General features: G+C 37.8%; 4 protein-coding genes across 7 annotated transcripts in view; 1 reads left to right on the top strand and 3 right to left on the bottom strand.

Annotated features, from left to right (window-relative positions):
• LOC149818099 (subtilisin-like protease SBT2.4) overlaps window positions 1–2,322 on the top strand; it is a 16,214-nt gene extending 13,892 nt beyond the window's left edge. Inside the window, exons 7-9 of the mRNA XM_089986147.1 lie at window positions 625–835; window positions 1,404–1,679; window positions 1,958–2,322. Coding sequence (XP_089842273.1) covers window positions 625–835; window positions 1,404–1,679; window positions 1,958–2,322 — 852 coding nt within the window. The remainder of the gene's footprint in view (window positions 1–624; window positions 836–1,403; window positions 1,680–1,957) is intronic.
• A 463-nt stretch (window positions 2,323–2,785) lies between these two features.
• Window positions 2,786–5,349, bottom strand: LOC149818098 (putative methyltransferase At1g29790). 2 transcript variants are annotated; one of them, XR_016427312.1, is made up of 2 exons: window positions 3,874–5,220; window positions 2,786–2,888 (listed from the first exon to the last, which is right to left on the bottom strand). XR_016427312.1 is itself a non-coding variant. In XM_089985189.1 (1 exon), the coding sequence occupies exon 1, from the start codon at window positions 5,218–5,220 to the stop codon at window positions 3,937–3,939; it is 1,284 nt and encodes a 427-aa protein (XP_089841315.1). In that variant the 5' UTR covers window positions 5,221–5,349; the 3' UTR covers window positions 3,546–3,936. The 2 variants fall into 2 exon arrangements, 1 of the variants encoding a protein (XP_089841315.1); XM_089985189.1 differs by lacking the exon at window positions 2,786–2,888 and having other exon boundaries at window positions 3,546–5,349.
• A 21,015-nt stretch (window positions 5,350–26,364) lies between these two features.
• Window positions 26,365–48,422, bottom strand: LOC149818097 (bifunctional cytosolic FAD synthase/FAD diphosphatase-like). Of its 3 annotated transcripts, none has more exons than XM_089985026.1 (17): window positions 48,310–48,422; window positions 47,998–48,100; window positions 46,205–46,250; window positions 45,958–46,127; window positions 45,703–45,820; window positions 45,454–45,536; window positions 45,285–45,344; window positions 44,610–44,867; window positions 37,069–37,165; window positions 35,429–35,479; window positions 35,228–35,308; window positions 34,791–34,862; window positions 31,853–31,915; window positions 30,608–30,760; window positions 28,680–28,737; window positions 28,518–28,570; window positions 26,365–27,013 (listed from the first exon to the last, which is right to left on the bottom strand). In XM_089985026.1, exons 2-17 carry the CDS (start codon window positions 48,096–48,098, stop codon window positions 26,930–26,932), a joined length of 1,548 nt encoding a protein of 515 aa, XP_089841152.1. In that variant the 5' UTR covers window positions 48,099–48,100; window positions 48,310–48,422; the 3' UTR covers window positions 26,365–26,929. The 3 variants fall into 3 exon arrangements, with proteins under 3 accessions (XP_089841152.1, XP_089841153.1, XP_089841154.1); XM_089985027.1 differs by having other exon boundaries at window positions 45,958–46,079; window positions 48,310–48,410; XM_089985028.1 differs by lacking the exons at window positions 26,365–27,013; window positions 28,518–28,570; window positions 28,680–28,737 and adding an exon at window positions 29,007–29,785.
• Window positions 48,423–58,021: 9,599 nt separating this feature from the next.
• LOC149818096 (uncharacterized) lies at window positions 58,022–63,480 on the bottom strand. The gene is made up of 3 exons (XM_089984605.1): window positions 63,329–63,480; window positions 63,113–63,178; window positions 58,022–58,265 (listed from the first exon to the last, which is right to left on the bottom strand). The coding sequence occupies exons 1-3, from the start codon at window positions 63,371–63,373 to the stop codon at window positions 58,221–58,223; spliced, it is 156 nt and encodes a 51-aa protein (XP_089840731.1). The 5' UTR covers window positions 63,374–63,480; the 3' UTR covers window positions 58,022–58,220.
• Between the last annotated feature and the right edge of the window lie 8,609 nt (window positions 63,481–72,089).

Below are 72,089 nucleotides of genomic sequence, written 5' to 3'. Positions count from 1 at the left end.
AATTATAGTGTAGTACGTGAAAATATGACATTTGATAAAAGAGTGTTCATCTCCATGACTCATATGATTCATTCTTGTGATAAAAGGTAGCATGTGAACCCTCATAAAGAATTAAATCGAGATAACGGTATAAACCTCGATTTAGTGCACTTTTGATGTCAATGAGTCAAGTGAGAGAATGTTGGACATAATAGATTTGAGTACAACCCATTAGGTGACCTGATTTGACAACATTAGTAGGCCACATAACGGGATGTTAGTGGATGGGAGTTATGTGAATGTGGAGAGACCACATTCACGTAACTGCTTCTTCCCCCCATTATATATAAGGGGGGTAGGCTGCCATAAAAATGATGAGAGATTCATAGCCTTTAGCCTACCCCCATATACCACATAAAGTTTGCGTGGTACAAGGTCCTGCTCACCGTCGACCTTAGGCTTGGGCTCATCGTGGGTGTCGACCTGAGGAGAATGCCAAACACCCGCGCTCGCATGCCATGACGTCTTCAGGTACGCTTCTGTGTTTGATTTTGCAGATACGCCAACATTCTTCTCCTTCCACAATAACAGAAGTAGACCCCACAATCTAAATGTAACCTGACTTACGAACTGTCTATGCTGCAGCCTCTAATTTTGGAGAATATAAGCTTTGTTTTGGCAAACGATGCAGCAGTCTCACCTAACGTTAATGTTGAGGAATGTCAGAATCCAGATGCATTTGTGGCACAAGTGGTGCAAGGGAGTATCTTGATCTGTTCCTTCTCCGCTGGTTTCTTCCAAAAGAATTCCACCATCTACGCTGTTCTCAAAACAGCCAAAAAGCTGGGTGCCATGGGTTTTATTTTGACTGCCAACTCACTCTAAGGAGATCTTATTGCTGATCCTGTTCCTTTATCAATTCCCGGCATCATGATCCCTAGAGTTTCTCATGTGCAGGTATAAGAACTGCTTCTCTTTTGTATTGTTGTGCTCTCGTAAATATTTTATTTATAAGATAAACCATATGCTTTGCTTAGATACTTATGAAGTACTATGCGGAGCAAACATATGGAGGCAAAACAGGGGTTGTGCTGAGATATGGTGGAGAGCATCAATCATAGAAGGAAAGGAAGCATCATTTCGAGAGAAAGAAGCTCCCATTGTAAGCAGGTTTTCATCTAAAGGACCCGGAGTCATTGATGTAAAACAAAACCCATCAGACATCCTGAAACCAGAAATACTTGCTCCAGGACGTGCCATATGGGCAGCATGGAGCCCAACTAGCATGGTGGATCCTATTCTTGAGGGTTAAGTATTGATTCCGGATCATCATTATCATGGTCAATTGCCACAGTAATTTCTTCCACCAGCTGTAGTTCCATCTTTTTAATTTTTTGAGCTAGTGTTTTGCAATTTGTTAACAGGATACAGTTTTACACCACTGTTTGGTACTAGCATGGCAGCTCCACATGTAGCAGGAACTGCAGCATTAGTTAAACAGCTGCATCCGTCTTGGACTCCAGCCATGGTGGCATCTGCACTTGTAACCAATGCAACCAAATATGACAAGGGTAATCCAATAATGGCAGAAAGTTCCTACAGCAATACAAGTAACCTTTATCTTGCTATTCCTTTTGATTATGGAGCTGGTCTCATAAACGCAGCCGCTGCTATGGATCCAGGCCTTGTCTTCAAGTCTGGTAACTTTTTCGTTTTCCCAATTAAAATAATATTAACATATTTCCTGCATCTTCGAACAATAGCATTGATGCAGGACATGATAGCTCACTGAAGAATAATTTTGGAACTTAGGCTAAGCAATTTGAGTTAAGCAAACCTGGTACATCTGCATATAGGCTTGTCTGATGGACATGCCCCTTAAAATGGCATATCTCAACATCCAGCTTCGCAGAGTATTGTATCAGGTTTCAAACTTGAATTCTGTTTAAGTCTCTGATTTAAATCATTCATTTTCCAGAGTTTGAAGATTACATAAGCTTCTTATGCTCACTGCCCAACGTGGATTGCCGAGTAGTTACAGATGCCACTGGCATGAAATGCAGCAATCCATCTTATCTCAACCTCCCGTCTCTGAAAGAAATCACGAATGTTGCATCAAAGACGGAAACTTACTTGTGTGCTGCATTGCCACCAAGAGGAGTGGAAGTTCAAATGCTTCCATCTTTCTTCACAATAGCTCCACAGGAAACCCAAGATTTGGAAATCAAGCTCAATGTGACTCAAGCACTTAATGTTTTCAGCTTTGGTGAGATTGTCCTAGTAGGAAGCCTTAATCATATTGTGACACTTCCATTAATAGTACTCACTGTCTCTGGATCCTAAGATTAGGAGCATGTTAGATGTATAAGTATGCACATCCACAGTGTATGAGGAGTTGAGGACTGATGGTTCAAAAATTCTATGACCCATCAGAGGAATGATGTGCCCAAAATGTATTGGAAAATAACTATTACATGCTATATTCACACTCTATAGTGCCAGCCACTTGGTAATAAGATGTAAAGTTTCTTGTCTTGCCCTTGACCTTCAGTAAGATTGAAGAGATATGCAATTCTCTATACTAAACCTAAAACAGAGGAATACTATAACATGATAGAGTCCACCTTGCACTTTGTTCATTAGATGATGTAGCAATTTCAATACTGAGAAAATGAACTAATTAATTTCTTCATGACTGACAGCCTTACATGTGTTCCAAAACACTATCAACGGAATGCGATTTGTCAATTCCAAATGATGCAAGCTTTGGTCACCTTAACGATCTTCAAGTGTAGTTTCCCGAGTTTCTAACAGTTCATTATTGACAGCTTATTTGCGGTGTTCCAGTAGTTCAACAACAACCTTACAAGGCTGAGACTATCAAATTGAAGCAGCATAAGTTCAACACCCTAAACAAGAAAAATCAGGTTAATTCCATGCATGTATTTCTACATCAGAAAAGGCAGACACTTAAATTGTGTGAAATGTCTAAGTTGCACAAGTGAAATATATTTTCAATCAATCCACAAAGCTTTGTCTTAAAACTTGCCAACATTTATGACTTTTATTAGTTACAAGACATAGCCCCTAAAATATGTTGGTCTTCAATGAATATACAAAATCGTGGATCCACGGACAAGGCTTGGATTTAGTAATTTTGCATTGCAAGAAGGATACAACGTGACCAATGAGTAGAATAAGGTATATGGATTTGCTGCTTAATTATGATTCAAAAGCAAGAGACTAACAAATAGGACAAATCATTCAAGATCTTAATCAGTATAATGTACTGGACATGGACTATTGTCCAGGAGGGATTCCTTATTTTGAGGAATGGAATTGCTCTATAAGTTTTTTTTTTTTTTAAAGTTTAATAAGCAAAACCACTTTAAGAGAGAGAAAGAGAGCCTAACGTCCAAAAAAATCAAAACTGCATGCGACAGATTTGATTACGAAATTATACTGCAATCATGGTTTATCATCATATATCCAGCCCACCGTCATTCTCCTCCCACATCGACCATAAAGCAGCGAAAGAAAAGAACAGTAAATTCAGGCAAGAAGAGATAAAGCAAAAAAAAAAAATACATTTCCTTCAAGATCAAGAGAGATTCTAGAGTTAGAACCCAACCAACAGGTCCAACCAATTTTCAGTACACAAACTCTTAGCATTACAGGTGTCTAGTCTACAATAGCAACTGTTCATCAACATATGGTGCTACCCCCTCCTCTATTTCTTTGCAGATAAGGGGTAATCTAATTGTTTGGAGTGCAGAAAGAGAGCAGAACTTATACTTATTTCACACAGACACATCAAAGCAAAAAGAAGAAGAGAAAAAATGGCACTCTCATGTTCCCATAACAAGTGGAACTCGAATAACAGCAGTATCATACCTTCAACTCAGAGCCATCTCATCCCACTGAGAGCAAAAGAAGGAAAGCAAATTTCAGAACCAGTTATGCTCTCACTGGCTTCTGAAGAACAGCAGACAGATGGACCTCCGTCCGCCCGTTCACCGCAGCGTCTCCCTTCGGCCCGACGACCCATTTCAGCTTCTTGTACCCAAATTTCTCAATCAAACCAACATAAGTCTTCTTCAGTTCTTCCTCTGGACAGTAGAACTTGTCCAACCAAAGCAAACCCCCCGCCCTCAACACCCTATCAATATCAAACATCAAGAACTCCATCGACTCCACAGGAACCCAATCACTGAGAACGTGCATTGTGTGCACCAGATCGAACGTGCCATCGAAGAAAGGGAACCTCTGCCCCAACGTCAAGTACAACGGGAACAGCCCCCTCGCGGCGACGAATTCGCTGAACGGCCCATTGAGATTCAATGTGGAGGTGATCACGGTGACGTTCCTCTCGGCCATCCTGGCGGCGAAAGTCCCCGACCCGCCGCCGATATCGAGCCCGATCCTCACGCCACCATTGCCCAGCTTCAAGACGTCGTCGACCACGAAATCGTTCCGGTCCCCCGCCTTCACCCACCTCTGTTTCTCCTCCCCATTAACAATATCGAAGCAATCTACGCAGTCATCCGAGGGCTTCCTCTGATTCTTCCTGGAATTCAAGCACTGGAAGCTCTTGCACTTATAGCGAGTCCAACTGACGACCTTATCAGCGACAGGTTTCCACAGTGAAGCAGGGAAGGGGAGGAGGAGGCCGACTTTCGGGGCCGCCGACGGGCGCGAAACGCACCGCCGGCGCGGCAACGGCTCGCAGCCTCTCAGCATGAGCTTCTGAGCGAGGTCCCAATCGTCGGGGCACTGCTGACCCACCTTGTAATTCATGTACCTGGAGACCAAATCCAGGGAATTAGAGCAAGGGTGGCCGACGGAGGCCACCATCTCCGTGATACCCATCTTGGAATCCTTGCCGAGGGGGAGGGTCTGGGGCTGGAGGAAGAGCTTGAGCTCGGAGGGGACGTTGGGGGCGGAGAAATCAAGAGACTCGTAGCCGGTGAGCTCCTTCTCCATCTGGGCGAGCTTCCTTTGGGCGGCGTCGATCTCCCTGAGGATGAGGGAGACGTGCTCGGAGATGACGGTGATGTTCTTGTGGTGGGGGTGGAGGGTCGGGTGATGCAGGTGTAAGGGGGCGGAGGTGAAGGCGTAAAGGGCGAACAGGTTGGTGGCGAGGACGGAGAGGAGCATGACGATGTTGAGGGCGGAGGAACAGAGGGCCGACCTCTTGAACTTGGCGGTCCCGTCTCCTATCTTCAGTGAAACAGATCCCATTGTTGTTGTTGCAGAAGGAGGAAAGGAAAGAGGAAGAAGAGGAAGCACTGCAGAGCAAAGGGAAGGCAAGAAAGGAGGAGCTCTTATTTTTACTGCACTAAAGCTTTTGATCTCTTCACGAGTAGCAGTAGATCTGGAGAGAGAGAGAGAGAGAGAGTTGCTGGGGTTAAAGACATTTGGTTTGGGACGAGGGCACGCCGTTTTGAAATCCAATTGTATTTGGAGACACGACATGACACGATAGCATGTAGACGCGCCAGGTGACACGTTATGGGTGTTATGGATATTACTTTATTATCGTTGATGACATTTTATAATAAAAAAAAATTTATTGTTTTAGATGAATCATAATAAAATATTTTAATTAGAAGATCAATTAAATAACTAAAAATCCCGTATCTGGCGTGACATATTTTTCAAAAAACTTGGGATTTTGTCTCATGCCTGTATCGAGTCATGACTCGTCTCGTGTCTCTGTGACATAGTTCAGGAAGTGTTTTGGATGTACTCATTGGGATAAATCCGTGGGGGGTGTTTCCGGGTGTGCTATATCTCATGTCTCTTAGCTTGGGGTCATAAAATATCAAAAAATATATTTTTTTATTAATTAAAAATTAAAAATCCTAAACCTTCTCTAACTGGCATGTCCAACTAGAGTCACGTGTCTGGTTACATAAAGTTCAAGTAAGCTCTCCCTTTTGGCAATGTTGGGTGACTAAGTTTGTGAGAGGATATCAGGTGATCTTCACCGTTCATTGAGTCATCCACCGGACCCCATAATCTTTGTGGACGGTGAAGATGCCAAATCACTTTTGATTTGACAGAATACGCTCTCGGCATATGGAATTGTCATATTTTATCAAGGCCCTACTTGGGGAGCGGTCCTGTCATCTATGAGTAGAGAAAGCCAAGGAAAGTACACGTAGTTTGACGAACCAGGTTGATTTTTTTGACTTCTTGGGCAAAGATTTAAGGGCCTGTTTGGAATCTGGGCGCTGGGATGGGCGTTTATGCCTTGGTGGTCCTGTTTGGAATCTCGTGCAGGGATCGGCGTTTATGCATTTGGGATGTGAAAAGTGAGGCCTTTTCTCCTTTGTAATTTACACTAAATCATGGAGCCAAATCCAGGATTTGGCAGCTGCCACTTCTTCAAATGCACAAAATCCACCCGGTTCTGCTGGATGGCTAGGATAGGATTGAATGTATGATGGATTTCAAATGATGGGATCCGTGTTTCCTTTTCAAGACTTTCAGGCGGTTCGCAAACATCACCCGGATCGCTCAGTTCGTCCTACTTTGGCTGTTCATATGGAGGTGTTGGTTAATTACAGTGTGGTGGTGGTGGGTAGTTTGGAACGAGAGAAACAACCGAATTTTTAGAAGTTCTTCATCTTCTTTTCAGTCCCTCCTTGGGCGGACGTTTTATCAAATGGCTTCTATTAAATGGGATACCTTCAACCCTGAATGCTTAAAACCTTTATTTTCAGCTTGTATTGATCTCTTTACCCAGCTGAGGGCCAATGCCTCATCGGCTAGATGCTCATGTAATGAGATGAAGTGACTTCAATTAATTAATAATTTGATTTTACCTTCTCCCAAAAAAAAAATAAAGTGTTACAAGCTTATTTCAAAAGACAAATTTGATGTTCTATCTGGAGGGGTAGTGTTTAAGTGTGGTAATTGTCATGATGTTTTCAGTTTAAGGTAAAAGACTGCTATAGACCCAAAATTTAGAATATTAAGATTCAAATTTAAGATCTTGAGTTGGATATTAGACTTTTACCCATATTAAAACACGTGTTTGGACATGATTGGGTTTGCTATTACATCTAAATAATGATTTGTACATAGGTTTAGACCTAGGGCTCCAATATGCTGCTCATGTTTCGGCTTGTATTGTATTTTAACTCATTAAAAACGGACCTAAGCTTAAACTTATGTTTGAAATAAAGCATAGGTATGAACTTAGGTTTGATATGCGAACCAAAATTTAACTCAAATGCAATTCCATATCTACCTAGGAATATATATATATATATATATATATATATATTTGGATCTACCAGTGTTATTAAAAATGTGCCTCAAGGCACAAAAAACGCACCTCGCTTCAAGGCGAGGGCCTTTGTGCCTTGAGACGCAGGCTTGAAACGCAAATGCATAGAGGTGAATGCCTCATAGGCCTTGAGGAATACGCCTCGAGGTGAAGCGCGGCTCACAGTGAGGCACACGCGCCTCATATTTTTGGTCAAATGAGGGTCAAAGCCCTCATTTGACCATAATTAAAATCTTGCCTCCGACCCTAATGAGGGTCGGGGGCCCTAATTAGTCTCTTGCAGCCCCTCCCTCTCTCGTCTCTCAAAATCTCTCCCTCTCTCTCTCTCTCTCACAGTCTCTCCCCGGCGTCTCTCGCAATCCCTCTCTATCGTCTCTCACAGTCTCTCCCTTCTCGGCCTCCTTCTTCTCATCGGAAGCAGCCACGACGCCGGAAGCAGCCAGACCCCAGGTAACCCTGATCCCCTTCATTCTTTTTCCTTCGTGTCTACCTCCCTCTCTCCAGCAGGCAAGGGCATGACCCCTGCCGTGCGATTTATTCTGGCGGGCAGGGCCCTTGGCTTTTGCCGATTGTGGTCCCTGTCAGGTAGAGGCCCTGGCTGATTGTTATTTTTTAATCACTACCATCTCTTGTTCAACTGTGTTAAACTAAATTGCTAAGACTTAAAACTGCCTTCTACTTCCACGATGCAAAAGCAATTCTAGTTGTTTGACTCAATATTTCGCACTTGTTATTAATGAAGCATACCAATATTGTCTTATCTCACAGGGTATTAGAACTCATAATGTTTTAGAAAGATTGAGCATTAGGCTACTCTTTTTTTCAATCCATAAATGGTAAGATGGTTATGTTGCCTATCAAACTTTGAGATGTTTTTAGGGTTTCACTGTTGCCAAACATATTAAAATGTCTGCTCACTTTTATAACAAACTAAAGATTTTTGAAAGTAGGTTATTAATATACTTGCTATGAGGAAAAAATTGTTGTTGATATCATTCACTATGTTAGATTTTAGTCATTAACAAGAGATGGTAAAGGCCTTGGCCGATTGCTAAGCCATTTATATCGTGGAGTTGTCGATTGTTATTTTTTCAATGTTACTTTTACATGTTAATCTCATATTTTTCTGTATTTATTTGAGATTTTTTATTTTTTATTGGTTGTTGCTTTATCAATAAAGCATTTCTTATTTATTTATAATTTTAGATCATTTTTATAGTTTTTTTAAGTTACCAAAAAATAATAATTTGAGGCTTACGCTTTGCGCCTCGAGGCTTACGCCTCACCTCAGATTTTGGTAGAGCGCTTTGCTACGCCTCAATGCTTTTCACAACACTGGGATCTACCCATGTAACACCCTAGATTTCCAAAACAAAACTAAGTTGAAAATTTCATGAATATTCTTCTTTTTTTCTTTGCAACGGAACATAGAAAATATTTTAGCAGCGAAAGTGGACGATAATGAGTCATCGGTTTTAGAAAATTTTGGGCAAGTCAGAGGTATGTGGCCAAGCACTCATTGACTACCAAGGTATTTCATTTATCAAAACATCTTGTTTATTACAAACATCACTGCTTGAAAAAAACAGTATTTAGTTTTAATAAAGAAAGCAGTACAACACTGTCTAGAGAAACCCTGAAACTCGATGCAGCCTTGCTCTACATATCGCAAAGCAGATTCAACACCTAAAATTTCCATTAAACAGGGTCAGAACCACTGCTGGTCTGGTAAGCAAGCATTCAATCAAGCATCAACTCATGCAAAGACTACTCAGAGTCACAGTTCACAACAATGACGCTCAAGTCTTCACAACTTCGCGTATATCACGAGAGCCTTCTTCGGACTATGAGTTGAACATTTTGCTCAAGTCTGCATGACTTGGCATGAGCCTCTTTAAGGTTGTGATTTGAACATCTCACTCAAGTCTTCACGACTTAGCATAGACCTCTTCAAGGCCTCATCTGAGATGTCAAGCTCAAGTCTCCATACTTGGCACATCCGTATTCCACGAACCTAAATGCAAGCTCATCGAGCTTCGCTTAGTCATGCAGATACAACACGGGTCTTTGTCTTATCAGTCCAGTAGTATACCGATCATGATACCTTCATTAAGGTTATACAAGACTTGACACAACAATGTTCATTCACTCATACATTCATATATCGCTGAACTTAGATCTAATGCATTATTTCGATATTAGTGATTCACCCCCTGGTACACAGAAAAAAGATTTGTCTAGTCATCAATGCGATGTTTTGGGGGTTGATTATTCTATGTACTTTAGATACCCCAGAGACTTGTTGACCCCATCCATGTTAGGGTGGTAGTTTTCATACCGGAATAACCCTAACAGGCCAGTTCAGATACGTCATCTACTATAGTGGTTGGGTTTAATCCTTAGATATTTAAGGATAACCACGACCTTCAAAAACCCCTGAGTGACGGGCGGTCTCGTTGAACTCTATCAAGTTAATAATCAATTACATGTCACTCGCAGTTGTACCATCACTGTATGCCACGGTAAGCAATAATCCTGAAGGGGTTTGTCGGTCTTACGATTACTTGTCGGATATGTGCATGTCATTTAGGAAAGTCAGTGTCTCCTGCACTGAGAACATATGTACCCGACCCTATTCAGTAATCCTCCCTAACATGGTCATCAACCGCGGGGTTCATGAGACTTTAAGTCTTATTCATATGCATGCTTGACTTTGCTCTCGGCATCTACGGCCATAATGAGCATCTCATCTCTTTCGGGTGGACAACATACTCTAACATGACGGCCCTTACGAGTCTAGTTGTGTAACAGTATCTCAATGAGCATGCATATGACATGATCTCAACGGATCGACTATTCGATGTATATCATCGTAATGAGCAGTTGGCCTAGTCAAGGCGCAACAACTACCCTAGCCTTGCGGCCCTTACGAGTAAAGTGTCCTTACAGGTGAACATAGAAATGAGCTATTCTAGCAGTGTTCCAACAACAGGGCATCCTCGTGCCATTCAACTAGTTCAAGCAACTCTTTTTGCCAACCATTTCGACAGCACTTCTTCTGCTTTGATGACAAAAGTGTGTCGACCCTTTCTACATTATAGAAAGTATTTGACAGAACTTGGGCAACACCTCCTCTGTATGACGGAGTAACATGTTACATTCTTTCTAAGCCTGTTGAGCTTTTTCAGAAATTTCAGCAACACTTCCTCTCTTTGACAGAGAAAGTGTGTGTTTCTTTTAAACTCGGACAACATCTTTTCAGAAATTTGGTAGCATTTCTCTTCTTTTGATAGAGAAATCATTACGCTTAACTCGAAGATGAATGTGCACCGTTGTGCATACTTTATATCCATCGAGGTTTGATAGAACCTTGGGCCATATTCAGGCCATGCGCAAGTGATTTAGGTTTTTACGAAAAAGTGGTTTTGCGTAAAGGCAGAGCCTTTCCAATAAGAGCTTTATTCGTCAAGCAGAATTTTAATCGTAGAGCGGCAATAAAATCGCATTGGCGGTTTAAAGTTTGATCTTCATTTGAACGCTCATTTATATGCATTATATGTAATATAAGCAAAAGCATGTGCTTTATAATGTGGCTACGTAAATGAGTGCATATTTATTGTTCGGTAGGGGAAACCAAACTAAATATCTTACATATATATTTACAGAAAGCAGGAGCCTTGGCATCATTCGATGTGACAGTAATACTAAATGCATAATTTAAATTACGAAAAGCAGGAGCCTTGACATCGTTGGACGCGATGGCAAATCTTTAAATACGTATATACACGGGAATCAATATCCAATGATAGTCGTAAGGTATGTGTATGAACACCAAAGTGTCCTATAGAGCATAAACCAAGGACTAGGGTGAGATATCATTTTTAAGAACGCATATACTACGTATTCAATATACATATTTGACGATAGTCACAAAGTATGCATGTGAACACTGAAGTATCTTAGAGAGCATAAACCAAAAACTAGGGTTAAATAATACTTCAAAATGTATACGATATATATATCACAATACAAACAAACAAATACTTAAGAGAGAGATCTGTGAAGCAAGCTTACCCTCTGATCGGTGAAGAACGGTTTCAGAATGCTTCGACTGCTTCAAACTAGGTTTGAACCTTTCTTCGAGAGGTTAGAGTAGGTCAGATGAGTTTAAATTAGTTGAGAAAGAGGAAGAGCAAGTCAAGCTGCTAAACCCAAGTGGTTTGAACGAAACTGGGTTTGGTCCAAGTCAATTGGGTCAGGTAGGTTCAGACTTAGCCCAACTAGGCTAGGTCAAGTGAATCAAACCTAGGTTTGAGACCAAAAGGGACTTTGACTTTAACTAACCCTAACTAGGTTAAAGTCAATTCAACTAGGTTTGGACCAAGTTAGGTAGGTTCAGACCAGGTTAGGCAAGCTCAAACCAGGTCGGGCAAGCTTGAACTCACTCAGGCAAGCTAGGCTAGGTAGGAGAGGTTTAGGAGAGAGAGAGAGAGAGAAGAGGAGAGAGGGGGTCGATTTTTATGAGAACAGAGAGAGTGGGGAGGGCTATTTATAGCCCAAGCCCACCTCTTCTTTGGATTTTTTTAGAAAAAGCTAGAAAAATCAAATCCCTTGATTGCCCTTGGCTTTAAATAAATTCTAAGAGGTTCCTTTGTGTGGGGGCCAAATAAAATATTTCATGAAATATTCTATGGGTCCCACAAGATATTTTCTGAGGAATATTTTTGTGGGTTCCACCAAAATTTCTGAGTCCTGCAAAAAATTTGGGTTTTCGGCAAAAAATTTTCCAAAAAATTCTGAGTATGCCATTCTCTTTATACTGACATAACTAAGACAATTGGCTCGTACAAATATCTTGATTTTACTCAGAAAGAAAATTATGGCTCCCTGACTATTTGAGCATATATTCGTGAAGATACGAATATCCTAAGTATAAATGGTTCGTAAAAATCGATTTGATTCGCATTTCGGGTTGAAATGCCATTTTCACTTAAAATGCCTCATAAATTTATTTTAAACTTTTGCTAAAAAATTATGGGTCTTACATCATATCCCCTTAAAAGAGTTTTATCTGTGAAATTCCGTTAAGAGTATTGCGTGAATAACTCAATATATTTCTCTCGTATATTATATTTATAATGTTATTCACTTAATTTGATATCGTATTAATTTTAATCATAACCACATATCATGATCCATGATCAATGAGGGTATGCTTCTCATATCTGAGTTCAAATTATGCTTCAACAATGACAGTTTTGCTTAATCGATGTTCTTTCAACTGGCTATCATTCATGGCCTTTTGGTGTAACTATTTCATACACCCAGATCATTTTCATAATGATTAACCATTTTAAAACAAATCTTCTGTTAGATTACCTGGTCTTAGAAACGTACTTCCTCACAGGTTTGCCTTCGTTAGATTTACTTGATATTGGATTAGTACACCTTCACAGAATCATACTAGCTAAGCTACTGGTTTTGAAACATGTACACTCGCGTAGAGTTGTACATCCTCACAGGCTTGCTCTGGCCAGACTATCTGATCTTTAATATGTAAAACCTCACAGGACTCCCTTCTTGGAAACAATTCATTGATGGTTTATTTTATTAAGTGACTTTTAGCACTCTAATTACGCAAACTCAATTTCTCGCTCACAGGGTCTAGGGCCACCAATTTTGGGCATAAGCACTTAAAATTTGATTTGACAAATTCAAGATTACTTTAGAGAACAAAGATACATATTGATCCAGATGACCGTACACAAGGTCATAAGCCTCTTGTCTCGAGCATTCATTGGATCTTGTCTTCCGGCTGCCTTTTTACCCAACACAACTCTATTTATCAAGGTATTCAGAGTCCTTAATACGGTCATTATCCGTGAGTTGTTCGGTTGACACCGTATAGACATGACCCGCCATGAGTTTCTGCTCTGCTCTAGGTAGTGGCAGCCATTGGGATGGGGAACATTATTGTATTTGTTGAGAGGGTCCTCCAGATCCCATGTTTCTCCATTGAAGATCTGAGGTCTTTTTGCGACATTCTCTTATATGATACCTTGATTTATCACAATATAGGCAACCCCTCGTATCGCGAGGACAAACCTCTCTGGGGTGATCTGAGCTACACCTCGAGCAATGAAAATTAGACTATTGATAGGATTGATTGGCTTCTACCATCTGTGATGGCCGCTCAGTCATTGGAGCAAAGTTTCTTACTTGGAAATTCCTCTTATGAGAAGGTGGTTGTGATTCCTGGCCACCTGAGAACGTCCTCTTGTTGTTCCCATTACTTGTTACTAGTCTCTTTACTACGACCTCTTTGGATCACTCTTAATCTGTGTTAATCTTTGAAGTTGTTGCCACATCAACTTGAAATGTCTGGGGCATACTGGTTATCATGCGAGACCGTAACCCTTTCTGCAATCCATTTATATATTTATCGACCCTCTCTTGGTCAGTGTTGAATAACCTAGAGCAGTACCGCTCAAGATTTTGAAATTTAGTGGTATAGCCGATTAGACTCATACCACCTTGCTGTAATTCCAGAAACTCTATCTTTTTCTTGTTTCTAGAGTGCAACAGAAAGTAGTTGTCCATGAAAGTTCTCTAAAAATCATTCCAAGGGACGACTTCAAACTGTGAGAACTAGATAATCTTAGTGATATCCCACTACTTTTGTGTATTATCCTTTAGCCTATATGTGCTGAAGTTGGTCTTCTTGTCCTCTGGTACTCCCAATACCATAAATGCATTCTCCATTTTCTTGATCCAGCTTTTTGTAAGCTTTGGATCAGCTCTTCCGGCAATGATTGGTGGGTCAAGTTTGAGAATTTTTTTATAAGTTATTCCTCAAAGGTTCTCGTTGTAAGGCGAGGTTGGTTCTTGCCTTGTTTCACGAATGGCAGTTACCAGGTTGTTGAGTATCTTTAATAGGAACCTCTGCGTATGGGACTCCTCGCTCAACATGGTTCTCCTCATTGTAGGATTCATTTATCTATTCACACACAAACACGCATTTTAGTTTTCTCAATGTATATAGGAAAGTATAATTTTATTTACTTATATACATTTCATCATAACATACATTGTCATTATATACAAGTGTCATGCCATACTGACAGATATTGGCGGCGAGAAACCATACATATGAGTCCATAAACTCCAAACATAACAAGTTTCTTAGAAACTGGGTTTCTTCTTTGAAATAAACAACCTAAAATAGGCATGCTTCGGTGCAGTTAGAGTTGGCTTGGGCGGCACTTCCACACTCTCAAGCGAATCCTGTGGATAGTCTAGTGATGTCGGTCCACTCTCCCATACAGTAGTATCATGACTCGGGGAGTCCAAAATCATGATTGGCGAATACAATGAATTGTATTCCTCAATCAGGTTGTGCAAGCTAGGCGTACATGATGTCAGGTAATAGCTTGGCGAGCGATTGAATTCCACAAGGAAGTTCAAGTTAAAGTCTACCAGATGTTGTAATTCATCTAAAGTCGATAGGGTACTGCTACTTCCAACACTTGAGTGATGTAGTCCACTGATGCTCGAGGTCTCATCCTTAAGACCAAGTGATGTCCGTTAACCCATATCGACGGTATATCTTTTTTGGCATTCATTGGCAAAATGCTCATCTTCACCACAATACTGGAAGTCTTGGACTTTCAACGGGCATATTCATTTATCATGCATAAACTTGCACCGATAATAATAGTCTCGTGAGTTATGAGTTGTCATCTATACAAAGATGCACCTAATCAGTAAGTTAAAAACATATTCACAGTGCGATACCGCGAACATGATGGATCGTGAACCAGGTTTCTCAAACATTGGCTCTGATACCAATTCTGTAATGCCCTAGATTTTCAAAACAAAGCTAAATTGAAAATTTCATGAATTTCTTTTTTTTTTCTTTGCAGTGAAACTTAAAAAAGGTTTTAGCAGTGAAAATGGACGATAATGAGTCGTCGATTTTAGAAAACTTTGGGCAAGTCACAGGTATGTGGCCATGCACTCATTGACCACCAAGGTGTTCCATTTATCAAAACATCTTATTTATTACAAACATCACTGCTTGAAAAAATAGTATTTAGTTTTAATAAATGAAGCAGTACAACACTGTCAATAGAAACCCTGGAACTCGATGCCACCTTGTTATACATATCGCAACGCAGGTTCAAAACCTGAAATCTCCATTAAACAGGGTCAGAACCACTGCTGGTCTGGTAAGCAAGCATTCATCCAAATATTGAATCAAGCATCAACTCATGCAAAGACTACTCAGAGTCATAGTTCACAACAACAATGCTTAAGTCTCCACGACTTCGCGTATAACACGAGATCCTTCTTTGGGCTACAAGTTGAACACTTCGCTCAAGTTTGCATGACTTGGCGTGAGCCTCTTCAGGGCTGTGTTTTAAACATCTCACTCAAGTCTTCACGACTTAGTATAGACCTCTTCAAGGCCTCATCTGGAATGTCAAGCTCAAGTCTCCAAACTTGGCACATCCGTATCCCACAAACCTAAACACAAGCTCTTTGAGGTTTGCTTAGTTGTGCAGATACAACACGGGTATTTACCCTATCGGTCCAGTAATATACCGATCATGACACCTTCATTAAGGTTATACAAGACTTGACATAGTAATGTTCATTCACTCATACATTCATACATTTCTGAACTTAGATCTAATGCGTTGTTTCGATATTAGCGGTTCACCCCCTAGTACACGGGAAAAAGTTTTGTCAAGGCATCAACGCGATGTTCTGGGGGTTGATTATTCTATGTATTTTAGATACCCTAGAGACCTGTTGACCTCATCCATGTTAGGGCGGTAGTTTTCATATTGGGGTATCCCTAATTGGCCGGTTCAGATGCATCCTCTACTATAGTAGTTGGGTTCAATGTTTAGATATTTAAGAATAACCACGACTTTCAAAAACCCCTGAGTGATGGGAGGTCTCATTGAACTCTATCAAGTTAATAATCAATTATATCTACTTGTGGTTGTACCATCATCGTATGCCACGGTGAGCAATAATCCTGAAGGGGTCTGTCGATTTTACGATTACTTGTCGAATATGTGCATGCCATTTGAGCAAGTCAGTGCCTCCCGCACTGAGGACATATGTACCCGACCCCATTCAGTAATCCAACCTAACATGGTCATCAACCATGGGGTTCATGAGACTTTAAGTCTTATTCATATGCATGCTTGACTTTGCTCTCGGCATCTACGGCCATCATGAGCATCTCATCTCTTTCGGGTGGACAACGTACTCTAACACGATGGCCCTTACGAGTCTAGTTGTGTAACAGTATCTCAATGAGCATGTATATGACATGATCTCAACAGATCGACTATTCGACGTATATCATCGCAATGAGCAATTGGCCTAGTCAAGGCGCAACAACTACCCTAGCTTTGCAGCCCTTATGAGTAAAGTGCCCTTATAGGCGAACATAAAAATGAGTCATTCTGACAGCATTCCAACAACAAGGCATCCTCGTGCCATTCAACTGGTTTAGGCAACTCTTTTGCCAACCATTTCAACAGTACTTTCCCTGCTTTGATGGCAGAAGTATGTCGACCCTTTCTACATTGTAGAAAATACTTGACAGAACTTAGGTAGCACCTCCTCTGTATGACGGAGTAACATGCTACGTTCTTTCTGAGCTTGTTGAGCTTCTTTAGAAATTTCAGCAGCACTTTCTCTCTTTGACAAAGAAAGTGTGTGTTTCTTTTAAGCTCGGAGAGCATTTTTTCAAAAATTTGGTAGCATTTATCCTCTTTTGACGAAGAAATTGCTCTGCTTAACTCAGAGATGAATGTGCATCATTGTGCGTACTTTGCATCTATCGAGGTTCGATAGAACCTTGGGCCATATGCAGGCCATGTGCAAGTGACTTAGGTTTTTATGAAAAAGCAATTTTGCGTAAAGGCAAAGCCTTTCCAATAGAAGCTTCATACATCAAGCAGAATCTTGATCGCGGAGCAGCAATAAAATCGTATTGGCAATTTGGAGTTTGATCTCCATTTGAATGCACATTTATGCACACTATATGTAATATAAGCAGAAGCCTGTGTTTTATAATGCGACAATGTAAATGAGTGCATATTTATTGTTCGGTGAGGAAAACTGAACTAAATATCTTACATATATATTTGCAGAAAGCTGGAGCCATGGCGTCATTTAATGTGACGGCAATACTAAATGCATAATTTAAATTATAGAAAGCAGAAGTCTTGGCATCGTTTGACGCAACGGTGAATCTTTAAATATGTATGTATGTATATATATATATATATATATATATATATATATATATATATATATATATAGGAATCAATATTCAACGATAGTTGTAAGGCATACACGTGAACACCAGAGTATCCTAAATAGCATAAACCAATAACTAGGATGAGATACAATTTTTAAGAACGCATATACTACGTATTCAACATATATATCAGACGATAGTCGCAAGGCATGCGCGTGAACACCAAAGTGTCTTAGAGGACATAAACCAAGGACTAAGGTCAGATACTACTTTAAAATGTATATAATATATATCACATTACAAACAAGCAAATACTTGAGAGAGAGAGAGAGAGATCGATGAAGCAAGCTTACCCTCTGATCGGTGAAGAACGGCTCCATAATGCTCTGACTGCTTCAAACCTTCCTTCGAGAGGTCAGATGAATTCGACCTAGTTGAGAAAGAGGAAGAGTAGGTCAAACTACTAAACCCAAGTGGTTTGAACCAAACTGGGTTCAGTCCAAGTCAACTGGGTCAAGCAGGTTCAGACATAGCCCAATTAGGCAAGGTCTAGGTCAAGTGAATCAAACTTGGGTTTGGGACCAAAAGGGACTTTGACTTTGACTAACCTCAACTAGGTTCAAGTCAAGTCAACTAGGTTTGGACTAAGTTAGGTAGGTTCAAACTAGGTCAGGCAGGCTCAGACCCACTCAGGCAGGCTAGGTTAGGTAGGGGAGATTTAGAAGAGAGAGAGAGAGAAAGAGAATAGGAGAGAAGGGGTGTAAAACCCAAAAATTGTAAGAAATTTTTAGAGAAATAAAAGTGTAAAATTTTGTGAAATGATGTGACTATGTCAAATCCAATGGAATTCCACTTAATCCAGGTTGCCCCACGCGGGTCCAATAAAGAAAACACGGATTGGGAATCAGATTCGAACTCCAGGCAGATCCGAAGATCCGACCTGTTTTGAGAGGGAATCTTGAGAAATTTGAATATTTTAGGACTCTGGTGTGAGATCCAAAATATATTAAACAAAAGTAAATACAAAGATAAGAAGAATCAGGAAAGCCCATGTAGAAATGAGAAAATCTTCTAAAAAAGGAAACGTTAAGCGTAAGCTTATATAAATTAATCCTGCAAAAACAAGCAACGAAAGAGAGTGTGGTGTAGCGGAGAGGCTTGTTACCTCTTGGGGTTTGATGCAGGTTCAAAACCCACTGTGTGCACACGGGTATTACGAAGGAAAACCTTTTTCCCTTTTACATAAAAATCATAAATATACCCATACAGGTTTAAAGGAAATAAAATTTGCACTATTTACAATAAAATGCAACATGGTGTAGTGGTGGGGTTTGTCGCCCTTGTGGGAATGGACGTCACTTTGAAACCCCTTGTGCACTTGGCTTTTTGTACGAATTACTAGCATTTTTACCTTTTTGGAAAAAAATTATAAATGTGGGGCCAAAGCATCCCTACTTTTTAGCCCTCTCCATGACAAACGTGAGAGGAATTTTGCTACTACTCTCACTTTTGCAAATTTTTAGGGGAATCCCACCACAAGTGGTGGAGAGGTACCACAAAAATGAAAAAAAAAGTAGTTAGAGAAAAAAATTTATTCAAAGAGGGGAGGCGCATCAACGGAAATGAACTCAAATCACAAAATCGTGGGGGATTTCTGGGACGTTTCATGAGTTCAAAAAAATTTTGTTGAAAAGGCTACTTTTAGGGAGATTAAGTAGGGAGAAAGGAGGCTTGAGAAAAAAAATGTGAATCTCTTTTGGACTCCATCATTTTTAGCTCTCTCTCTCTCTCTCTCTCTCTCTCTATTCTCAACACCTCCATTTTTGGATGTGGGAAGCTCTCCTTCCTCGCTTCACGTGGAGCTCCAACCGTAGAAGAAGATATCACCTTCACCGGCTCGATTCTCCTAACAAGGTAAGGAGTATTTTATTTGTATGTGCGTGTTTGATGCCCTGTAGCATAAGTATGTTGCAGCACCGTCCATAGGTATAACAGTGCCTACTTCTATTCACTTGAATAGCCATGGTTTTAGGCAATGTAAGGCAGCATATTATGTATTCTTGAATATTGATCGATGTAAAACCGTATAACTTTGATATAAACACTTGAAAATCAGTGGTGTCCGGCATTGGACGTGGGTTGTCCGACTTCAATAAAAAGAGGCACCAACCATCACCACATCAGTGTGGTTCATTTTTTTTTATACATACACGTTGGACGGATGATTGAATCTAGGATGCTGATTTGATGCATAGTATAGGTCCAGATTTATTTCATGGCTAAGCTCTCTCATGCTATTTATCATATATATGTTGTTGATCACATGATTCTTAATTGCATAATTGCTACACACCCATAGTTCGATATATATAAACCAAAATCTGATTTCATGCATACATGTCAAACTTGTTAATCACCTATAACTAAGAAAAAGACATCGTTAGTTGAGTTGAGCATGCTGAGTATGGTTTAATAGTTATGATAAAAAAAAATGGCTAGCATATAAACCACCATTGGAACAATTAAGCATTTACTAGGATGAAGCATGGACGACACAGGTTGTTCGATATAGGTATATAATACCTTGTTGAGCCTGCATAATAAAACGGTAAGACTCATGTCGGCTATGTTGATAAACCATTGTTGTTATACCAGTATCTATAGATTTTAGTAAACTGGGTGAGTACATTATGACTATCGTGGATGCAATCGGCTAAAGATAGTATCTCGGTTCTGCACTATGGGGCATTGGAGTATGGAATATGTGTGTGTGTGTGTGTGTGTGGGGGGGGGGGGGGGGGGGGGGGGGGGCAGGGGTCGGTTTGACCCCAGCCTTGTTCCGGTTATACTCATGACCGTGAACCTGGTCGACCCTATTGGTCAACTTCCTTCAGGTCTGGAGTCAATTATCTCATGACCTTTGGTTGATCAACATCAACCAAGCAGCATGTTGCAGGTCTTGGATCGGCGACAGTAGTGGCATAAACCACTGTTGGTGATGATTGGTTGACCCATAGGGGTCTGCCGCAATCTGCTGAAATCGAATGTGGCGCTAGACCACTGACTTTGGTGCAGCAAGGTTGGGGGAAAACCCTCTTCAAGTGCTTGTTGGGCCTGCACACATAGGTGGCAGGTAGGCTCCTCAATGAGCGCTAATGACGGTTAGCGCCTTTCGTTGATGGTGTACTTGGAGGTGGCAACCACTAGGCCATGACACGAGAGGGCTCAGGGTAGCCCGACTTGGTGCGATAAGCCTCTATGACCTTAATAAGAGCACACGTGAAGAAAGAACAAAAAAATGTGTGTATATAAATCAAGTAAAGCATGCCACATGGATGGCATAATTCGTGGGTACGAATGTGTACGCCATAGCTCAGGAAAAAAAACAAATGTTCAAATGTGGCTCCGAGTCGAGCCAAATTCTGAGAAATATACATATACGGGTGGTGCTTATGAGACACCCCAATGGTAAGATGCATAAAATGTGTTTGAACCATCTGATGGGTTCAGGATTTTGGAAATCCCTTGTGGTGCAATGATTGACACAAAGAAACAAACAAAAATGTAATATATGCACATATAACCTAACTACGAGAATCTGGGTATACCTGAAAGACGGTATATGTTACCAGTTTTCTGGGATACTGGGTATACCTAACAACGGTATATGTTACTGATTTTCCAGAGTTTCTGGGTACACCTGAAAGACGGTGTATGTTATCGGACCCATGATCTACCTTAGAAAGGGTAGATGGTACAAGCTCTGTAGGACAATTATATTTTTGTGAGAGCTAGGCGTCTCACTCGGTCTCCAGTCCTCGGAGTTAGAGGGTCAGGACTATCAATGTGTCCTAGGTGGTAGATTCAAGTTTTCTGCAGAAGTTACAGGGTGCATCCTAATTTTATTTCTAGCCATAGGAGAGTACTCGCTCAGTCACAGACTGTCCCCTTTGGATATCTGTATAGCTAGATCATACGGGTTATTAAATAATAGACTCCCGTATGGTCTTGGTCGGATACGATGTCGAATGTTTGTGCGTACCCACAAGATAAGTGAAAGATAAACATAAAATTTTACCCTTTTGTATAATTTTTTAGTGCATTCTTTATAGTTCTTGCATTAATTCTTAAAATTTTTCAGTAACAAGTGATTCATGTAAGAATGAGCATGTATCTAGTACAACTTCATTATTTTATAGTAAAGTAGAAAGCATGCCTGTCTTAGTAGTAATTTCTTTCTTAGCCAGTTATATTGCCTAAAATTTTACATTTATGATACTGAAAAAATGTTACACATATTTGTACACAGGACACTGAGCACAATATATAGATATAATACTTCTTACGTAGACAGGGGAGTCTGACCCTTTCTGCATTAATATTTTTCAGGTAACGAATAAGTGGAACGATTACGGTGTCACTGCGAAAGTAGCCATGGGATCTCATTCTTCTGTGATCGTGTTTAGAACTCTGATTAATCTAATTAATGTTGCATTTATGAGTTGTAATAAATGAACAAAATGCTTTATTGAATATATGAAATGTTTCTTTAATACTTCTCTGTTTTACCCTGTAATTCGCTCAACTATTGGACTTGTCACTTCCGCTATTTCAAAAAAAAAATTACCAACATTTTTTGTCCAAATTATTGGAGCGTTACAAAGGGTCGATTTTTATGAGAAGAGAGAGAGTGGAGAGGGCTATTTATAGCCCAAGCCCACCTCCTCTTTGGATTTTTCTAGAAAAAACTAAAAAAATCAAATCCCTTGATTGCCCTTGGCTTTAAATAAATTTTAAGGGGTTCTTTTGTGTGGGGCTCACATAGAATATTTCATAGAATATTCTATGGGTCCCACAAGATATTTTTTGAAGAATATTTTTGTGGGTCTCTCCAACATTTTTGTGGATTTTACAAAAATTTTGTATTTTCGGTGATTTTTTTTAAAAAAAATCTGAGAACGTCATTCTCTTCGTACTAACGTAACTAAGAAAGTTGGCTCGTACAAATATCTTGATTTTACTCAGGGAAAAAATTATGGCTCCCTGACTGTTTGAGCATATATTCGTGAAGATACGAATATCCTAAGTATAACTAGTTCTTAGAAATTGATTTGATTCGCATTTCGAGTTCAGATGTCATTTTTACTTGAAATGCCTCATAAATTTATTCAGAACTTTTGCTGAAAAATTACAGGTCTTACAACCCAACTTTGGCCCAGACAAGCATATGTTTGAAACAATATTTGGACCATTTTAATTCACATTTGGACATCTTCCCTAAAAGAAATATATTTGGACATAAACATGGGTTTAAATTCCTCCTAAACATTGATTTTATTTGAAAACATAAATTAGATCCCAAGTAGTAGCCTATGTTGACATGGTTATACAAACTTTCAATAAATAAAATTGACACATAAATTATTATAGAGAATAAAAATGGTGAAAAATCTGATCGAAATTTGACTTGAAACAACTCAAGCATGCCAACTAAACCATGTTCCTAGTTTATAAAATCCACCCAAGTAGATCCAACTTTGACCACAATATTCGTAAAGAACCCATCCAAAGCTCCATATCGAAGGATCGGTTGAATTTAAGTTAGGGAAATTCCATTTAGGGGCTAACCTTTTAACCCTAATTCCAAATATAGGCCAAACTTTTCTTGGGAACTGTCAATAGAGACCTGAGGTCAAGCCCCGTCATATTGGAAAGCGTCAATCTTTTTTGGTTTCTTGGATTGTCTCTTATCCTCGTAAAAAAAGAAAAAGTTAACAGTGTGAACTTTTAATGAGGAAGGTCACTGTTGTAATTTGGCTTATAATTTACCTTGAGTTAAAAGGACAATAATAATAAATGCAGACCTTTGTTTGACAGTTTCCAAGAAAAGTTGGCCTATATTTGGAATTTCAGATACATGTGGCCCATATTTGAAATTAAAGGTAAAAGGTTGGCCTATAAATAGAATTTACCCTTTTAAGTTACAAGTTCATGTGGCCATCTTTTAATCATTTATTCAAAGTCATCCTCGGTTGGAGATATTGGCATAGGTTCCCTCACTCATTGACCTATTAATTATGATGTAATCTAAGTTAAATGCCCATCAAAGAAATAATTTATAATAGATGGTTATGGCACCAACTAAACATTTTTTTTTTATTAGCAAGCTGGGGTTAGGCAGACCCCCTACCAGAAGATTACATATAAAAACTATAATAAAAAAAATATGATCATACAGCATTCAGATCTGGAATAAAGTCAAGAGGTTTTTCTTTCCAGATACCAGTTTCCTTCACGACAGTCATGGTAGCAAGTAACATAGCAAAAGAGTTATTTTCCTTATGAGCCAATGCGCATGTAAATCGATTGAACCTGTAAATGCATCACAGTAAACCTTCATCTCTGTTTTTTGGGATGTTTTTTCCTTCTAACATAGCATTAAAGCAAGCAACTACATCCCTTCTAGATGAGTCAAGGATAGTCAGGGGAAATATTAGTTATATACATCCAAAGGCTTCATTCATATTGGTAAATTAAAGAAGGCTTAGAAAACCATCCTAAGCACAAATTCCATCCTTTGTCATCTCTGACAGTGAATCCCATTCTCCAGTTAGCCTCTCTGAAACTATATATATATATATTAACCTTAATCCAAGCAGATGGGGGAGGAACCCTCGAGTCTGTGTAAAACCATCTGGATTTAATAGGATGAGATATCTCCTCTGTGACCCGTAGGACATGCATTTTAATCACATTCATAATGAAGGAAATCAGTCCTTGACAAATATTTTTTGATAAGGCAAACATTCTCATTATGAATTAAATGTGGAGATGGGAAGAATTACAACGAGGGTTGTAAGTGATAAGATATCACTCAGGATGAGATGGTGATTACATTGGTCACTCATCCCATAGTTAAAGAGACAACACTATGGAGATTACAATAGTAACTGTAGACTAGGCACATCTTGAGGTCATCCATGAACACCTCAGGCACTACTTTGAGTTCACATTTAGCACCTCGATTTCATTCCTTTTAAGCTTGCGCACCTTTTTAGTGCTGTCGAGTACTAACTCGATAGGGGGCATGGGGAAACGCCTGTGCAAGTAGATTGGGCATCACAAAGCATCCGTGTGCAAAGTTACGGTGAGTCACCTTAGTCAATGGTCTGAAGACCATGTTCGAAGGTAATGGAGCAAGTTCATTCAAGGGATCTCTGTTGCAAACTCTAGCCACTATCCGATCCTCTTGCTTCTTAAGATGGCAAAAGCCTGAAAGAGAAGCAGGGTCAGAAAAAGGTTACCAAGATGAATTTACATATTCGTGCAAGGATTGGATTTGGTCATCAATCAAGCGCTTTTTCCTGAATATCTCTCTCAAATTATGACTATTACAAGATTTAAGCTTCTTTTTAGCTTCATCCAACTGAACTAACCTGAACATTGGGACACCCCTGACTGGCATTTTCCAGCATGTCTCTATAATATTCCTGGATTGCTCTTTGTACGTCCACATTTTAAAAAACTTAAATTGGTTTTAAACTGATAGTTAGCACAACCTTAATCAATATAAATTTCACGTGATCCAAGACGACCTTTGGAGTGAATTCAATATGAGAATGAGAGAATGAATTCATGAGAGAACGAATTCAGCCAAGTATTGTTGACTGGAGCCCCGTCAATCTGGTTTCCCCTGAAAGCCAATGCCTGCCGAGAATTAGTCCCTGTAAATTTGATGGTATGGTTTTCCTTTTATAAAAGCGCGCATTGGGAAATCATTTCATTAAGCTCTGCTATAGACAGATTCTTGTTGAACCGGCCAACGTTCATGTGCAAATCTTGTAACACTCCAGCCCCCAGTAAGGACCCAAGGGTCATCCACATAGATATGCTTGATGTGATCCCATAAGGCCCTACGATACACATAATAATTGTGGGCATATACACCTGTAACAAAGATTATCGTAAAGTAACCAACAAGTTACAAAACCCAATGGTATAGTTGTACACCTGGTAGGGGTCTGCCTAACCCAGCTTGCCTTTCAAAAAAAAAAGATAATCTTAAAGTCCTTGGTGACTTTGACATTGACAGCTTGACCTGGCATGTGTATGAGTTCAACATTTACTTGATTTGAGCGCCACAAACAAATAATCCGTCAATTTTTTATGGTCTACAAAATTACCAAGGAAATTAAAATTAGCAAAAGATCTCATTATACATGAAGCACTGCTAGCACTAACCTTCGTTCCAAGGAAAAAAAGTCGCATCAACTCTATTTCTGTGAATAATGTTATTTCCTTGCCTAAGAACGGCAAAGGCCCCTATGTTCCATGATAAGATTCTGGTCACCTGAATTGGGGATGTTGGCTTTCTGTAGGGTACTGTTAGCATTCTCATCATGCGAAGCCTCACTTTTCCCCTTCTCTAGATTGCTTCATGCAATGAAAAATAGAATCAAGCAATGTTTGCTTACCTTGTGTTACGTCAAATGGTTCCATCATAGCTTGTTCAAATATAGTTGGAAAAAATGCCCAATGATGCCATCCAAAGATTTCAAACAGCTTGAGAGAGAGAGAGAGAGAGAGAACACCAACACCTTATTCAAGATGTTATGAATTTTGTTAGGGCAACTCAGAAGTGGACAGCTGTTTTTCTTCAATGTGGTATTGAAAAAATCTTGAAAATCTAACAGGATTTCTGCTTCAACTCCTTGTCCTACATCGAGATTTCATATGGAAGGAAAGTTTACAATGGAAATCAAACACTGCAGAAAAAGAGAGAAGCCCATCCGAACTGATATAAAAGAAACCATACAAGAATATTTGACAAACAAAAAAAGAAATCAGTAACAGCATTGTTTTAACCACCACGCATAGGTTTTCGTTTGAGACGCAGAAGTTAACTGAAAATTGCAAATCTTAACTAATTAAATTCTCAGCTAAATAAAAGGTAAGGTACAATAGCCATCAAATTTTATAAGGAACTGAACTTTTCAGACTCGGCATGAATGGAATTAGCGGCTATACATGCATCATGTGGTTCTTCAGCCAACGTTTTGAGAACCTTGGCTTTTTCCTCGCAGCTGTTCTCCATCATAGAAGGGTAAGCAATAGTAAGAATTAACCACCATCTTTCGAGTCGCAAATGCTTAGGCTTGAACCGAACAAGCTTCTTATGACCAAAATCGTATTAGTATCTGTCGCCTCCTAGATCCAAATGTGGCTTCGTGCATTCATGTGTATATAAGCAGAATTTGATGGGGGTAAAGTAAAACTGATGGAGCGCAAAATTATGATGGCCACTCAGCCATGGATCAGTGTTGTGAGGACCTTGGACTTGCAGCAACCCTCACAGCTATAGCAGAGGCTCAGCCACAGGTTGTCTCAGAGAAGGCCGTCGGATGAAAAAGAAGTCGCAGTTTCTCTACAGCTGAATCTAGTCTTGCCTGATCCTGCAATGATACAGAATAATGTTCATGTGTGTCATAGCATGTCATGTGGCAGTCCACGTGTCAGGTCATGCCCCCTAGATATGGGGCCCTAAATAGCATCCCTGTGACAGCTTTTAAAAGAATAATGCTGCAATGAGAATCGAAAATAACATGGTTTTCAATGAAATATATCGACAAATAAGTTGATGTTATATGAGTGTGGGTGGGAATACTATTTCTCTTTCATGCATTGCTTTAGCTTGCCTTCATTTTGAGGAAAATGCGACATTTCCCATTTTTATGTGTTCATAAAGTTATATGTTGTATATGATCCATTGCTTGCATACTAATATTTTCTACCTTCATATATATTTGCAATCAAATTAGTTTGACAACTACTATAATCCACTCTTTACACAGTATGCTGAACTAGGTTTTCTTGGAACCAGGTCTGTTATCATTCAACCAGGGGACGAGAAAGTACCCTGTCCAAACCAAACAATGGCCAAGCACAGCCTGCCTGGACCTCTCTCTCTCAAGTACCTGAGCTCATTGAGGTAGCCTTTCCCAATGTCCACCCCCATCAACATGAAAAACTCTGACCCCACCTTTCTCCTTGCACTCAAATTCAACAAGCTGGATTACTTGTACTAGTAGTTAAAGTTGGCACTCTCAAATCTTTTTCAAAAATAAAATCCAAAAAAATAGTGACAACTGCCCCTCATTTATTTGCATTAACTCGGGAGGTAATTCTTTTCTTGAGAGCAATTCTGAAATTTGTGACATCCATAACTTGAGAGGTATCCCTCCTGCAGCTGTTGTGCACGTTCAACATATTTTATCTTTATTGTTGGGTTTGATCCTAAAAGCATTTGGTGTTGATAGCCAATGTGTCTGTGCGTGCGCGCGCTTGTGTAATCTGAAATTTTCAAACTTTTAGAAAATCCAACTATTATGCTCGTTGAGATTTGTCATTCTATGCACTCTTCAAGAACTCTGCGTTGAATTTTGGCATCTTCTGTTTGCTCCACTTGCATATCTTACATGACTCTAACCTTGGACATACTTTCATGTTTCAGGCCATTGTCCTTATTATTCCATATCTTTTGTTAAGAATTTCAAATGCTTGCCAGCCATTTGCTTAATTTCTGTGTTATCATTAGATGCTCCTAATCTGAACAAATGAAAGTTGTCAGAGTTTCTATTTTCACTTTCTTGATCTACAAAGCAATTTACTCCTAATTTTTTAACATGGATCCATTCCTAATGTTATCCCTGTACTATGTCTATGAGCATGAATGTTGTATCGTTATGAGAGAATTTTATTACTTTCTCTTTTTACTATATGAAATTTTGAGACTAGTTCAGTTTTATCTTTATTGTTTATGTATGCGGAATGATTAGACACGAGTAACTCTTCTTTTAGAGGTTTCATTAGTATCCTTTAGAAATCACTTTAGAAATTTGGTGGAAGCTGTTTATGGTTCGGGAAGCAACTAATCTTTGAAAATCCAACTTAAAGTACCTTCCCGTTGAAACTGATTATGCATTGTCCAAGTCTGCTCTCGCGATAGCACCCTGGGGAATGAAAAAGTAATAATAATAATGAAGTCTTGCATAGTAAAAATTTGTTTCAACTTTCAACCTTTACAAATTTCCTTCAGTGAAATTCTAGAATGATAATTACCAATGTAAACATCTGGAAATTCACTGCAGACTTTTGTCAAAGGCTGTGCAATCTCTACCTGCAAGATGACAAAAACAGAAAATAAGCAGCTAAGATATAAATGGGCACACGTGAATATTGTTGAGTACTAATTTGGCAAAACAAATGGCACTAACTCAAGTAATCATATAACACAAAAGATAAAACATGATCACCAAAGATAAAACGATAAAAAGAAATACTGTGAAGATAGTTTTTACATTATGCTGTTGAACAAAGCCAGAACTGGATATAATTCAAAATCACACCAATACAACTCACTCAAAAGAATGGATGCAAAAAGCCTACTGGGTTGCCAGAAGAGATGCTCTCAAATTCATCCACTGTGAAACTCATCATTGATCCAACACTGAAAATAATTAAAAGGCCCATCAAAAATAACATTCTCATGAGCCATCCCCCATTGAAAGACATGCCTTGAAGCACGAAGACCTCCAAATTAGGCTTTTTTTATTTTCTTAGGAGGGAAGCCAAGTGCCTCAATTTCAGGATGGACACACCATCTAAACCACTACATGATATAAAATACCAGGTGATAACAGGTACATATTTCAATTGATAAGTTAACAGGGCAATTGTATTACTCCACGACCCTAGAACGTTCTAAACACAAGCAATATACAGGCCACCAAGTGAATAACTAAAATTCACAACTCTGCCGCATCTACAAAATCAAGGCACATACTGGGAAATAATGGAAAAGATATAAAAGATTTTAGTAAGAGAGTGTTGCAGTACACAATCAAAGCCTTAACTCTAAAGTATACCGCTTAAATATTTTCTTTTTTTTCCTGTTGTTAACATCTCTGTGAATGTGCCATATTCTTAACGAGTGATTTTCAATAAGAAACCCCGAAAGACCGATCTTCTCATCCTATCATCGTATTACATAGGTTCTCACCAGAAAAGGATACATCGTACATTCTCCCCATTTAAGAACTGCCATCATACCACCTGCTTTCCACTTTAGCTGATTCTTTTGCCTACTGTCCAACTAATAAACCCAACCACCATTCATATCGGCAAAAGTGCAACATGCACTAGAGGGGATACTTCAATAGCTATACCTGCATTCAAACAGGTAACTGAATGTGGCAATCAAGTAGCACAGGATTCACCAGTCAGACAAGATTGAGCGCTTGCATGTAATTCCTTGCATGCACTATTTTATGTTCTTTGTGCCATAAGCAAATGTTATTGTCATCGGCATGCTGCAGCAACATGCCAGTATTGGAATAGAGCCCAAACACATTTATTTTGTAACCTGGGTCATGATGATACCTATATGGATGAAAATAGTACACCAAACTTTTTGGTAATAGCTGCTTACAGCCATTATTACTAAAAGTTTCTGTAGAGGTGGAAGACACACCTTCAGCGAATACGTTTTGGACATAGAGATGTGGACTAGTTGGTACAAGCAATAAACTGCTAGAAAGTTAATTATTAAAACTAAGTGAATTTCTGTAGAGGTGGAAGACACACCAGTGAATAAGTTCTGGACATGGAAATAAGGATTATGTCTACTAGCTACAAACTGTTGGAAGCTGAATGATCCAAAACTAAAGAGTTATTTTCGAGATCATATTCAGATAAAGAACTGGAAGAAACAATTCAATCCTAACAGCTAGAAAATTGAACAAAAACTTTTCAAGAAAAATTTGAGAACAAAAACTTTTCAAGAAAAATTTGAGAACAAAAACTTTTAATAAGGTGTTCAAAGCATCCTCAATCAGGAAGCAGCCACCACCACCATTTCTTACAAATTACAATGTAAGGAAAGATCCATAAATACAAGGAGATAAACATAACAGAATATCATAAGCAAATGGGCTAACAACTAGCAGTATCAGCTTAAGAAGATGCCTAGAATAAGCTTAGATATATACATCAGAAAGTGCTGTCTGCAATCGATTTGCTACAAATGGTTCCCTTGATACCAGGATCTCATTAGTCTTGGACAATTCAAGCAAACAGCTCCATTCTTTGTGCAGCTCATCTCTATTGGTGGCAGAAAGAATTATCACATTTTGGCATTTGATCTGCATGCAAATAATGATCAGTAAACAGCTGTGTCTCCAGGCTACAACATTTTTTTGACGAGATCAGCACACCATGTTATAATCCAGAGTACCAAAACAACTCTTAGTCTTATGTCTACTAAAGTAAAAAGGAAGCATGAAAACTCAATATGCACAACCTCTATCACTGGTTGGAGTCTGTATAAGCCGCATGTATTCCGTACATGCCAAATGAGTAATACAATGAATTAATTTCTTCCTACCAATATAACAAATTATTTTAAGAAAAATGAAAGAAAAGAAAATAACAGAGACGGCAAACAAAGAAGAATCAGAAGCACTACAGCAGACTGTTGTCATTCAGTAGCTGTGCTTTTTTGTTATATGAGCAATTACCAAGCACTGATGGGTTTGGTGCAGTCAAATGTAGGTAGCACCTAAGGATCAAGAGAAAATCACATTTCTCTCTTGAGAGGACTTGATCACCACCCATTGGTGGGTGGTTGCAGGGACAGAGGGTACAATGGCTACAAAAGACTTCTTTTTTCTTTTCTCCCTTATGCGAGATTGGTGTTGGTTATCGGAGATTTCAAGCATTTTAGTACAATGATCATAAAGCCAATATGCAAGCTACAACTAAACAGTCAAGTGAACAGGTCGGGTGCTGAAGCAGGAACTACAAAATGATACCAAAAAACTAATAAATCATTGCATATTTTTTTAACACTATGCTACATGGTCCTTAGTTCCTCCTAAGAGGTGAAAAGTGGAGCAAGTAGTAGAAGACCAGAAGGTGTGAAGTATGAAGTGTGTATGAAGCTGATATTTCAAATTTAAACAATCATGCCTTAATTGAGCTTCAATTACAACAGATGTAAAGTGATAGTACCAAATGCAGGCAGATAATAATAGTACATGTTCAAAATATGTGTTTTAGTTATTCACTTTCCCAATTTCTTCCTTGACAATAAAAGAGAGGAAACCAAAGTGAATGAGAGTAGTACAATTGTGAATCCTTAATCACATCCGAGACTAGGGTCATTGACCCTCATAGCATTTATGCAGGATATTATAATCAAGAACAAACCTTATACACAGGAAGAATAAACATACCAGAGGAACTGCCAGCAAGTCATGGTGCAGTAATTCCGTAATTCCCTCTGGCAATAGGGCCATCTGTTTAAAGAACAAGTTTATGTAAAATCAAAGAAATTGTGTCAACATAAAGATCAAGGAATGCAGAAGACAAAGGTTTCACCAGGAAGCAAATAACTAAAATTATGCAACCAGTCACTTCACAAATTAGCAGCATAAGTTAAATTAGACCAATATCTTTCAACTAGAAAGGTTCTATAGCTACATAAAAATAACTAGATGCCTAGGGCACCTGAACAGACCACTCCTTTTTTTCTCCTTTTTAGGAGAAAACATCAGGCACCCAGATTAACTGAAGAAATGCTTCACATTTCATTTTCAATGAACAATGAATCAATTTGAAAAAAAAAAGTCACATTAGTGGTACTATTAGGAATATGAGAAAGAAAATTGAGACATAGGTAAACCATTTCAAATGATGAACCCCATGTCATCTTGGTACAGAAACCTAAATATGTTTTCCCATTTCTTTGTGTCAAGAAATGAAGACTGCTCCAAGAGTCCTAACTCTCTCTGTTCTAATTTTTCAACAAGCCTCATGTCTTTCTGAGCACCTTTAGGGATTTTCCCATTTTATGGAAAAGAAAAAAGAAATAACATTTAAACATAGTTACCAACTTACGGTTGTATTTTACATCATTATAGGTTCTCCATTGCCCTAAAGGCCATGTCACATGGATACGGATGCAGGAACAGGACACGATGCGGATACGCTTCATATGATACAATAATTTTAAAAATTCAGGATATACACACACATAGATGTATGTATGTGCATTAAAAAAATCTTAAATCACTATAGCTAGGAACATCGAACAATGAAACTAGAATGAGATGTAATTGATAACAAATTTTAAAAGAAAAAGAACTTAGGTGAATACAAAATAAGTAAATAAGATCATAAAAGGAAATAGACAAAGTTAATGACACAATGTTGACTGTGTATGAAACTAGTTTGATTGTGTCCACGAAGTGTCATCTTGTATTTATGAAGTTTCCAAGTGTCGTGTCGTATTGATACGGGATACGCTAAATGAAGTGTCCGTGTGACATAGCCTAAGGGTATTCCAAAAATTTTTGCAGTTACACAACAGTATATTTTAAGTATCCACATTGCAATAGTATACTTTCCCAAGACAATAAATGAAATTGTAATAGATTCCCTACTGATTCTTCTCATCTCTACATGGTATCAAGGGCCAAGGTAAGGCTGATGATGGTCCAAGACCAACCAGCCTAGACTTGTCAATTGTTCACACACAATCTAAAATAAATGGTCTTATTGTTGTCAGTTGGAAAAAAGAAAAAGGAAGAAAAAAAATGTTAAGTTTTAGCAAACTTAACTTTCAAGAATTTAACAATAGTGACAAATATTTGTGTCAGCTATATATTGACAAGCCAAATCTCGTGATAATAAAGGTTTCATTGATAAATCTCGGAAAAATCTTGACACTAAAAAATATAGAAAATACAAAAAGTAGCAAAAATAAGAAAGAAAAGAATATGTTTAGATAATAAAGTTATTGTAGAAATGTAAATAAAAGTTATAAAAACATATCGACAAGCCAAATCTCATGATAATAAAGGTTTCATTGATAAATCTCGCCACAAAAAAATATAGAAAATACAAAAAATAGCAAAAATAAGTAAGAAAAGAGTATGTTTAGATAATAAAGTTATTGTAGAAATGTAAATAAAGTTATAAAAAATTTGAAATATAAAATAAAGAAGAGAAAACATATTTAAAATGTAGAAACAAAATATAAAAGTAAAAGTGACTGAAAATACCACAATATTACTGTGATAATATTGAAATATCGCAATAAATATGAATTTGAAAATCTTGCGATATTTTACCTTTAATATCATTTAATCATTAAAAAGATAGATATAGGCGATATTTTGAAAATATAGCCAATATCTCTGACTATGAATTTAACAGGAAAATAAAGCTCTGATTATTTTGATACAACATAGGGCCTCACCAAACTTGGAAACTCAAACAATACAAAAAAATGGACTCAAATCATTTAGCAGACTTGGGTTATTGGTATGTGCCTTAAGAAAAAATTAAATTTAATGCAAAAGTATAACCTAAAATTCCCTTCTTCTTTACCTATCAGCTCATCGTTTGTCTAGACTCTAAACAAGTTCCCAAGAAGTTGACTGCTGTTAATTTCTTTATTTGGATGCAACAAATTCTCCTTCATACAGAAACTCGGTTTTCAAGGACATGTGAATGGTTCAGATCAAAGAATATGAATTACCAAGGAACAACAAAGACAGTCCCAAAACAACATTTTGCTTATCGTGGTTTTAGTCATTGAGAAATATGAAGTGCATGTATCTTTAGTACATTGATATCCTTGTCTCCACTTAACACATCCCCAGTTCCAGATATCATATGAAATCTTATTTTCATGTCCCAGTTGGTTGATCAAATGAATTTGTGTTGTTTTAATTCCCTCTCCTTTGTATATGAATGTTCTTTGTTCAGAAGATGTATGCACATTGAAATACGTGAGACATGGAAACAATTCTGATTCAGTTTCAGTTTTAGTTCATGCTTAAAGTAGGCAACCTGTTACACTAATTGGAATAAATGCTCTTAGCTACAAATTTCTATATGGTATCATGGTTCAGAACCACCATACGTTTTCTCTGTATACATACTTCACACACACACACACACATGTATACATATAGCATGAGAGAGAGGGAGAGATAACACATCTTTCTAGGGAACAAGGAGCAAGAAGGATCAATTTAAACTACTATATGAAAAACAAAAAAATTTAATGCTTAGACCAACTAATAATATTTGCTGAATTACAGTAACCAAGATACCATATCTGTTATTCAGAAAAACATCGAGTTGTAGTTAATCAATTTTTACCTCATTTCTTTCTCCAGAGGATTTGTCACCAATAAGATGCCTAAGATATTCTTCAAACTCTTCATCAGGAGCCTGAAATTTGAAACAACTGAATGTATGGAATAATGTTATAAATGAGGCAAACTGAATGATGCCATAAATATGGTAATAACAGGACATCCAACAACGGGACCATAACAGAAACAACTATCAAAATAAGATTGTCTCCCAAGATTTCAAGGATCTTTTACGAAAATGTTACATCAGAGTAACTACATAGACAATTTGGTTGTATGACATTAAAACAAGATGAAATATGATTAACTGAAAAAAGTGGATAAAAATTGCAGAATATTATAACTATTTTAGCTTAGTCAAAAGGTAGCGCCAAAGAAACTCCACAAGACTGCAAAACTCAGTACAGGGTAGGAAAATATGCAACAGTTACACATACACACCAGACGAACTCCAAAAGCTTTTGCAACACCAGCTAAAGAAACATCAGAATGCAGAGGCCCCACTGCACCATATACAAAGACCTGCAAAAAGCAACATTGATATAAGCCCTAAGGTGAAATAAATTTGCATAGTTGTTCCCAGATCATCTGAATAACAAATAGGAAACCAGAAATGTTTCAAAATAGACTATGAATCCCTACCATGTCACTAGTGGATTCCCGACATTCAACTTCTTCGGCAACAGCATCAATCTGCAACACAGAAGGCCAGGAAACAAATAAAACATTTCAGCAGTCATTCTATTTGTACAATTTCAGGAAGCTGAGGAAGAAGCCAAGAAATGAATACTAATATAACAATAGAATGTAATAAGTCAGGGAAAAAATTAATAGCACATAGTCATAAAACCAGTCAAACTCATACGCTTGTTTAATAGTCAAGATACACAATACGAAGATGAATGATTGATAAACACCCAATGCATGCATACTTTTGCAAGGATTTTACATCACATGGACGGATTGCATTAGTTTAACCTACACATACAATTTGGATGAGATCCCATTGTACAATATAAAACTTTAGTTAGAAACAAATGTGGAGCCTGAACTCTCCTGACATCTAAGAAACTATAGCTCTATCCAAAAAAAAACTCTTTTCTTTTGCCGTATCAGTTTTCAAGCATTCGTCAAACACTTTTTCCAAATTCACAAATATATGGATATCAGGGATGCAATCCAAAGGCTATGATCAGCTAATAGAGAAACCTTTTTCCGTATCCTTCACATGGAAAGTTTATTCATTATATCAATTTTCAAGCACTTATTATGTTTTACAAATTCACAAATGGAGCTTATATAATATTACAAGGGCAGTCAAAATACCATGGTTTGCAAATAAAGCAATCTTCTTTTGTATTTATTGCACAGAAAAGTCATTCACTAGTTGGATGCTTTTAACCAATCTACCACTGGACTACTGGAGCCATTTATGAATATAGGAGGGAAATCCAAAGACCATATTTTGCAAATAGAGCCATATACGATCTTCAATGAACTTCAAGTGCATGCTTCAATAACTTCTTCCAAGATTGTAAGACAGCACAGTTCTGTTAGAAAGTTTAATTATGCTTTATTATCAAAAGGAGCACAAATGTTTTGCTATCTTGTTGTCCATGTTGTTGAGGCTGTCTTGAGGACAAAGAGCACAGATTGAACTCATAAGAAGCACTGCATTTCACTCAAGATATCATCTTGCAAGATCAATCAAGAATAAAAAATAGTTATGAAAAAAAGAAAATAATGATGCATCATGAACCCTGTTTCAACACAGCATGACACAATCCACTCACAAGCCTATCCAAGCAATGTAATGTTGGCCAAACCTTCACATATTGTTGGATAAAAACATGAAGGGAAGTGCATTGCTGTGTCTTGTCCCACATGCTTCTAATATGTTAGATCAGAGGAGCGAACTGTTATATTATTCATTGCAATAGTGGATAAATACACAGATGGGAAAAGAGATGAAAGAAAAGGAAATTGATGAAATGCCATGATCAAGAGGCTTATGATTTGCAACGAAGCTTGGCCTTGGGGCATAAGCCTCGATTAGTAAGAGAAGAAATGAGGTGTATCTCCCACAGGATGAGGAGTATGCCCCCAGTATCGATAAGGTATAACTGCTTGCCTTTAAGCTTTTTGAAAGCCTTGAGGAGACAACCTCCAAGTTCCGTTGAGGCTAAGGCACCTCACACCTAGACGGGGAGAAGCTTTAAAAGAATTATTTCAACAAGCAAGTCAATTAGTCTGGCTGTAAGTCAGAACCAAAAACATCTTACGTCATTTGAAACAACTGCAACATGTGTGACTGCCCAGCCTATAGAATAAAGTTTTCTGCACAAAGTTGTCGTAAGTTTATCTTCCACAGCTCCATACCTGTAACAAATAAGAGAACCACCATATTGAAAAATGACAGTGGGTAGTAACTAAATCCTTGGACAGAATTATCCACAAACAGCATGCGAACTTTAAAAATTACCAAATTAGAGACAAAAGAAAAGTGCTACAGTGACTGCATACAAGGTCTAAAAGTCACGTTGCTGTGTACTACCATGTGCACCACTGCATCATGGCATTAAGCAAATTAGGGGGGAAAAAGATGGAGAGAGATTTTGAATACTCTGCCCAGAATCTTGTGGAACCATTTTCCCAGCAAGGCTGCAAAGACATTGTCATTTTGCACTAATAAATGTGTAAAGAAACTCTCTATACAGGGTGATCCAGGTGCACTTAAAACCACCTAGCTAGAAATCATGGCTGTAGGCTGCATCTTCCCAATCAGAACTCATAGATGTATTCAGCATAGTTTGTTTGATATGAATCATACCTTGGATCATGTCCTTTGGACATAAAAACATGTAATTTTATTAATTACATTTCATATACATTGTGGAAGTTGATCTTTGAAGATACTAAAAAAGCTACATGCACAAACCAAAGTCACATGATCCAAAACGTGTTCTCTTCTAAGCAACATATATAGAACATATCTGTAGGGCTTTATCAATAAAAAAAACTAAAAAAATTGCGAAAAGTTATGGTTTTGATCGGGTGAGGGGGGTGCACCTGGAGCACACTATCATTACTAATATATATATATATATATATAGAGAGAGAGAGAGAGAGAGAGAGTAATTGGTCAGTCCTCCCTGTTTGAGTATGGACTCGGAATGTGCCACATCTAAAAGTCATAGGTGCAGGTGGTTTTTTATTAATCTGAGGTTGTAGATGTGTTTATCATCATTTATTTACTACACAACACGCTTTGGATTGAATTATTTCAATGAAAAAACTAGATCTTTTTCATTGTAAACTGTTGATGAAATATGGACCACTGACTTAGATTCCTTCAAAAGCTGCCTTAACATAAGAAATTCCAAATCTGATAAATGTTCCTACTAAATAAACTATAGAGATCACCTGTAGGTTCTGATTCACAAAACATGCAACAAAAAATCAAAAAATAATATGGTCCAACCAACTTGTGGGCAACTAGAAAATGTGCTTTCGAAAATCTCGTATGATAATTTGTATGGAGAAGGATTTGTTATTGTTTCATATTGTACGAGATTTTCGAAAGCACATTTTCTAGTTGCCCACAAGTTGGTTGGACCATATTATTTTTTGATTTTTTGTTGCATGTTTTGTGAATCAGAACCTACAGGTGATCTCTATAGTTTATTTAGTAGGAACATTTATCAGATTTGAAATTTCTTATGTTAAGGCAGCTTTTGAAGGAATCTAAGTCAGTGGTCCATATTTCATCAACAGTTTACAATGAAAAAGATCTAGTTTTTTCATTGAAATAATTCAATCCAAAGCGTGTTGTCTAGTAAATAAATTATGATAAACACATCTACAACCTCAGATTAATCAAAAACCACCTGCACCTATGACTTTTAGATGTGGCACATTCCGAATCCATACTCAAACAGGGAGGACAGACCAATTACTCTAGAGAGAGAGAGAGAGTAATTGGTCTGTCCTCCCTGTTTGAGTATGGACTCGGAATGCGCCACGTCTAAAAGTCATAGGTGCAGGTGGTTTTTGATTAATCTGAGGTTGTAGATGTGTTTATCATCATTTATTTACTAGACAACACGCTTTGGATTGAATTATTTCAATGAAAAAACTAGATCTTTTTCATTGTAAACTGTTGATGAAATATGGACCACTGACTTAGATTCCTTCAAAAGCTGCCTTAACATAAGAAATTCCAAATCTGATAAATGTTCCTACTAAATAAACTATAGAGATCAACTGTAGATTCTGATTCACAAAACATGCAAAAAAAAATCAAAAAATAATATGGTCCAACCAACTTGTGGGCAACTAGAAAATGTGTTTTCGAAAATCTCGTATGATAATTTGTATGGAGAAGAATTTGTTATTGTTTCATATTGTACATATATATATATAATAGGCTATGTCACACGGACTCGGCTAAAGGGTTGCCGCACCCGCGTCGACACGCACGGACTCGGGTGCGGACTCGGGTGCGGCTTTGGACTCAGCCCGGACTCGGTCAACTCTGAGTCGGACTCGGTCAACGAGTCCGGGCCGAGTCCGACCACATTTTGGACTCGGTCAACTTTGATCGAGTCCAAAATTGTCCAGTTCGAGTTTTAAATTTTGTTTTGGATCCGGGTCGGGTCGGGTCCAAACCCGACCCAGATCCAATTTTTTTTGGCAGCCGAACCCTAAAAGGGGTTTATCGACAGGGAGAGGGGCTTACCCTCTTGATTTTGCCTCTCCCCCTCAGCCCCTGCAACTTTCTCCTGCAACCACGCCGGCAATCCGAACTCCGGTGACAGGCAGCCACCGTCTCCCCCTCCGTCAGGTATGTCGACCCTGCTCGTAGCCTCCCTCCCTGCACCCTTTGCTCGCAGAGGAGGGGCTCGGCCCCCCTCCCTGCACCCTTTGCATGCAGAAGAGGGGCTCGGCCCCCCTCCCTGCACCCTTTGCACGCAGGGGAGGGGCTCGGCCCCCCTCCCTGCACCCTCGGCTCGCAGGGGAGGGGCTCGGCCCCTCCCTGCACCCTCTGCTCGCAGGGGAGGGGCTCGGCCCCTCCCTGCACCCTCTGCTCGCAGGGGAGGGGCTCGGCCCCCCTCCCTGCACCCTCTGCTCGCAGAAGAGGGGCTCGGCCCCCCTCCCTGCACCCTCTGCTCGCAGGGGAGGGGCTTGCCCCCCCTCCCTGCACCCTCTGCTCGCAGGGGAGGGGCTCAACCCCTCCCTGCACCCTCTGCTCGCAGAGGAGGGGCTCGACCCCCCTCCCTGCACCCTTTGCACGCAGAAGAGGGGCTCGGCCCCCCTCCCTGCACCCTCTGCTCGCAGGGGAGGGGCTCGGCCCCTCCCTGCACCCTCTGCTCGCAGAGGAGGGGCTCGGCCCCCCTCCCTGCACCCTCTGCTCGCAGAAGAGGGGCTCGGCCCCTCCAATATTCCCTGTTTTATTAACTTTATTTTATTTACTTATTTAATTATTTTCTTTTCAGTTTTCACTTTTCAGATATAATGGCGAGTTCTAGCGGTAGTGTCAATACATTTGGTTCAAGTTCTAACCCTGAATTAGATGTTTCTCAACCACTTTGGAGGCTTGTGACAAAAGGGATAAAAGCTAGTAGTGGTGGTGGTGGGAATGTGCAGTTTCATTATAATCTATGTAAGACTGTTTTCACAGGTTCTTATACGCGTGTGAAAGCACATCTTTTGCATATTCGTGGTCAAGGAATTAGGGCATGTTCTGGGGTTGACAAAGACATGTTAAAGCAATTAAAAAAAGAACAAGAGGAAGCTGAAAAGAAGAAAATTGCAGAGATGAAAAGCGATTCGATTAATTTGTCTTTTCCTACTGCTAGTGATACACAAGAAGAGCTTTTAAAGAAAAGAAAGATGGAAAGCAATAAAACAATACAAGCGTCATTCAAAAACATGGCAAGAGCAGAAATTGATAAAAAGATTGGTCGATTCTTTTACTCAAGCTCAATTCCTTTTAATGTAGCTAGAAGTCCATACTGGAAAGATATGATTACATCTTTGGCTAATTGCAATTTGAGTGGTTATGTGCCTCCTAGTTCAGAAAAACTAAGAACAGTCATTCTTGCAGAGGAAAAAAATAGAATTGAAGACTTGCTAGAGACCCAAAAATTTGCATGGAAACGACATGGAGTGTCGATTGTTTCTGATGGGTGGACTGATATACAAAGGCGACCACTGATAAACTTCATTGCTTACTCACTAAATGGGTCAATCTTTTTGAAGACTGTTGATGCATCTGGAGAGTATAAAGATGCTGAATATTTAAAGAGATTATTTGTTGAAGTGATAAAAGAAGTAGGTGAAGAAAGTGTGGTGCAAATCATTACTGACAATGCTCCAGTTTGCAGTCGTGCAGGAATGAATTTGGCAAGTGAAGATACATATTCACATATTTTTTGGACTCCTTGTGCAGCACACAGTTTAAATTTGGCACTTAAGAGTATATGCAATCCATCAAAAGATGATGCACATGCACATGAAATGTGCTTATGGATTGAGGAAATAGAGCATGATGTTCGAAATATTAGAAATTTTGTTGTAAACCATCATCATGCCCTTTCTATATTTAATAGGCATTTTGAACTCAAGTCACTGAAAGTTGCTGAAACTCGTTTTGCTTCTCTAATTGTTATGATAAAAAGAATTAAGCAACTCAAGAATGCATTGATGATGATGGTGGCTGATCAAGATTGGGATTTGTATCGTACTGAAGATGATGTCAAGGCTCAAGCTATCAAAAAATGCATCTATGATGATTTTTGGTGGGATAAAATTACATATTTTGTTGAATTTACAAAGCCTATTTGGGAAATGCTGAGAGAAGTTGACAGAGATGTACCCATGCTTCATAGAATTTATGAAATGTGGGACAATATGATTGAAAAAGTTCAAAGTATCATTTTTAAACATGAGAAGAAAGATATTGCACTTGATGATTCAGAATTTTACAATCATGTACATTCAGTTTTAGTGAGAAGATGGGATAAAAGCAATACACCTTTGCATTGCATGGCACACTCTCTCAATCCAAAATACTATGCAAAAAAATGGTTGACAGCAGGTGTTGGTCGTGTTTCTCCAAATGAAGATCCTGAGATATCAAGAAATAGAATGATATATTTGGGAAGAGTTTTTAATGATCCTCACATGTTTAAGGTTGTAAATAGTGAGTTTGGCAAGTTTTCTACTGGAAGATTTGATTCTTTAGCAGCACTTGTGGCAAGGGACGAGGAAGATCCCCTTAATTGGTGGGCAACATATGGATCAGAGACACCAAATCTGCAACGTCTTGCAATGAAGTTGTTATCCCAACCTGCTACATCATCTTGTTGTGAAAGAAATTGGAGTACATATGCTCAAATTCACAACATTAAAAGAAACAAACTCACTAGTAAAAGAGCAAAGGATTTGGTATATGTTCACTCAAATCTACGATTAATTTCTCGCCGCACCAAAGAAGAGTATAGGTACTTTTTTTTCTTTGTATTCAAAGTTTGTATTTAAATATTTCATATTTGTATTCAAAGTTTTAAGTTAGATACTAATATAGTGATTTTTTGATGCAGTTGTGGACCATCCAAGAATTGGGATGTAAATCCAGAAGATTTTGACTTGGAGGGAGAACATAATTTACATACTCTCAACATGGACTACATCGATCCTGTTCTTCCTTCTAATTCAGACGATGAGGCAGATTTATGATAAGTTTTGTTGTTTATCACACTCACAAGCTTCTTTATGTGTTATATTTTGGTAAGTTTGTGTTGTTAAGAATTGCTTTTTTTTTGCTTTAAAATTTACAATCTTTATGTGTTAATTTATTGTTATATATATAATTATAATATTTAAAATATATATATTTATAATATATATTTTTTAATATATATATATAGCCGAGTCCCCGTGTCCAAATTTTTTGGAATTGCGCCGCACCCGTGTCGCACCCGCACCCATGTGACATAGATAATAGGTAAATATCCTCTAGGGGTATATTCTTCATTTTACTCATGTAATAGCGACTGTTCATTAGGAATAGTTTTTTCCTTCTTTATTTATTTTTGCTTTTTTGTAATTTGCCCTTTTAAGCAAGGGCTCTATGGTCTTTTGACCATAGAGTTGTTGGGAGCTCCCATTTGGTCTCTCTCCCTTGTAATATGTATATAAAGGGGCATTGTTCCCCCTCAATTGTTAATGCTTCTCTTAAGCATTTATGCTCAATAAAAATATTTTTTATATTTTGTGTTTTTCTATTTAGTTCCTTAATGTTTTGTATGCACTTAGTGCTTGTGTTGTTGCCCCTTGTTGGCTATTGTTTTGTCCTATAGTGGGCTTGTGCTTTTGTACATTGTGATTGTGATGTTGTAAGCCCTTAATGGCATTGGTTTGTGCCTATGCACTTTTGTGATAGTAATCTTGTAAAGCCCTTGGTGGCATTGTTTTTACATTTTCCGCTATTTCATTACAGGATTTCCCACAGCTCAGCAGTTCTTTTATCTCAACTTAGCAGGTCAGGCACTGTTTGGATTGTGCAGAACTGCAGTTCCATCCAAAACAGATTTCATCAAACTTGCAACCAATGGAGCTCAACTATGCCGTCTCAAATGGAAAAGAAGCACATATAGATATGCATCCACTTATTTTCCACCAACATGACATAAAATGGATCCCACATAATTCATGCACTGCCGATGAAGAACTAGGAGATTTGCCGGCCCTCTTGGTTACAGACAAATCTTGCTGGAATTAAATTATGAGTCAATCCAGGCACACTTGATGGAAAATGACAGTACAAAGCCTATTAAGGATTGATGCCAATGGAACTTAATGACAATATAGGCCAAAGGAACTAAAACATGATCAAAATGAAAAAGCACTAGTTTTTTCAACAAAATGACTGGTCTCACCACAGTTACAACCGTGCCCAAAAGAGCATAAACATTTATTTAGTTCTTTCCATGAGTCGACCCTCAGCCTTTTTCACCAAAACTTCACCATGGATCTCACCACCACCATAGATGCCAACCCAGAAATTCTCTGTAAGAGTTTTCATTGGCATGCCTCCCCTTATCTTTGAAAATGACAATCCCCATGAAATGTGTAACTTATTATTGTTAAAAGGAATTATACCTTTCCTATTTTCCAAGTTAAGGAAATTCATCTCCTTTTATCATCCGAAAAATACAAAGAGATAAACATGGTTTTTTCATAGTTCATAGTTCATACTCATTTAGTTTCACATTTCATAATTTGAAAATCTCAATAGTCATGTATTACCCTGAAGAAAAAAAATGCACACAAAGAATAAATCAGTAACCCTATCCATCTAAACAGCCAGTGCCTGATTAGGTGTTAATGTCTAAATAACAAAGCAACCACAACTTTAGGAGCACTTATGTAAGCATTTCATGGGAAAATTTCTACATTTTTCATGAAGGCAGATCATGGTTGAGAAGAGTGTCAAAAAGATACTTGATCTCAAAAAGTAATACATCAATGACATCACTTTTTGTAACAGAAGTACAGGGTATATTAAGCAAAGGACGCTAGAATCAAATCCTAAGCTACCTAATTAAATAAACGATAAATCCAATAATGTTTCTTGAAGTTATCTAAAGGTGCAGATGATCAAGAGATTTACTTGGATAACCAATTTGGCCACCATTATATTTGTAAAATGGTTGCAGTTAAGGATGTGCATCTGAGGTAATTTCAGGTGCCACAAAAACTAAAGCTCAAAAATGAAGGATCAACTAAATGAATATCATGCAGATGCCAAGGACCATACAGAATCTCATCAGCAACTGCAATGAGTGATGCTGTCAGCAAGCTCTTGGAACTGCTATCCACAATGTTCAGACCATTGCTCATGATATTTACACTTTCATGGGACAGATGGGGCAATTTTTTAACTCTCCCAGCTCTTTCAAGTCTTCCATCTGCAAGTAAATATGCCGGCCTGAAACTATCTTTGCTGCTAGAAGAGTCGCTAACACACAATAAAGAATTAGGAACAGTGTCATAAATGCTCCCTATGGATGTGTACCTGCACACAAGTTATCATGAGACAAAAGGTTACCTTTAGCAATAATGAAGGTCCAGCAAATAATCCGAAAGCAATTCTAACCAGAAATGGTCAACAATAGAAAAGTTAAAAATGACGTAGTTCAGGAACTAACAATCACATACTTTCTTAAGGATTCCAATCACTTTTAAAACACAAATCATCATCCATTATAAGTGTGCCAAAGAAGGAAAAAGAAACAATACATGCAACTCCAATATTTGGATCATAAAAAAAAAAAAGCATGCTTATTCAAATCATTTCACATCAATATCCCCTTGCCCACAAAAGATTAATGTAATTGAATTGAACAAGATTTGTGCAGTTTCATACAAGTACGAGATGAGATCAGATTTGCAGTTCATGGTAAAACTCAAACAGAAGCAGCAAACATGTTACCCTTGATCATAAAGACTGCAGTATCGAACTTTGCATGTTAAAAGGAAGGCCCAAACATCCCTGCAGAACAAGAGAGTTATTAAGTCCCTTAGTAAAGAAACCATCCAATAGTATATTCATGTCATCCAATGGAGTATCCATATTAGTTTCTGGCATGAGCAAGAATAACCTGTATGACCAATCCAAAATAGGGTTGACTCGCATGAAAGGTGGCCATCCAGATGAGCTTGGTGAGAATTGTTCCTGGCCAACCTACATGTGTAATATGCAGATGAGGTCAAGTTCCATGTCTGCTGAACATAGAACTGTGTATTTCACCATCTTAATCACTCATAACATATGGAAGCCAGAAAATACTCAAAAAAGAAAATGAAAGCTGTCTTCTGGCACTGAAGCGTCACCAAGTTTGCTACTTTACCGCATTAGGATCACCAATACGCGTGCCTAGGAAGATAGCCTTGATAGGCCTTTCTTTGAGAAGAGCTACCAAACCAGACTTGAAATCAAGGCGAATAATTTCCAATTGCAAGTCACAACTGCTCCAGAAAATTAAATAAAGTACCTAATCATAAGATAATATTGTAGCAAAACAAATTGTATTTAAGTTCAATAAGAAACACGCAATACATTTTCTGAATTGGATACGAGCAAGAACAAAAAGATTTATACTCACGTAGAAGCAGTTTCATAAGTAAATGTGTTAATTTCTGGGAATGCACAGGGGCTTTCAAAATATATGGTCCGTATTGAACACTTTGACTTGCAGCTTTTGACAATTTCTTTAGACAAATTATTCTGTTCTACATGTAACATATAGCCAGCTCTTAAGAGATGTAACAAAACCTACAAAAAAAATTGATTGATTGGTAATACAATTAAACACATAATGGTAAGATTCTTAAGCCTCAAAAGCAAATTACCGTTGAGTCCTTCCCCCCATTAAAGCTAAAGGCAACCTCATCAAACCTGTTTATAAAGACATTATAGTCATTAATAAGATAAGTATGGTTGCATACATTAAAAATTTAATATGCATTGAAGAGAGTAAGAAATACAAGTATAAGCAACCTTCTTCTGATATGTCGACACCCAAGCTGAGAACCAACAAGTGTTTAAATTTTTCAAATATAACCAATTAGATTATTGGACCTGCTTGCATGGATGGAAGTCCAGTGAGCACTTAGGTAAAACTTAACACATTGACAACCCTACATGGAAGTATCCTCCCACTCCAAGTTTCTTCTATGGTATACATAGGCCTTGTTCAGAATGAAAGCCCAGTATGTATCTGAGCTACATGAACTGAAATGCAGGTCCATGCATTTTTTGCTGTGATATTTCCATATCCAGAACCAAACTGACCAGCATTAGTATTACAATGTCCAACACTAAACTTCATAAATTAAGAGTAGGCAAGATCTCACAACCAACATTATTAAAAGAACAATGCCATCTACCACGATGATCACCTCTACCATGACCTCAGCCTAAAAAATGAATGAACGCTATTATTCGCAAATGATACATCATGTGAGTTGCTAATTGAACCATTAGATCCTGTTTGGAAATAAAGCTTCATGAATGATGATGTAGCGATAGAGATCACAAATCAACAAATTTTGGATATTTTGGCCTTGAAGAGATAATGGCAAATCTTTTATATTCATCACCCAATCTGTGAATGGCATAGCAAACTTTATCGTATTCATTAAACGGCTGACACATCATTAGGGCTGGTAAATGAGCTGAAGGAGACGAGCTTGAAGTGTTCAAGCTTGGCTCATTCTTGTTGCGAACCAAGCCAAGTTCAAGCTCATAGTCAGCCCAAGTTAACTGAGCCAAGTTCAAGCTGGCTTGTTTACAGAAAAAATACATTGTTTTAGTACTAGAAGAAATAGGATTATAACAAAATACATGTAAAATATATCTAAAATATGTTTCTTACTACCAAACGAGTTTATACGAATTGAGCTGAGCCGAGCGCCTATTGTTCATATTCAGCTTGTCAAGCTTATTTTACTAGTTTACACGAGTGGCTCAGCTTGTTTCCTAGCCCTACACATTATAGTCAGTTGATTATGATTGTCCAAGGTGCAAAGTGTTCACCTAAGAAAAATGATCATAAGAACCTTGTAGTGCAGACCACAGACCAAAAGCATTTAAAAGTGTACTACCTATGACAAAATGCCCTTTCAGAGTGCCAAATCAATCCACCGAATAAACTCATGACCACGAACCATCCATTCTTGAAAAGTTGAGTACGGAATCTTTTCCATCTCTCTTGTTCCATCGTTGTTAACCTTTTCATGAGGCATCAAATATGGTGAAACTTTCGCTGAGCCATCCACATGATATATGGCAGCAAGAACTCTTTAAAGTGATAGTTATCTTTCATATTGATGTTAAGATTTGGAAACGCCAATAAAGGACCAAAAAAAGCAGAAAAGAAGGGGAAAAGAGAACAAGAACGTGAGTAACGAGTGGGACACTAATAAGTGTATATTCTGCCTCGTCTTTCCCAAACATCAACAAATAAACAAATAAAGAATAAAGCATTGACAGACTAACTCATAACCGACACAACTTTTCGATACCATGTAGAATTTCCCAATGAAAGAAAAGAAGAAGACGCCACCAAGTTTAATGTGAACAAGAAGGTTCGAAATTATGTTCAAATATGCCGGAAAAGGAAAACTTCATCGTAATCGCTTACGAGTACAAGGAGAACGCGCGCTGAATCACGTAGATTGCATTCTTGTACTTGGTCTGCAACCGCCGATCCTTGCTCTCTCTAATCGCCTCATCAATCTCCATTCCTACAAACCCAAAAAAATACCCAAAATCGATAGCGAGCGTCCGGGAGAATCATAATCACGAAAACAATCACAAATACTCGATTGAAATCACAAAAAAATCCGGAAATTTGGGTTCGAGGAATTCGATGGAGCACTTGGCGGGAGATCAAGAACACGGGAGGGAGCCAAGAACAAACGGCCGAGATGGACCGAGAAAGTAGAGAATTTACCTTGGAGTCGCCGGAACCCTAAGGGATGAACTCGACGGACGGACGGACGGAGTTCGACGATGGAGACGGCCGGAGATTTCTCGTCCGTACGCAGCAGACGACGGAGGGCGCGCGAACTCGGATGCTCCACGTTCCGCGCGTCGGCTTTTATCGGGAGATAACGATAAATTTCCCACATAGCCTCCAAATGTCTTTATAATTTGGGAATACCTACTTGCTTTTGCTCCTCGTTCATCCCGGTGAAAAATCTTCAGATAATTTCGCTTTCCCTTCCCTCTTGACTTCAATTTTCGTATAACCCCTCATCTGAAACAAACGGGTTGGGTCAAGCTTGACCCGAGACTGGATCCATTTTTTTAACGCTGACTCTCTGTGTCTAGTTTCATATCTGGATCCATCTCAAATCTCACAGTATAATTTCGGGTCTGGTTATGCCTTGCAATCCTGCAGTGCTGGGTCCACCAAAAATGGACAAAATTTAGGTTTCCAGATGGGTCTATCTAATCCCGATTTTGGTCCCATCGAGCCGATTCCTATTTATGCGATTTCATCCTATATCCAAATAGACCTGACCATATGTTGCAAATCCTACCTCGATTCGGATATATACTGTTTACTGTTTGGATCCAGTTCGGACTCAAGTTGAAGCTTCTGCCTGATTTGCATCCCTAAGTGTTAAGTACCGAAAAAGAACCCAAACATCAACTTCCCATCATTCCAAGTGGCAGCACATTACTTTAGGACTTGTTTTTTGAACACACACGAGCAATGCATATGTTTTTTTTGTCCCGAGCTTTTTTATTTTGAGAAGAAAATGGAATTAATAAAGTTAACCCCTGGTAAATCTCTAATAATGTATTCTTGCTAATTTTACATGATCAACACACATATAGAGCTACGACACAAATGAGTGAGGAGTAGGTGCTTAGCATAAGCGATGGGGGGGTTTCATGGTGTTTTTCATAAATCTGATGGCAGATGTGTTCGTCGATTTGCTAGAAAATGACACTTCAATCATGTTTTTGCAATGAAAAATATGAATATTTTTAAGCTTAAATATTTATGAAAAGTTTAAACTGTCAATTTTCAAACCTTATAAAAACCTACCTACATGCCAGAATTGGATGATCCAATAGTCTATTCATATAAAATCAAGTATATAAGAACACATCTACAGCTATCCTATAAATCTCCTAGAGCTTACCCCTCAACCCTAGGGAGTCACCAAGCTTCCGCTTATGCATGGGATGATGCCCATTGGATTTCGGCCTAGGCCTCATCCCCATTATGTGAAACCCCTTGGGTCAACACATCTATATGGTTAAATTTGAGAAAAAACATAAATAAAAAACCCTTTAAAAGCCCGGCATGAGTGGTAGGCAGGGACGGGAGTAAGCAGCTACTCTCTACTCCAGCACAAATATGGCCAATATTTGTAAAATACTGAAATTTTATAGTGATACTTCAAAGGCCTATATGACACTGCACGAATGCAATGTCATGAAAATACCATATTTTTATCTTGATATTAAAGCGATAAAAACATATTTGTGATCTTCTATATTTTTTATATTTTATTTATATCTTTTATATATGTCTACCATCTTTTATATGCTGATATATGCTGATATTTTCTCGAGACTTTCTTAAAAAAAAAAACCAAAAGGTTTCAAAATATCAGAGATTTTTCCAAGAACAATATCTGTGACACTGATTTTTAGGGAAAATGATAAAAGAGTTTTTCGAAAGAAAAATCTTGAAATTCTCAGACAGGAAACAGCTATCAGGACATATCTTAAACAGACATGCATGAGTCAATAAAAAATTACATATTATCATGATTTTAACATTGTAGTGTTTATATTGCATACAGTTTTAAGAGTGGGGAGTAGGTGCCTACCAGACTATCACAAGCAAACGACGAAGGTTTTCAGAGTATTTTTTTGCAAATCTAATCCCTTAGGTGCATTCGTCATGGTCAATTTACTAGAGAACAATGCTTGGATCATGTTTTTTCGATAAAAATATGTAATTTTTTCAGCTTGAGAAATTTAGACATATTAAGTCATAAACAATTAAATACGACCATCATTTTCTAGGCAATTCATATGTTCCAACCACCTCCACCTACGCTATTTCCACGCAATTGCTGTGGAAATGTTTCCTTCTTTCTTCTCGTGCACTAGAAAATGGAAGAATCGCCTCTTCTACGACCACTTTAAATATGGAGAAATTTACAAAAGCCACCTAATGTTTCTGTAATTACATCCAGCCATCTTGCATTTATAATTTATGCTTCAATGTCTCGCTTAATCCTAAAATCACTCGACCTCTTCTTACTCATACAAAATGACTACAATATCCTTATTATTGATGCTTCTGGCAACCATATCATGACATAAGTTGAGTTGTTTTATGAAAAAAACAAAAAATGTCATTTTATACTTAAGGTGGGTATGTGAAATCCATTTAAATGTAGTTCAATGTAATAACCCAAACATTGGGTGGTGTTTTGTAAATAACTATATATTGGGCTGTTTTTTTAAATTGCTCTTTGTGGCAAAGGATTTTTCTTACAACATTTCGTCAGTAAAAAAACACCCTTTTTCAATAATATGAGATTGAGAATATGCTTTTGGAATTTTAGTATTTCAGAATTGATGCTTTTTTTATATGAAAAGGCAGTGGACCCTGGGGGGACAAGTTCTCCACCCCCGCCCTGTCTCAAAATCCTACCCTCCATCCCCGCATGGGTTTTGATTTTCTGAATGCATGTTCATACAGGATTTGGACTTACATCTTTACACCTTTCGGATTCATATTAGAATTTGGGCTGTACCTTTTTTGGATCCAGATCATATCTGATGTATTTGGTCTTTTCATGGACCCTAGCTTTCAATTTTTTTATTGGATTGATTATTGACATTTAAAATTTGGATCCAGATTCAACCATACTACAATGGAGTTAGTTCATTTGGATCATTCTTTTGATTAAAAAATACACATTCACCCAATCATCCTCAGTTGAGAGAGAGAGAGAGAGAGAGAGAGATTGGTACTTTCTTCCGTTACCAAATTAAGACTTAGAAAGGCCAAGAAAAGTCCCAACTTAAATAGAAAATATGGACCACGTTGGGGCAAGCCGTGAAGTCTACACGGAACCCAAACCATTTTAAGTTCGTTTGCGTGCCACAAAAGCTACGACTATGACGAGGTGCAACGCGTTTTTCATGCGAAACGCTGAGTTTCGTGTGAGGAAACGAGGGGCCCACCACATGATTCTCGCGAAAGCCTTCATTTCATCCCTCTGAAAGGAGCCTCTCTGTTTTATACAAAGTGCGGTCTTTCGTATGAAACGACGCGTGAAACGAACGCACACGCCCCAAGGTGCGGTGGATTTGATTCCCCGGTCTAAATTTGGCCGAACGTGCTGGGTGACTTTTGTTCGGGACATAAAATGTGGGACCCGCAGGAGTTCAAACTTTTATGTTACAAAATTCATGGACAAAATGGCCCTGCAGGAACTGTTTTCTCCCTAGAGTAGGCATGTATCAAATGCCGAACAACCCCGCCCTAGGAGCCTCTTTGTCCCACGAATCAAACACATGCTAAGGGTTTCCACCAAAAGGCATGAAAATTAGGGATGGCAATTGACCGTCGCCCCGTTCGGACCAAGGATGAAGGACATGAATCGGGGAATGTACCGGGGATAGAGGTTAAAATCAAAACCCGTGTGGGGATAGAGGCGGAGATTGACTTACTCTTGCCCCTGTCCCACCTCATCTCCGATCCTTGTTAAGAAAATTATTATTATACCTTTATACATATTATAAAATCATATATAGAGAGAGTAATGTGTTCCTTCGACTCATCTTCTCGTTTGGATTTATTTTACCCTCTCAAAAATCATTGTTTTTGACATTTTTTTTCACGTCTAACATCATAGATGTGATCTATAGGTTTTGTTTAGTGGGAACTCGCTTTTGGACCACTGGAATCTGACCTCTATACAGATTCTTTCGGTGATCCAAAATCAATGGCTATGAAAGTGCCATTTTTTTCCGGCTCATAAAAACATTTTTTTTATCGAAAAAACATGATCCAAAAGTCGATTCCCACTAAATCAAGCATGTTAAACACATTTTACAGTTCAAATCTATCATAAAACGCTTCAAAACTATGAGGTAGAATAGGGCAAAATGAGAAATGGGACATAATATGTTCACTTATCATATATATTTTTAACCCTAACATAAAACTATTTCTCAAATCTCTTATCTCTCCTTCCTCTAATGAGTCATGTAAGTTCTCATTTCTCTCATCTCCTTCCTCTAACGGTGAAAGGCAGCAATACAAAAAGAATCGAAGAAATAGGGTCTCGCTCCACCTCGTCCTGTTTGGACAGGGATGGGGAACATAAAATAAAGAATAGACCAGGGATGGAGGTTAAAATCAAAACCCATACAGTGATGAATGCAAAAATGAAGGGCAAAATTTTGAGACAGGATGGGGGTGGAGACCTTGTCCCCCACCCCGATCTACCACCATTCCTAATGAAAACCTGTGGTTTTGCAAGCTCTACCGTGGCAACGCAAGCACAGTCCACATTGTTTCTCCCTCTTTTCCATGGTAACCTTTTCCAAGTTGGGATGATTTCCTTTTTCCCCGTGAAAGAAAGGTTTTGTGGTGTATTCCACGTGGAGCCTTCCTCTCCCACACACAAACAAAGCCTTGGTTGAATTGGAGAATTCCATGCCATATCAGGCACTGGATGGATCTAACCCAGATAGATTGAGGTCCGGTCACTATTAATCATAGAATCCAAATTGGTTTTGATATGATGATGCCATATGTTGTTGGATGGAGATCCACATCCCACCTAGTGTATCTGACGGACCTAGTGTGTAGGTTCCAGATGAGTCCAGATTTCATAAGATCTGATTTTCAATTAGATCTGAAAATGTTTTCCAATTCTTGAACTAGACAAAGGACTGTTGTCCTTTTAAATTACTCATTCTTTCCCCCACCACCACCATCACTGGCAGCACATTAGCTGACATCTGCTTGGTAAAACCCTTGGGCACGTTTGGAAGCGAGAAAGATGTAAAAAAAGTGATACAAAATGAAAAATAGTATGCATTTTTCTGACCCTTCCAAACAAGAGAAAAAATTCTCTTGAAAGAGTTCTTCTAAAAAGTACATTTTTTGATAAAAAAACATTTTTCCATGAAAATAGGTGGAGGAATGTTTCCAAGAGAAAATAGAGGTTCACTCCTCACCACCCATCTTACCACCACCATCATCACCCACCTCTTAAAAAAATGCCTTCCTCACAATGTTTTTTCACTATTCATCACCATCATCCATCTCATCACTATCATTCTCACCCACCATCACTCACTTCTCAAAAAATGATGCCGGAGAAGCTCTACCACCCCCACGATGATTTTTCACTACCACCCACAATGACCTACCTCCCAAAAAAATGCCCTCTCCACCTTCAATCACCACCCAGAAAATAATGCCACCACCACCCAAAAAACGGTGCCGAAAAAGCTCTACCACCACCCCTTCTTCCTCTCTCTAATTTTTTAAAGTTTTTTCATGCTACTAAACAAGTGAAAATTTTTCATTTAAAAAATATCATATCAAAAGTTCTCATATGCAAAATTTTCTTTTTCTACGAGTTTTTTTTTTTTTTTGCTTTCAAACATGCCCTTGGAGTCCCCCTTGCCCACCAGAGAGTACACCCAGCTTCGACCTTGAAATCCCGTCAACTTGGCGACATTCACAAGTTGCCTCCTACAGATGAGTGGATTATATAAATAATTTAAAGGAGAAAGGTCAAAAGTAAAATTTAAAAAGTTAACTATTTAGTTATACAATTCCGGTCCCAAGTCCAGATAAAGGAGGAGGGATGCGGTAGGCCAGCATAAAAACTTAGTCATACCCTATGAATATGAACCAATATAAGAATTTCGTTGGGGCGTTCTTTACTGAGCGACGCGTTGTACTCTATAGGTTCGAAGGCAATGATAAATGGGCAAGGGTTGCTAGGTTATCGCCCAAAAGCGATGCGTCACACCGGCGCTTGGGTGTGGTGTCAAATAGGCAAGGGTTCCCTTACCTTGTTGGACGGGTGGGGGTAAAGAAGTTAGTCCAAGACCATAAAATTAGGTTAGCCACTTGGAACATAGGGTCTTTAACTGGTAAGTTGGTAGAGTTAATAGATGTTATGTGTAGGAGAAAGATTGATATTTTATTTCTACAAGAGACCAAATGGGTGGGTAAGAAAGCAAAAGTGATAGAACCTTGGAGATATAAGATTTGGTATACAAGAATAAATAAGAATAGGAATGGAGTAGGGATTGTTATGAATCATGAGTTTATAGATAATGTAGTTGAGAACCGTAGGAAATGTGATAGGATTTTACTTATTAAATTAGTATTAGGTACGAATATTATTAATATTATTAGTGTTTATGCACCTCAAATAGGTTTAGCTTATTCCATTAAGCATCAATTTTGGAAAGATTTAGATGAAGTAGTACAAGGGATATCTTATGGAGAAAAGCTTTTCATCGGCAGTGACCTTAATGAACATGTAGGCATTAGTAGGGATGAAGTTAAGAGTATTCATGGAGGCTATGGTATAGGAAAAAGAAACGAAAGTGGAGAAAGGATTTTAGATTTTGGTTTGTCCTATGATATGATCTTAGTAAACACTTGGTTTAGGAAGAGAGAGTCTCACCTAGTAACATTTAAAAGTGGGGTTAATACGAGTCAAATAGATTTTTTCCTACTTAGAAAGAGAGATAGGGGTTGTTGCATCGATTGTAAGGTTATACTGGGAGAAAGTGTAGCTACACAACATAGAGTCTTAATTTTAGATCTTAGAATTAGACAATGCCGCAAAAGGGATAGACATAGGATAGATCCTAGAATTAAGTGGTGAGTAGTGAAAGGAGCTAAACAAAGAATGTTTGTAGAGCAGATAGTTAAGAAAGCTGATTGGTGTCTTGAGGAGGATTCAGAATCAATGTGAAATAAGATAGCGGGTGGCATGAGAAAGGTGGCTAAGGAGGTATTGGGTGAGTCTAAAGGCGGTGCACCGCTAGGTAAGGATACATCATGGTGGAACGATGATGTCAAATTAGCTATTAAGGTTAAAAGAGAGTGTTATAGAAATCTAAGTAAGAGTTGTGATAATGAGAATTTGGAAAAGTATATGATAGCAAAGAAGGAAGCTAAAAAAGTAGTTTGAAACGCGAGGGATAAGGTATATAAGGAGGTTTATAACAAGTTAGATACCAAAGAGGGCGGGAAGGATATTTATAGGCTTGCAAAGATGGGAGATAGGAAATCGAGGGATCTGGGTATTGTTAGATGTATCAAAGATGAAACATAAAGGGTTTTAGTGAAAAATGAGGAGATTAAGGAGAGATGGAAAGATTATTTTGATAAGCTATTTAATGGAAGTCATGCTCCGGATCTTGGAGACTTCTCCATTCTTTTTCATGAGATGAATCATGACTTCATGCGCAAGATCAAAAGAAAAAAATTGCAGAGGCTTTGAAGAAAATGAAATCAAGAATGACAGTTGGCCTAGATGGTATACTTATCTAAGCTTGGAAATGCTTGAGAGAGAAAGGTTTAGAATGATTGACAATTTTTTTTAACAAGATTTGACGGACAAATAAGATGCCTAATGAGTGGAGGAAGAATACTTTGGTGCCTCTATATAAGAATAAGTGTGATATACAAGATTGCACAAACTATCGTGGTATAAAACTCATGAGTCATACTATGAAACTTTGGGAGAGGGTGATTGAGTCTAGGTTGAGGAAGGGTGTCATGATATCGGAGAATCAATTTGGTTTTATGCCTGGAAGATCAACTATGGAAGCTATACATCTTCTTAGACAACTTATTGAGAGAAATAGAGAGAAAAACAAAGATTTGCATATGATTTTTATTGATTTGAAGAAGGCATATGATAGAGTACCTAGGGACGTTCTCTGGTGGACAATGATGAAGAAAGGTGTTTCTCTCAAGTACATTAGTATAATTAAAGATATGTATGAAGGAGTAGTAACCAATGTCCGCACTTGTGGAGGGGTGACAACTAATTTTCCTATAACGGTTGGGTTACATCAAGGATCAAGGATCTGCTTTAAGCCCTTTCCTATTTGTTATAGTGATGGATAAGCTTACGAGATCAATTCAAGAAAATGTGTTGTAGTGTATGTTGTTTGCTGATGATATTGTTTTGATTGATGAGTCTAGAGCTGGGGTTAATGCTAAGTTAGAATTATAGAGACAGACAATAGAAGCAAGAGGTTTTAAGTTGAGTAAGACAAAATATATGAAATGTCAGTTTAGTAAGCAACGAAGTAGTGATGGGAGTGTAGTGAAGCTTGGTGAGCAAGAAATACTGGTGGATGATTGTTTCAAATATTTGGGATCTATCATTTAAAAGTATGGAGAAATTGATGGAGATGTAAATCATAGGATAAAGGTTGGGTGGATGAAATGAAAAAGTGCAATTGGAGTGTTGAAAAAGTGCGATCTTAAAATACCATTGTGGTTGAAGGGAAAGTTTTATAGGACGACTATTAAGCCCGCTTTATTATATGGTACAGAATGTTCGGCTGCCAAGAGACATCATATTCAAAAAATGAGTGTAACTGAGATGCTTATGCTTAGATGGACGTGTGAAAATACAATAAAAGATAAGATTCAGAATGAGGAGATATGTAAGAAGGTAAGCGTTGCACCCATTGAAAATAAGATGAGAGAGAATCGTTTACAGCGGTTTGGACATATTCGGCGAAGGCCTAATGATGATCTAGTTAGAAGGATGGAGAAATGAGAAAATATATTAGTTAAAAGAGGCCGAGGTAGGCCTAGGAAGACATGGATAGAGATGATATGAATGCTTTGAACCTCACCGAGGACATGGCATTGGATAAAAATAATTGGAGGAGAAGGATTCACGTGGAAGACCTAGAATGATTTTCTTTTTTGGTTCATATCACCAACCCCAATTGTTTTGGGATGAAGGCTTAGTAGTTGTTGTTGTAACTAGAGTTGGGTGATATACAAAGTAATTCCAGTGGACATTTGTGCAATTTTTTGAAGAGGTAGGCATTAATCTTAAATATTTGAAAACTGAAGTGGCTAAAAGTAAATTTGTGATTATCATTTTCTTATTCAATTATTTTAGAAAAATATCCCGTAGCCCCGTATTCAAGCCATTCTTTCCTCGTTCTGAGCAAAAAGTCCCACGGTCTCACTTTTTCCTCTAGACCCTAATTATATTATTACTTTCGGTTGAAAAAGTAAAGGGAAGTGTCTTGAAACCCCATGAAAAATCACTTTAACTTGGGATCTACTTTCCCATCGACTTTGGAATTAAGATTCTTAATTTCTGTTAAGATTTAGTGTTACATAAGAAAGTGCTCACTTTCATATGAAAAAGAATCACAAAAAAAAGCCTTTCAAAAAAGAATCACCTCTCAATTTCCATGTATGTCCAATAGAAAATGAATTGTACCACCAACAGCAACATCTTAGGTCCAAGTTTTTCCTGGTCCAAGGAACAGTGAAAATTTTGGTTCAGGAATCAGCTTTGCAGGCACACACCAAATCCATATTTGCTGTTTGTCACTGTTACATAGTTCATCCACAACTGAGTTTGCATCATTCAAAATGACGGGGAAAATTATTGATTAATCCAAAACGGAAAACTTCCAACATTATCAGTGCTCATGTTTCAATCTGTTACATGCTTTAGTGGTTTCATTGTTTAACATGGGGGGAACAAAAAAAAGAACAAGGTACCACACATCAAATTATAGTCTTGAATTTCCCTTAAAATGCAAGGGTTGAACATTCTCATGTATGTTCCTTCAGTGATGGCTCTTTGGCTCTGGCTTATGCGACTTTGCCTTGGCCTGAAAAGCAAGATAAGTTAGTATTTTATCATTTTTCCATCCCCTTTAGGACGTGTTTGCCTACCGCAGACACTCTCTGCCCCCGCCTCCCCAACGGGAAACTTTTCCACTGAAAGGGGAGTTTGACGGTGATTTTGGGGCTCTCTTTCCGCGAGAAAAGGGAGTCCCACACTTGCATTTCAGTGGGGTCCGCCACAGTGGGCCCCACAGAAATGCATCAAATGTTGTGTGTTTCCGCAGAAAGCTGAGCAAATGTCTTAAATGCAGAACATTTAAGCCAGAAAACTTTCAGATACGGGATGCATCTATTAACATGTAAACCAGAAAACTTTCAGATATTTGATGCATCTATTAGAACATTTTGCAATGTACTGGCGATGTGACAAGCTATAATGGTGCACAAGGTCATCAGTGCCTTGGGATTTCACCAAAAGAAAAGGAGATTTTGGGAAAAAACTGTCAATATCTTAGCAGGCCATTCCATTCTGCCTTGTTCAATGAAGCTGTTCAAAAATATTTTCCCTTCTTATTGTACATTAAGCTCTAAAGCAAAAGTTGAATATAGAAATAATTGACAGCATATTAATTCAAACTAAAAGAGTGCATCAAGAAAGTTAGGTTTTAAATATCACAAGTTCTAGTTGTACTTACTAGTTTATCATTCAAAACGTCCACGTTAAGACTGGCTACCTCAAGATTGTAAGATAATCAACGGCGAGCCTGACTTTGGTTTGTTGAATTATAAAGTTCAATACAACTGCATTAGGATCTCAGAGGTGCATTCATAGGTTAATCAGAATCAGCAACTTGTTATAATGGCAACAATTCCAGATTCTAGATTTGAAATGGTTAGGATTATATATATATATATATATATATATATATATATATATATATATATATATATATATATATATATATATATATATGTTGGATATTCATGTACTAACTATACATCATAAAGGTAAATGAAGAGTTGCTGCAGTTCTGGTTTTAAAGATTTTGGTATCATTGTTCTTGTTGTATCTGTTGATCTTTGAGGCAAATCTGATTTGTTGTACAATCACTCACTGTTGATTGATTAATGATGGTTATGGAGATACTTTTATTTTTTTGGGGAATGATGGTAAATCAACAGGGACAGTTGTTGTACAACAAATCAGATAGCCTTAAAGATCAACAATACAACAAGAACAATGACCGATACCAAAACCTTTATAACCAGAACTGTAGTTTACCTCACAGTTAGTGTACGAAGATCCAATACAAAGTAATCACTTTTGTAGTGTTGAATATTTGAATCCCTTCCAGCCGTAGACGGCCCATAGGGTATGCCATTGCTACTTACTATCAACAACTCTCTCACTCCTTTCTCTCCAAAGAGAAATTAACACTATGATGCCCCATTTTGGATTCATTTTTTCCATGTTTTCTTCAGATACTCTATGAAGCTCTTGGGAGTGGCTAAGTCAACTATACCTGCCACATGCAAATTGGACCCAATGAATTTTAACCATCCAAAGGACCCATTCCTATCCTCTGGCTGATGATTCATACTCATTAATAACTATGGTTCTTAGCATTCTACATCTTCCAAACTAAGCAGATAAAACTAATTTCGTCCATTATCCCATGAAAATTAATCAACACATACACACACACGTGCATGGGGTACATGAACGCGTAAATGATAGTTTGTCACCGTCATGTAAACTTGAAAACATAACTAGTCAAAGAAAATACCTTGTCAACTTCCATTGTTGCAAGATTCCCAATAAAATCAAAGATGACATATATCGATGTGTGCCATGGCTAGCTAGAGCCACCACAATCACTAAAATGGAAAGGCACCAATTGCTTTTTTTTGGAATGTTTTCACTTCTAGTGCAACAAGTTGACAGCTATGTACCCATTCATAATTGGAAGGCTGATGAGCCAACCCTGATTTTCTGAGAAATTAAGTTTTTTTTCTTCCTTGTCCAGGTGTTCAGGAGCTAGCAATATTGGTGGATAAATGACAGAAAGTAGCCCTTGAGATATAAAAGTCTCTAGAACAAGTTTGCATGATTGCATCTAGGGTTGAAAATCCATTAAATAGATTGGGTGAGCATCTTAGAAAAATAGCACATTAAAGAGCACTGGAAGTCTCTTTAACCATCATCAAACACTTTAGGTTGTGCATCGCATGGCAACTGGTGCCTTTTACATGAAAAGCATTATTTTTGGGTCCTAGATTTCAAGAAGTAGCAAACATATCCCTGGTACAAGCACAAACCCTTGGGGTGCTCCCTTTCATTCAATGTCTATAAGAAAAAAGACAAAAGTCCAACATTGATAATTATAATAGCCATACAGAATCTAAAAAGCAACCTTCTAAAGTGGCATACATATCCCTAGTCCAAACACAAACCGTTGGGATGCTTTCTACCATTTATTGACTCTAGCAAGAGAAAAGACAAAATCCAATTTTGGTAATGGTGATCATCGTAAAGCATCTAAACAGCCTTACACAGAATTCAGCCTTACACAGTTTAATTCAGTAAAAGATCTATAATGAATGCACACAAATTTGTCACTAAGAAAGCTAGATCGTTAGACCAATTTTTGGAATACTGGAGTATTTCGCCTTTGCCACTAAACATGATATCATTTATAAACTATGTCGAAAATAATTTGAAGCATTATTGAAAAATCTAAAAACATAGTAATAATAAAAGTTTAATAGGCTGTTCAGCAAATGTCCTTTTCACATAAGGATATGTAGGTGCGAAAGCAACTTCCATAGAAAAGGAAAAACCTCATATGTTACATGCTAAGCTTGCAAAATTATTTGCTACATGTACAAGCTCCATTAGATTATTTAGCTTGCCATGAAGACCAAGTTTCTCATACTGACCACCCAGTGGAACAGCCTGATCATATTCTAAAGCATGCATTCATGGTTTGGTGCCATGAGATGGTCCATTTTTGCCTCTATGGACCTATCTTGGTTTTAAGGCCACACACATCATTCCTAGTACTATTTTTCTTCAGTGCCATGACATCGTGTTATGGATGCGTTCAATTTTCTCTGATTGTTCTCCCAACATGTTCAACTGTCCAAAGTCCTAACAACACACACCTAACGATCCAGAGATGAAGTGCTGAGTGACATGCAACATACAAAACAATGTCTAAACTTGGCAATTATCTGTAGTACAAGTGGGGAAGCTTTTTAATGAAATAAGTTTTGAAAGTAACTTGAACTCCAAATCTAGAAAATCTATTTCCCAAAAAAAATGTAGATGATCTATTTCCAATAAACATAGTAAGGTTTAGATTTGAGCCCACTTCCCCATAGTCTTCTTTTATTTTTGAACGCTTTAAGGTGGTCCAACAAATCTTCAAGACTAAAACTAAATGCTAGATTTTTTTTCCAAATGAAAGTTGCTCTTTCCATTCAAAAAACTAAATGCTAGAACACTAATTTCTGTTCAACTCTTTAACACTCTTAAATTGCTCAAAAATCAAGAAAATCACTAAAATTAGGATGCCTATGCCAATTTTAACAGCTTACAACAGTTTATATTGTTTTGTTCGTGGTGACAAGATAGTGAGTAAATGGTACTGGTTGCTTAATGAAATAAGATTGGACTACTAAAATCGGTCAATCAAATAAAATACTTGCAACATCAGTTGCAATAATGGAGAAGTGGTGAACATTTTATGCCTAAAAAAAGTCATGTTTCTAAAAGAAAACAACAGATCATAAAAGTATGAAACAATGAGTAAAAAAATACAACTAACCCATTCTGGGATACAAGCACAAGAATCACATCAAATAAGCATATACTAGCATACAAACACAAGTATAACTTCGACGGTATTACTTGTTTAAAAACTCCATGCAACAAAATGAAGTAAATAGTGGATATGTACTGCAAGCAGGATAGAAGCCAAAAAACAAGTCCTATCATGTCATGCTGCCCAATACCAAAAAAGAGACATTTCTAATGATAATAAGAAAATGGGTGAAGGAGACTTTGGCAAGAAAACCTGCACATACAAACCGCAGCGGACCTGGCAGGACTTGTTTTTTAAACTCACAGATGGGTCCCAGAAGAAAAGGCAAATTTGTACCCAAAATGAGGTGTTCACATGACCCCAAACTCACTAACCTGAATATATAGCCTCCGCTATATCCACACAATGTTTGAAAGAAAATAACAACATTAAAAAGAATCAGACACTAACGAATGGGATGAATGGCGATGAAGGATTCAATTTCTATGGGTCAAACAAGCAGAAATAATGGCGTGAAATGCCTCCCCAATGTGGGCAATTTATGACATGTAGGAAGGAACACATAATCAAATCCTTTATCTCGTTTTGCAAAGGTGAAGCCCAACAGAATTAACATGCCAACAATCCTCTTTCCCTGCTTTACATTTCATGGTGTGCACATTTTGCGTTCGATAAGACTTTCATAACCAACAGCAAAAAGCCTCTAATTGGGAAGACGGAAAAAAACACAAGAAAATGAATCTACAGCAAAAAGAAGCAATTAAGCGTTACCTACACCCTTGACTAAGCAGACTTCTCCAAATCGCACACCAATAGATACTGAATTTCTAATCATTCGGTTCATCGATGCACGATGGCCTTAATTACCAGATTAAAGGCTTAAGTACGGCGCAAACGGAAATGAACATGGATAATAGATCCATTACAGACCAATATAAACTACAAATTCAAACGCCAAAAAGAAAAAAAACGATATCCAACAAAAAAAAAATACTTCTGAGCATCAATCAAACCGTAAAAGGAAAAAGAGAATGAAAAAAGAGAGAAAAAACAAAAGCGAATACCTTGAGGTACGACAGCTTCATACTGCCGTAGACGAGGCCAAAGGTGAAGGCCGAAACACGAGCCACCTGACATTCAAAATCAAATAAAAAAAACTCAGAATCGACCGGAAAAACACCGGAATAGGTAATTTTTGTTCCTGACCTTAGATAGTTCACGGATTTGTTGATGTCGAGGGAGATTGAAGGTAAGAAACAGAAGAAGAGGGAGAGATTTACCAGAGCGAGAGAGCTCGTGCCAGAATAGGGACCAGGAACCACCATTGAAACCGCAGAGGAATTCTCTCTCTGTCTCTCTCTCTATCTGGGGAGGAAGAAGAAGACGAAGAGACCCTAACCCTAATTTCTCAGAGCGTCGCTTTACTCGCCAAGAAGAGAGGAAGGGCGAGAGAGACGTGACTACGACTTCAAATGTAGTAGGGCTGACGACGGTTCGGGTACGACCCGATTCAGATCTGAAAAGGATCCGATAAAATCCCGGTTCGGATATAATTAAATGGGTCCGATTAGTTGCTTGGGTAAAATCCACGAGATTCCGAGTAATTTATGCATTGGACCTGGTTCATGGTTTATGGATTTCTATACCAGAACCCAAAAAAAACTGTTATTTTCAATATTAGATAGATACCAAAACAACATTTCACTCGGTCTTTATCTCTCTCTGAACTTACATATGGTTCAGTCTATAATAGGCCCATTTAGAGTCTTTAGAACCCAACATGGCTTGCTCAAGCTGGCTCATACTCCTGTTTAGATGTTATGGCCCAATTTTCAGGAGACGCCTAGGATCCGCACTTCAAATCTTATACACCACTTCATGCTCATAGTGGGCGTTTTCAGCTTGTGTGAAGTCCATTATGTTTACGTGAAAGTTTATGTGTCTAAATATAATATAAAAAAGTTAATGAACACATGTTCCTACTAGAAAATGAGAAGAGTTTGACATATGTCCACGTTAAAATTAAGGAAAGTCACCTCACACCCTCACGGGGACATCTAATTGGAGGACGAACATAGTGACATGTCCTCCCCTCTCTAGATATTTTTAAAGTTAATTAGATATAGTCTAATTAGGTTTTTTTTTTAATTATTTAAATTTTTGAGTAATGACAAAAGTAAGACTTTAGAATTATCTCTCCAGTCTAGTTTTTGTTTCACAGTGTGACTCTTTTGTAGCTTATTGATTAGTTGTTTGATTAAGACTTTACTTTAGACCTTCATGCTATAAATAAAGGTTTGAATAACCCTTTTGAATTATTGATTGAATAATATTGAATTGATTTTCTAAACCCTTCTCTCTCTCTCTCTTCAGACGTCCATACCCTACAAACGCTTCTCTCTCATCTTTGCTCTCACGTGTGGATCATGCCCATGGATATGATTGGCCGCCTCTGCTAAGGGCCCAAGCCCTTCTCGAATCTCTGAAGTATAGTAGAGCATCTCCTCACCTACGAAAGCTAATGTTTGAGCTCTGTCAGTCATGGTTTTGTTGATCAGTCATCCTTCAACCTTTATCTCAAGTATTTATACACTCATTAGACCTTTTTCAATCTCCTATCACCAGCCCTTGTCTTATCTAAAGTTGTCCAACCTCCTAAACCAAAACTGCATCTAAATTATCAATGCAGCCTCATTATGTGAGTTGTTTTGCCTCTTCTGATCTCCTTTATATACCCGGACCACACCTGAATGTGTAGAGCTCTTTAAAATCTCTCTAGACCGGCTACATAACCTCTAAAGCTAATCCCAACTATAGTTAAGACCCTACCCATGTCCAAGACCTGAAATACCAAAATTATGCCATGTCGATTTAACAGAATGTGTAGTTTTGCATGTTTGATCTCACCAGCCTTTCCAATGACTCATCCTAACCTTTCTACCCCCTAACACTTATATCAAACCCTAACACACTACCCTAGGTCAAGCTCTATAATAGGTTCTTTCATATTTGGACTAAAGCTCGCACCTAAACCGCTCGTCGAACACAAAATAGATATGTCCGATTTAGCCAAATTGATCTGATAGTTGTTAAAGAAAATGCGAACTCTATCCAAGATCGAGAGTCACGTTCAGATGATTCGCAACATGTTAAAGAAAACATGGACTCTATCCAAGATCGAGATTCACGTTCAGATAATACACAACAAGAGTCCACATCCTCATGTGACAAGTTCATGTTCAAAAGAACGCTATCTCAATAAGTCTGAAATCTCGTGTAACCATCATTATAAATAATACATTACTCTCTCATCTCTGCAAGTTATCTAACAGAGAGAAAAGAAGATAGTATAGTGGACATAGGTTCCTCAAAGAACTCAACCATGTTAAAATTGTGTATTCCTGAATGTATTTTTTTGAATTTCAAGTATTCTATCATGGTATATGATGATGCGTTAATTACTCATAAACATAATATATTTTTATTGCATAAATACATCATTTATATGTTTAGAACCACCACTTAGATGCATTTAGATGTCATTGAGCTATGGTTCGAATTTCGTTCGAATCGAACTAAAAACGAGAGAGATATCACATTTACGATGTAGCGGGTCGGACCTCGGAGCGGAGCAGGTCAAATCGGATTCGAATGGGTCATTTAGGCCATGAATCAATGCAAAACGTACCCAATCCAACCCATATCATCCCCATTCACGAATTTGGAAAACAATTGCTAAATCCCCCCCCCACACACACACACACCACCCTCAAAAGAGGTGCCTAACCATTCTGTTGGTTTTAATCCTCATTTTGGAATTAACCAAAATATGGTTTTAAGCTTCAAAAACCGCACTCTAACCCTAATCTCATGTTCTTGCCTTGGGAAATGCACCACCCAACTTGCCCCCCTCCTCTCTACCGTCTTCAACCTCCCTTCTCCATGGCTCTCCTCCATTGCTAGCCCTTTATTGCCCGCCATCACGACTACCTCCATTACCGTCTCATTCTTCTTCTTCTATACTTCCTCTTCCACACCATTTCTTCACATCCTCCTTCATTTTTTTTATCTATGTGCTAACCTTCCACCATTGGTTGTGCTGTGCAAGTCCAGCTATTATGAGGAGACGCTTCTTTCACAAGGTGTGCCGTAAGTCGAAGGTCGGATTCTCCTAATCGGTCTCTTTTTCGCCATTTCTCCAATCAGTGTCCTCTTAAGCAGCAGCCCCAGCCATGTGCATCCATGGACATAGGATCAACACCCTGTAGCAACATTTGGCCTATTTTGTCCAGTGTCACGTCCACACTGTTCAGAACGCTTGCCCTCTCTAACCGGCCTCTCTTCCCCAATCTCACAACTCGATGCACTCCAAAACAGCAACACGGTGCAGCAGCACCCATGGCAGCTGCAAGCTCGCCCCCCTTGGCTTGAACCACCTCTCCTCGTACCCCTCCATTCCTCTGATTGCTGGAATAGGCCACCGGTAGGTCTTCTTGCCCCCTTCTTCTAGATAGAACCTAGCGTGTGTTTGATTTCATATTGTTCTGTGTGTTTGCGTTTTTCTGTGTGACTGATTACCGTAATATAGGTGTGAGTGTGCTTCGACCAGCACTTTAAAAAACGGGTAGCATTAAATTCCTGTATGTTTTGTGTTTTTGAATATTTAAATGTCGATTTCCCCTTGGTGTGCCTAAATCGGCTAGACTGAATCTAGCCGGCTGGAGTGTTTGATTTTAGGAATTGATTCAAGTGGTTAGTTAGAATTAGGTTGTGGTTTGGGAATTTTAATGTTGTACATTGACCAGTTGTTGTGTGCTTTGATGTTTTGCTTTTAGATTGCTGCAATTAGCAAGTGGTTCTACCTGATTCTTGCATTTTGTGCTTGATGCTTTGTGAATCAATAGCATAGATATGCTTAATTTTTGAGTTTTCAGCATTAGCAGTAGATTTAATTAGTTATAGGCTCACTAATAAATGAATTTAATGTTAGATTGATTACTTGTTGCGTTTTGCTCACATGTTGATATAGTTTTGTAATTAGTAGTGTTAGAAGTAATTTCACTCTAGGCAATTTTAATTTTTATATCTTAGATCAGAATTGAGTAGATTATCAGTAGCCTCTTGTTTTCCCGGTATGCTATCACTGTAGAATTGTTAATTTGCTAGGTGCCCCTTAGTCGTGGTGTTATCATCACAAAATTTTACTTTTGCAAGTCAAACTGACCTTTGAAAAAGTTTTTGAAAATAACTCTCCTCCATTTTTAAAATGCAGGATAATTCCGAAGAATGGGACTCACCTGTCGGTACGAGGTTCAACCGTTCCTGACGCCTTTACCAGGGGTAATCGAACCAAGGATCAAAAGTGTGCTTAGCTTTGCTCAACTTGTCTAAATCGTGTTCTATTTCCTAAATGCACAAAGAATCAGGCATGTGCTATGAATTTTTTGAAAAATGCAGATTTGAAAACATGATGTTTGCTTCTGAGATTTGAAATTCTTGGAAAAGATGTCACTTGGAAAATCGTGAATCATGGTGAAAGAATATTTCTGGGGAAAATGAAAATCGATTTCTAAAGAATCTAAGTGTTTTGTGAAAATGAATTTTTGAGGAATTTCAAGTAACTTTGGAAAACTTGATTTTTCTAAATTTAAACTTTTAAATTGAATATATAACTTGGAAAATCGAATTTTGAACTTTGAAAAATACTTGAAATACCATTTGAAAGCTCAGAGTTTTGAGAAAATCAATTTCTGAGTAAGACTTAGAAATTTTGAGAAAATCGATTTCTCTGAGCTGGAATTGGAATTTGCAAATGAATAAAATGAATGAATATGGATTTGAAAGATGTTATTTTGAAGAATTTAGAAAATCTTTTTGTATTTTTGAAAAATGCAGTGCATTTTGAAGTTAGCCTAAGAGTGTAGGCTGAATGTGGCTAATACGAATATCATAAATCTAGGTCTCATTCGTATTCTGACTATGGCCATAAATACAAATTCCTCCAAATTTGTCAACTCCCTAAGAGCTTGTGCGCATGCCATTTGTGTAGACCATGGTGGATTTATAAAAAAATATGCATGAATGATGCATTCATCAAATATTAAAATTTGCAGAATTAAACTATATGCAATACAAATCCTAATCTAAGCAGAAATTGAAATTCTTATTCCAAAGTTTACATCTAATTTACATCACTAATTGAATTTAAATAACTGAAAATTAAAGTCTTCAATGTCCCTGCAAAACTAGCAAACTTGTTAGTGAAGAAATCTTGGTTTTCTAGATTTATCCAGTAATATCTGGAAATTACTGGATTTTGCTAGATATAAGCCTTTTTCCATGATTCCCTGAGATAAGCATAATGAAATAAGAAATAAAATTAAAGAAACATGAAAATGAGATTTGAAAATTCGAAATTGGGGTCAAAATGACCAAAATACCCCTGATAGCAAGACTATGGCCTTGAAATTAGGGTTTTCAGAAAGATATTTTATAAAATACAACTTTTAAAATTCAAATGAGGATAAATTGAACCAAAGATGATATGATATGATTAAAAATGAGAAAACCAAAGTTTAGAATTTTGAAATTGAGGTCAAATGACAAAATTGCCCCCGATAGCAAGACTATGGCCTTGAAATCAGGGTTTTCAAAAAATATTTTGGTAAAAACTTTGGGTTTAGGGTTTAAAAAGATTCAAATGAACATAAAATTGAACATGAAGCATCCTAATATGATTATAAACATAAACAAGCCCTAAAAACAAGAACTTATACATGAAAATCATGATATTGGCAGTGTTTCGGGATTCTGCGAGTACCCTGTTTTGCAATTTGATTGATTCAAGCACCAAACGATATCCAAAATTCATAAAAATCGATATTTATAATCCTTGTAACCCTAGGATTTAATTGGAAATAGAAAATTTCAATTTTGACAAAAAATGTAATTCAGAATTGGCATAAAATCATAAAATTTGCTATTTTTGCCTATGGATCTGTATCTATTTTAGTGTTAGACCCGAATCAGAAGTAAAAACACCATGAAAATTCCTGAAATTTTACAAAGGTAAACTAGACAGAAAAAAAAAATCTCCCTTTTACAGATCGGAAAAATCATCTTCGATGAGGGAGATATCCTTCCGGCAATCTGGACTTAAATATAACGAATATACTATTGATTAAAACAGGTATTTCCGGTTGAAAATATAGAAATGAATAGCACACTTAATAAAAAAAATTCTGAAATTTCAGAAGTGAATAGTAGATATAAAAATAATGAACTTTCCTTTTTATAGATCATGAATCGGATCTACGATTGAAGATCTATGATCAGTACAAGTCAGATTAGGGTTTTGATAAATCATAACGAGTTTTAAAATATGGATCCGACTTTCTAACAAAGTAAAAATACCAAACAAAAGCAAAAAATTATGAAATTTTTACCGTAAATAGCCTACATCAATACTAAGACACTGCATTTTACGAATCTTAAATCGGATATTGAGTGAAAGAAATAACGCAACTGCAAATTACCTATGAAATTCAATAACGATTTTAACAATTGAAAATCATGGTTCAATCTTTTATTTTTCTGATAGGGTTCCCGAATCCCAAAACGTCTGATTTTTTTACAGAACTTCAATGACATGTCTGCGTATCACACATAAAAAAACAGTAATTTCTAATGAGTATTTCAATATGAACTAACATACTTTCTACCGATCTAAGATTAAAATATACAAAAATCTAAGAAACCTTAATAAAACATGATTTAATCAATAAAAACAATAAAAAAACACTTGAACAGTAAAATAAAATATATTTTAATGTTGTAGTACATGAAATAAACATTAATATGATGATAAAAAATAAAAAGTACAGGGAATCCACGGTTAGAATTGATTTTGCCTTTGAAAGTGCAGATTTAACCCATTTAACAGGTAAATCGCGTATCTCATTGGCTAAGAACACGAACAACATGCTTCTAAACGATCATAACGGATTAGAATACTTAGAAAAACAGTAAAACAGGGTTAGATCATCTTTTTGGACCATGCTTGAGGTTCTTGATGGTGATTTCATGGTTTAATCCATGAAAGGGAAGGTGCCAATGGTGGAATTCATATTAAAACATGGAAAAGTATTAAATAAAACATAAAACTTTATGAAAATTTTTACCTTGAGGTTGCAACTGCAATGGAGGAAGGAGGAAGGGTTGAAGAGGAGAGAGAAACTCCAAGAAATCAAAAGGAGAGAGATAGGGGGGTCGACCCCCCTATGGTGCCTATTTATAAAAAAAAAATTAGGTTTAAAATCAAGAGTTTTGAAAAAGTTGGATTCTAAAGGGGGGGGGGGATTTTTCCTAATTGGTTTGGGTTTCCAAACTTTCCTAATTAGGTCCTAATTAGCCTAAGACTCTTAATTAGACCTCTAGTTGACCTAAAGACCCCATATGGGGCGCCACTTAGTGTGGGCCCACATTAAGTTTTTTAAAGTTTTTAATTCAAAACTTTTAAAAACAAGTGGTTAAAAGTCCAAACAAAATGGTTTTTTTTCAAAATTGTTTTTAACTCTTATAAACCTCTAAACTGACTAAGACACTGACTAAACCTAGTCTAACCCTGACTTCCTCAAATGTACTTCCTCAAATGTGGCACCACCTCGAGTGGGCCCCACTTGAGTTAAAAAAAAAAAGATTTTAAAACTTGAAATTGAGAGGTTTTTCAAAAGATACTCCAAAGTAGCCTTGATATTGAAGATTTTGAAACGACACAGAGTTTTGACTGGGTCAAAACTTCTCTAGATATGGCGCCAACTGAGTGGGCCCCACATCAAAGTTTTGAAAATTTGAAATAAATACTGAAAATGGCTTTAAAAAGGGGTTAAAATCAATAATTGAAATTCAAAGTTTTTGAAAATAGAGTTCTAAGCGAACTAAAACTCTGGACCAGAGTCCTGAACCAATTAGGACTCTGAGATTTTGGATTTTAAAAGCCAAATAAAGGGGTTTTTGAAAGATTTTATCAAAATTGGTAAAATGAGTCAGAAAATACAGTCAGGGTTAGAGTCCTAACTCAACTAAAACTCTGAGATAGAGTCCTGAATCAATCGGGACTCTACAAAATGACCTAATTTTTGAAAAATAAATGAATATAAATGAAAATGAAAGCAAAAACAAATTTCAGAATAGTCTTTTGACAGGATTAGGACTTTGGGACAGAGTCCTGATCAAACTAAAACTCTAGATTTTTTTGATATTTTCTGAAAAATAAATGAAAGAACTTGTGAAAACACTGAAAACAATAACAAATTTTGAAATCAAAACAGAGTCCTGATCCAACTGGGACTCTTGGGATAGAGTCCTAATTGAAGTAGGACTCTTAGAATCTTGGATTTTCTGAGAAAATGAATGAGAGGATTTAAAAAAAAAGTGAAAACAAGATAGAATTGAAGTTTGGTTCAGAGTCCTGATCTGATTAGGACTCTAAAAAAGAGTCCTAATTCGACTAGGACTCTGAAAATTTTTTGTTTTCTGAAAAACAAATGAGATTTAAACAAAGCTTTTGAAAACCAGTGAAAATAAACTTTAGATAGAGTCCTGATTCGATCAAGACTTTGGGATAGAGTCCTGATTCGATCAGGATTCTGGGATAAAATCCCAAAATTTTGAAATTCCATGATAAAGGTATAACAATTTTGATTCCTGAAAGGAGAAATGAAAAGATTTTTTAAAGATTCTCTCAAAATTGAAATCAGGGTCAGAGTTTTGATCCAACTAGAATTCTTCAAACAGAGTCCTGGTTCAAATAAAACTCTGAGTTTTTTACTTCTCTTTGAAAGATTTTGAAAATCAGATGAAAAGATTTTAAAAACAAGTGAAGAACAGAAGTAACAGACAAAATCAGGATAGAGTCCTGATTCAATTAGGACTCCAAAAAAGAGTCTTAATTTGACTGAGACTCTAGGATTTTGGCAAAAAATAAAGGATTTTGATAAGCTTTCTTAAAAACAGGTAAAAAGGTAGTAAAAAATAAAGTTC

Source organism: Nuphar pumila, chromosome 13 (assembly GCF_984573655.1).
Source record: "Nuphar pumila chromosome 13, dmNupPumi1.hap1.1, whole genome shotgun sequence".
Classification (NCBI taxonomy): domain Eukaryota; kingdom Viridiplantae; phylum Streptophyta; class Magnoliopsida; order Nymphaeales; family Nymphaeaceae; genus Nuphar; species Nuphar pumila.
The sequence above is the reverse complement of the archived record's forward strand: the minus strand, read 5'-3'. Positions and strand labels throughout refer to the sequence as shown.

Bases quoted from the DNA above. Each gene is read 5' to 3' on its own strand.
- LOC149818098 (XM_089985189.1), bottom strand. From the start codon at position 5,220: ATGGGATCTGTTTCACTGAAGATAGGAGACGGGACCGCCAAGTTCAAG.
- LOC149818097 (XM_089985026.1), bottom strand. From the start codon at position 48,098: ATGGAGATTGATGAGGCGATTAGAGAGAGCAAGGATCGGCGGTTGCAG. The intron at 46,251-47,997 runs GTAAGCGATTAC...CTTTATAAACAG, and splicing joins CGCGCGTTCTCCTTGTACTC to GTTTGATGAGGTTGCCTTTA. The intron at 28,571-28,679 runs GTAATTATCATT...TTCATTCCCCAG, and splicing joins ATTTCCAGATGTTTACATTG to GGTGCTATCGCGAGAGCAGA.
- LOC149818096 (XM_089984605.1), bottom strand. From the start codon at position 63,373: ATGGTGGTTCCTGGTCCCTATTCTGGCACGAGCTCTCTCGCTCTG. The intron at 63,179-63,328 runs GTAAATCTCTCC...TTTGAATGTCAG, and splicing joins GCACGAGCTCTCTCGCTCTG to GTGGCTCGTGTTTCGGCCTT. The intron at 58,266-63,112 runs GTATTCGCTTTT...CTTGCTTTTCAG, and splicing joins TGAAGCTGTCGTACCTCAAG to GCCAAGGCAAAGTCGCATAA.